Source organism: Aristolochia californica, unplaced genomic scaffold, assembly GCF_029961685.1.
Source record: "Aristolochia californica isolate CCGP_79_NKW_82.1479 unplaced genomic scaffold, dmAriCali1.0.hap1 SCAF_7, whole genome shotgun sequence".
Taxonomy (NCBI): domain Eukaryota; kingdom Viridiplantae; phylum Streptophyta; class Magnoliopsida; order Piperales; family Aristolochiaceae; genus Aristolochia; species Aristolochia californica.
Genome location: NW_027182268.1, coordinates 1369098 through 1441186, shown reverse-complemented (window position 1 = coordinate 1441186; position 72089 = coordinate 1369098). Strand labels below are relative to the sequence as shown.

General features: G+C 37.5%; 5 protein-coding genes across 7 annotated transcripts; 4 read left to right on the top strand and 1 right to left on the bottom strand.

Moving 5' to 3' along the window:
• Positions 1-5448: 5448 nt before the first annotated feature.
• On the top strand, positions 5449-8620 carry LOC137936079 (uncharacterized). 2 transcript variants are annotated; one of them, XM_068780612.1, is made up of 6 exons: positions 5449-5618; positions 5715-5770; positions 6179-6253; positions 7158-7297; positions 7599-7736; positions 8003-8620. In XM_068780612.1, exons 1-6 carry the CDS (start codon positions 5524-5526, stop codon positions 8213-8215), a joined length of 717 nt encoding a protein of 238 aa, XP_068636713.1. In that variant the 5' UTR covers positions 5449-5523; the 3' UTR covers positions 8216-8620. The 2 variants fall into 2 exon arrangements, with proteins under 2 accessions (XP_068636713.1, XP_068636712.1); XM_068780611.1 differs by having other exon boundaries at positions 5449-5770.
• A 78-nt stretch (positions 8621-8698) lies between these two features.
• LOC137937118 (phosphopantothenate--cysteine ligase 2-like) lies at positions 8699-12695 on the bottom strand (the record flags this gene model as incomplete). The annotated part of the gene is made up of 9 exons (XM_068782182.1): positions 8699-9036; positions 9362-9481; positions 9837-9941; positions 11445-11504; positions 11633-11685; positions 11803-11888; positions 12002-12046; positions 12321-12444; positions 12569-12695. Coding segments are annotated over 9 exons (975 nt in total), but the record flags the coding sequence as incomplete, so codon positions are not given.
• A 14770-nt stretch (positions 12696-27465) lies between these two features.
• Positions 27466-28524, top strand: LOC137936159 (geranylgeranyl pyrophosphate synthase, chloroplastic-like). Its single transcript, XM_068780717.1, has one exon. It carries the CDS (start codon positions 27466-27468, stop codon positions 28522-28524), a length of 1059 nt encoding a protein of 352 aa, XP_068636818.1.
• A 13749-nt stretch (positions 28525-42273) lies between these two features.
• LOC137936450 (probable pectate lyase 18) lies at positions 42274-45516 on the top strand. 2 transcript variants are annotated; one of them, XM_068781130.1, is made up of 5 exons: positions 42274-42823; positions 42939-43605; positions 43687-43848; positions 43968-44173; positions 45039-45516. In XM_068781130.1, the coding sequence occupies exons 1-5, from the start codon at positions 42690-42692 to the stop codon at positions 45244-45246; spliced, it is 1377 nt and encodes a 458-aa protein (XP_068637231.1). In that variant the 5' UTR covers positions 42274-42689; the 3' UTR covers positions 45247-45516. The 2 variants fall into 2 exon arrangements, with proteins under 2 accessions (XP_068637231.1, XP_068637230.1); XM_068781129.1 differs by having other exon boundaries at positions 42939-43848.
• Positions 45517-58532: 13016 nt separating this feature from the next.
• Positions 58533-71267, top strand: LOC137936155 (phosphatidylinositol 4-phosphate 5-kinase 9-like). The gene is made up of 5 exons (XM_068780713.1): positions 58533-58703; positions 59188-59210; positions 68804-68958; positions 70733-70869; positions 71001-71267. The coding sequence occupies exons 1-5, from the start codon at positions 58533-58535 to the stop codon at positions 71265-71267; spliced, it is 753 nt and encodes a 250-aa protein (XP_068636814.1).
• The last annotated feature ends 822 nt before the right edge of the window (positions 71268-72089 follow it).

Sequence of the window (72089 nt, the reverse complement as noted above, 5' to 3'; positions counted from 1 at the left end):
TTGCTTCTTGCCTTTCTAAGAAATGGCACCTCCGCCAAACATAAAGATAAAACCAGAAGTAAACTTGCGGGTATCAATACATCCTTGATAATCCGATTCAGAATAACCAATCAATTCCAACTTGTTCACCTGATAAGTCAAAGCATATGACTTTGTTCATTTTAGATAGAGCATTACCCATTTAGGGTTTAGGGTTTAGGAAACCTGGATTAACTTGAAACCGGCTAAGAACCCCAACAATATAAGCAAGATCAGGTCTTGTACATATAAGAGCATGCATAAAACCCCCCACAGCAGAAGCGTATAGATGCTTAGATTTGTCCAATTTATCTTTGAGGCGAGAAGGACAATCCACCTGACTCATCTTTTTAGTGCTATCATAAGGTACTTTACCTTGTATACAGTTGGACATGTGAAACCGATCCAGAAGAGTGTCGGTATACTTCTCTTGAGACAAACTCAATTTTTGCTAAGATCTATCTCGTAGAATTTTAATGTCAAGAATATAAGAAGCTTCCCCAAGGTCTTTCATATCAAATGTCTGAAACAACCATGTCTTTATACCTTAAAGTAACTGAATATCATTCCCGGCTAAAAAAATATCATCTACATAAAAAGTAAGAAAGGCAATGCGATCTCCCACTATTTTGATATAGACACAGTGATCTTTTGGATTCTGAGTAAAACCATACGTTGTAATTGCTTCATTGAACTTGATATTCCATAGTCTTGAGGCTTGTTTCAAACCTTAAATAGACATGTCCAACTTACACACCTTTGCTTCAGTTCCAGGTCTAACAAATCCACGTGGTTGTTCCATATATATCTTCTCATCCAAATTTCCATTTAGAAAAGCAGTTTTAATATCCATTTGAAACAACTCATAGTCATAATATGCAACTAATGCCAGGAGAGCTCGAATAGACTGTATTCGTGCAACAGGAGATAATGTTTCATCATAATCAATACCGTATTGTTGAGTAAAACCTTTGGCAACTAGACGAGCTTTGAATCTTTCAACTTTACCTTCAACATTTCTCTTCCTTGTAAAAATCCACTTACGCTTAATGGGCTTAACCAATGTAGGACGATCAACAAGTTTCAAAACTTCATTTTTATACATAGAGTCCTTCTCTTCTTCCATTGTCGACTTCCACTTGTCGGAATCCACATCAAGGAGTGCTTCCTCGTAAGTATCAGGATCAGTAACATCTTCATTCAACCTTTTTCTTTCATAAGTTTCTCCAGCATAGGTATAAAAATCTGAAGATGATAGGAGTTGACTAGGTTTTCTTTCTCTAGTTCCTCTTCGAATATCCGTTTGGGTGAAATTCTCTATATTAGAAGGAGATTCAAAAGAAGACATTTCAGCATATTCTTCCAAGTGAGACTTCGTACCTAAATCTTTATCACAATCAAATTTATCTTCAATGAAGTTTACATGTCTACTTTCAATAATCACCTTCTCCTTGGGATCATTTAACCTATATCCTTTTGAATGTTCAGAGTACCCAACGAATAAACATCTTCGAGTCTTAGCCTTCAATTTGTCCTTAGGATCAAGTTTTAAAACATGAGCAACACATCCCCATACTTTAAAATGGTTAAGACTAGGAGTTTTGCCTGACCATACCTCATAAGGTGTTTTCTCAACCGACTTTGAAGGCACTCTATTTGAGATATAGGTAGCTGTCAATAGTGCTTCGCCCCAAAAGGATATTACCATCTCTAGTAAGGTTTGATTTCTCCTTTCAGTAATACCGTTTTGTTCAGGTGTATAAGGCATGCCAAACATATGGATAATCCCGTTTGACTTGCAAAATTCAGAGAATAACTCCGAACAATACTCTTCACCTCTATCTGTGTGCAATGTTTTGATCTTCCTTCCTGTGGCATTTTCTACCTCCAATTTGAAGATTTTGAAATAATCTAAGGCCTCATTTTTTCTATGCAGTAAATATATTCTTCCATATCTTGAAAACTCATCTATAAATGTGATAAAATACGAATGACCATTACGAGTATTCACATTCTATGTCCACATATATCAGAATGAATAATATCCAAAACATGAGAACTTCTTGAGCCTTCGGATGGAAAGGGTATCTTTGTCATTTTCCCATATATACAACACTCACAAATAGGAAAATCATTATGTGAAAGATTTTTCAATAATCCTTGTGTCACAAATCTTGTAATTTTATCCTTGTTTATATGCCCTAGTCGTAAATGCCACAAATACAATTCATTTTCTTTAATATCCGAAGAAGTAGAAACATTGAACACCATATTTCCACTAAGTTGCAATTGATATAGACCAGAATTTCGAAAACCTCTCAAAATAACTTTATCATCTTGTAACATAAGAAACTTTCCACTTCCAAAGTAAATTGTAAATCCAAGTTTCTCAAGACAAGATACAGATAATAGACTTCTTCTCATAGAAGGAGCATAAAGACAATCTTCTAAATCAAAAAACTTGTTATCAACAAGCTTTAGTCGGTAAGTTCCCTCGCCTTCCACAATGGCTTTTTCATCACTCTCCATGTAAATAAAGCTTGTTTTGTCCTCAATTTTTCTTAATTCCTTGAAGCGCTACAACTCATTCGATACATGAACAATTGCACCAGAATCAGCCCACCAACTAAAAGGCTTGATATAAATAATACAAGTTTCAAGAGATAAGGACTCACTAGTGTTCTCCTGTTACCCTTCTTGTATGGTTTTCAAAGCCCTACAATACTTCTTTATATGTCCTGGCTTATTACAGAAGAAACAAACACGTTGATTTGTATGTACTTCAACCCTTTGTTGATTGACCTTTTTGTCCTTGAAGTTTTGAAATCGAAAGTTCTTTCCCTTCTTCTTAAAATTCTTCTCCTTCGGCTTCAAAACTACGTTAGCGCTAGGTGAAGGTTTATCTAACTCGATACTTGGATTGAGTCTATCGGACTGGTGGTCGATCATATTAACCAAAACAAATATAGTCCACTTTGTCTTGGACAAAGAATAAAAATCTTGAATATATTTGAGTGATTTGGGTAAAGAGTTGATAATGGTGACCACTTTAGTTTCTTCATCTATTGGTCTACCATGATATTGTAACTCATCTGCCATGGCAAGCATGTCATTTACATGTTTTCTCACATCAACATTTTCTGTGCATTTGGCACGAGTGAACTTTTGCCATAAGTTATTGATGTGAGTAGATGACTTTTTACCATATTTTGCCTCAATCTGGTCAAGAATCTCTTTTGTAGTGGGGACATGAAAATAAGTCATCAAGAGAGTCTTACTTAGAGCCCCAAGAATATGTGACCTAGAAATTTCATTAGCATCATCCCACTCCTTGAATTTTCTAAGGTCCTTCTTATATTGTTTCAGATTATCGGGGTAGTTTATTCGAGAAGGTCTTTGAGGAGGAGGAGGAGGAGTTTATCAAACATATAGCCTCGTTAAGTCAACCCGTTGTGATCAGTTCACATAATTAGTCCCATCAAGTACATTTTTCTTTAGGAACTCAGCAAAATTATATCCACTACTGGATTTTCCTGTCATCCAGAAAATATTTCAATATTTGGAAGAACATACATAATTATACAATCATCTCAGCCATCCAATACTCCCACTTACCCTTTGGGGATTCATGAAAGTTACTAGGCAAATCATTCCACACATAATAAACAAACAACAAAATCACAAACAAATAAATTAATTCATACTTACCCTTTGGGGATTCATATGAATTAATTTACAATATACTAATCTAATTATACAACTCGCATTACCCTTTGGGGATTTTGAAAATTATATAATTAAATTAATTTTCACATAAAATACATAAATATATAACAAGGCATGCAATAAGACAAATTATAAATACTTCAAGAAATTATAGCAAAGAAATAATTAAACAACAACTAAACCAATTAGATATCAACTATTTATAAAATATCAACTTATAAATCTTCATTCCGATAATCTTGGATCTCAAATAGCCAAATAAATTCCAAATAACATGGAAATTCCATTAAAAATAAAATTTTGGGTCAAAACAACTCTTAAAACACATTCCGGCTTATTATATTAGCAAAACCCGGTTTGGTTCATGGTCTTGAGTCATTACAGACCTGGACCGCACAAGCCCGCATGTTAACAGGCATGCCCAAACATCAGCCCGCACCAACTGGCCTGCGCACAACAGCCCGCCCTCACAAGTAGGCCTACCTGCAGCACCAGAACCCAATAAGCCTAAACTAGGTTTTTTTCCATTCACAAATAAATAGCCAAAAAATCCAAAACAATATGGAAAAAATATATAAAATTAGAATTTATCTCTATGATACCAGCAGAGGCATTATTCACTTGTATTTGTTAGACTTGATGTCTAATAATAATAAAATGAACATCATAGAAATAGATATTAAATCCTCCATAATTTTTCTTATCATGAGAGTCATACATATATCATAAAATTGAAATAATAAGAATAAAGAGAGCATACCTTTCATCTTGAAGAATATAAATAGAACTTGAAGTACACAAGATAACCTTTGATAATTCGTTTACAAGTGATAAATTTGATCCCTTTCAGCCAGATTAGGTGTGCAAATAGTTTTAGCCTCATTTCTAAGACCATGGAGGAATTTATAGATTTCCAAAGGGTATGGCGCTAATGACTATTCATAGGGATATATTCCCTTAGGAGAGATACATCCTCTAAGGAGAGATACATCCCCTCAAGAGAGATACATCTTCTTATGTCCAAGAAATGTGTCTAGTCAATGCACCTAATGAATCTACCTCTACAAGGGATGTGTTGGCCATTATTCCCTGTACTGAACATCCAATGGCAAACCATCTAGAAGTGGGCCCCACGACTCTAAAATCATGATAACTTTATTTTATAAATAATATCTTTGAAACCATAATTCCAACAAGTTCAACTCACCTTTCAAGCCTTACCAAGGTTGTTGTTTCAGAATTTGGCAATGGATAGCATAGATTTTCATTTTTGGGTAGCACATAATTTGGCAATAGTGTTCGAGTTCAAATCTGATTATAAACCTAGTGTTTATAAACCATAGGAGACTTTTTCGGAAAAGTAATTTTAAAAATAAATATTGAATGATATTTATATCTTCTTTTAACAGAAAAAAAGACTATTAAGTACAATAAAAATAAAGACTGATATTTTAAAGAGGTTAATTATTTCTGTAATTTTGTAATTTAATCATTTTTAAAGAGGTGAATGTAAATTTATTCTTTAAAATTTGTCAATTTGCCGTTGTGAACCAACGGTGTTACCCGTTTGCCTCTTCGAAAAAACATCAGAAAAGAAAATTCAATTTTCTTCTTCATCATTTTGACGGACAGCTAAAAAAAAAAGAAAGATAAATACGATCGCCTCATGGTTTCTTGTTCAAGTCAAATTCTCCATTTTCTTCGTCTTCTTCTCTCTTTCTTCCATGTAAATACAAAGTAGAGGCCCCTCTACCCCATTCGTTTCTCGCTCATCGAAGGATGAGCAGCCTCCGAGCAATTTGTCTCCCCCAGGCGGTTTTCTCTTCCTTCGTCTGCTGCCGACATCAAATCTACTCGGGGATTTCTTTCCGTAGGTCTGTTTCTCACCTTTCGTCCTCTTTCACGTTTCCTTCTTATTTCAAATGGGCTACCCTTCACCCTCTAGAGCCGGCCTACCGAACGAATTCCAGGACGATTGTCGGAGCTTCTTATTGGACTTCGGAGAAGTCTCCTTTTGAAACACTGGGTGAGTCTGTTTTGCTTTGTTCTACACGATCGGTTTTACAGTGGGTGCGGCCTAAATTCAAGCTTCGCTGTGTGATCGGGGTGTAGAAATCTAAGACTGCAAAACACCCATATTTTGGGTTTATTAAGCTAGGAAAAATCTGTTAAAAAACTTTGTTTCAGAGTAGGTTATTTGACATCTTTCTGTTATCTTTTTTATATGGATCAATCCTGACTTGCTGGTTTGGAGTTTGCGCTGTATTCAATTTCTATTGTATTTGATGTATTAGCCAGAAACTGAATTTTTTTCTGGGTCGTTTACATCTTCCTGTGATCTAATCCACTGAAGCCCTTTAGTGTATAGCTTTCCCAAGACCTGGTGTTTGACCAGATGCCTTTTATCTAACGGTTTTAAATCACTAATCTGCAGAGCTGGGAAGGGATGCCGATGATGAGCAAATAAAGTCTGCTTATAGGCGGCTGGCCAAATACTATCACCCAGATGGTTTGCATCTTCATCTCAACCTTCTTAATGCTTTGTCCAAATATGGAATACTTCACATGACAACTTTCACCGAATTTTTTTTCCTTCTTTCTTATTATCTCTTTCATTACACTTTACAATGATTCTCGTCTATTTACAGAGAAGTTAATCTATCTATGGCTATACATAAAATCACAGCTCAATCATTGACGGATTTCCTCCTATAATCTCTCGGAGGATAACTTTGACGGATTTCCTCCTCTAATTTCTCAGAAGACAACTCATGCCAACAACACATCTGTAGTGCCCTGTTGTGAAGTTGATCTTTATATCCATGCAATAGTTTCTTTTGCTGTTTGATCTACCTCTTTGGCTAGCGGTTCTATATGTGAGTGTAGTGTAGATGCAATATATAGGTACCTGGTCCAGTTGAACATTCCCTGTAGGACTGAAAATCAGGGAAACGCTTTATCTTGTTGGTGGTCACCAAATGAGCTGGTCATGAGAACTGTATCCTACTGAAATAAAACCCTGAGAGAAACCGCTTTTTTCTCTTTCTTGCCTAAATGACAAATTTACTACCCAAGCAAAAAGCACCAATGAATGAGGTGGTCATTGACAAACAGTACTTATATTTATGAAACAATATTTAATGATCTGAACTTCTCATGGCACTTTCTATATAGGCTCTCACCAACCCTAAAAAGAATCATTGTCTTTCTAGAGCAGATCACTGTCATATGAGGCAATACACTGGCAATACACTTTTTTTTTGCGAACAATCCTTAAAAGAGAAATTCGCTATATCTGTTGAGTTTGTTTATAGTTGGGTATGCTTTGGTGCACAAAATGTGAAAAATCAAGTCATGATTTTTTTAACTACATGAAACATTGAGTGATTAACTGATCAGTGTGTTTCTTAAAGTATATGATGGCAGAGGTACCCTTGAGGAAGGAGAGACAGCTGAAGCTAGGTTCATTAAGATTCAGGCCGCTTATGAGTTGCTCATAGATGAGGAGAAAAGGAGACAGTATGACAGGGAACATTGTGTAAACCCCATGAAGGTATGCACCATGTCTTGGGATTTTCACTATTCAATGATGCTTCTTTGATCTTGCAACTGTTTGGTGTATAGTTTGTTTTATTGTTAGAGCATACTAACAAGTTTCTTCATCATAGCTCTCTGTGCCCCCACTTTATGAATGGACACAATCACACAATGTATCTGAGCTAATAGGACTTACTAAAAAAAGAAAGACATATTATGCCTTATCGTACTGTGTTGATGCTTGAAGAGCAAATTATAATATGGCTGGTTCTAATTACAATTTTTGGTAGTATAATTAACATGGTGCTTTTTATCAGGCTTCGCAAGCGTGGATGGAGTGGCTTATGAAGAAGCGAAAGGCATTTGATCAAAGAGGTGATATGGCTATAGCAGCTTGGGCTGAACAGCAACAACGTGAAATGAATCTTCGTGCTCGTAGGCTTTCTCGCTCAAAGGTATGGACATATTTATTGGGTAAAAAAAGGATTGATAATCATGCTCATGCACTCACCTGATAATCCAGTAATCTTCACACTTTGGACATCCTAGCACCTCTATTTTATTCTATAAAATTCGTATAGACTTGGAATCAATTAGAGAAGTCTAAGATTGGAGTGGTGTTGGAGAAAGGTCCAAGCTAGATCTTGCACTTTTCTATCAGCTGTATGTGGATGGTTTCTAGAAAGAGCCTTCAGCTTTTTCAATTTTGTCCCATTTTCAGATTGACCCAGAAGAGGAGAGAAGGATCTTAGCAAAAGAGAAGAAGGCATCAATGGAGCATTTCTCCAACACCCTGAAAAGGCATACACTAGTTCTGAAGAAGAGGGATCTGATGAGGAAAAAGGCAGAAGCTGAAAGGAAGAAGGTCATCAGTCAGCTTTTAGCTGCTGAAGGCCTGGAACTAGACACAGACGACGACCATGAAGCACTTTAGACTATTGGATACTTGCGTATCAGTGAGATTTCTCTGTCACACTACATAATATAGTTCTGCTGTACACAACTGTGCATATAATTGTTTCAGAATCTCCGAGGAAAGTGGACGAGTACACTCTAGTCTCCCTCTCTCTCTCTCAAATAGAAAAGCAAACGAACAGCCGTTTTGACACACGAGTTTCAGGACAGGAACGCAAGTACTTAAGTTGATCTTGAACACTCACATTACTTGGGAACTTCTGGATGCAATCTCCTGCATATAGTCACCAGTGAAGTTGTTTTAATGGAAGATTGGTGACAACAACTGAACCACAGGAAAATTGAAAACTTTACTTGCTTCATGGCCTAGAAATAAGAAGATTGAACAGTTGGCAAGGGAAAACTGGTTCACAGAGAAGTCAGATATGCTTTGTAGCAAATATGATGATTTTGTTTAATAATCGTTCTCTTGAACATACAATTGTGGAAATGATTATTGCAAGTTAATTTCCACTGTTTTTACATACAAATGAATCTTTTTATGATTTACTAGAATAAAACAAACTTTGACGCATCTATAGCAACCTAAGTTTGCACTCTTGACATCTCCAAGCCCGACTGCTCCATGTATGCGAAGTGTCTCTGTACTAGAAGATCAATCAGTGGTTTCTCAACATCTTCAAACTCATTTCCTTTTTGTACTCTAATAACCCCATCGCCGGTGACGACCGTGACTTCCTTTTTACGTGTCGATAGCTCGTTAGCTACCACCGCATGCATCTTGTTCTTTCTTAAAGCCGCCTCAGCTTTCTTCAGTAAAATTTCTGAATCTGTTTCAAGCTGGTAGAAATGGAAAATATCAGTTTTTTGTAGGACTGAAACCTCAAGATATTTTAGTCATTCAGTTTTATTTTCAAGTTTAATTTGTTGAGACATTTGAACGTGGAAAGAAGTTTTGTGCACTTAAAGAAAAATGAAATCTATAGTTTCATCATATACTTTAACGAAGTTAGATTACATCTACAGAAAGCAGTTCTAAAAATGCAATTTCATGAGCTTGTTCAGCAGTAGTGCTTGGGCTTTTGGCTCAAATGATAAAATCCAACGGCATCTGACAATGAAATTTTTATGTTTTCTAAAATAAAATTCTAAAATTATGACTAACCTTGAAAGAAATGCAGAAAGCATTGGGAGCCCATACTCTCCGTAGAACTGAGAGCATCTTGGGCACTGGGGCAAGTCTCATATCCAGAGGACCAGCTGCTGACTGAATCTTGTGTTCCGTCTATTTAAGAAAGAGCTGTCAGAAAGAACGCTGGTTGCTTCGTGATAAATGATACTGAAAAGGTAATAATAACAGAGGAAAGCTGAGCAAAAAAAAAAAATTTAACGTTCTCTGTTCTAACCAGTGATGAACATCTGCCAGACCTACTGAGCAAATATTTTTTTTAAGTCCGGAATTGTATCGGAGTAATCTAATCAAAGTACTGCATTATTCAAAACAAAGTTGACAGGTAATGTCCTTCTTGTATTTTAATCTACTTGTGAAAATTAAATGCAGTCATAAATTCTTTCTACAAAGGTAACAATTGCCTTTACAAAAGATAAAACCAAACAGGGTTACTGCTTGACATGCTTACCATAGACTCCCAAGGAACATAGAAGTCAGATACTGCAGCAGCAAGATAGAACATCCCACGAGATCCAAGAACTTGCATTGAAGTTGCTACCAGTTGTAATATCTGCTGAACGGAAAAATTAAGAACAAATTGTAGTCAGTGAAAAATAATACAGAACAAAATCAATCCCTTGCATGATAAAAAAGTAGGTTGTATCAAGATATAAGGTAAACATAAAGTCAACTGGACAAAAGCCAGCAATTCTCCTCCAACAAAACCAATTACTCAGATATATTCATATTTAATCTTCCTTACCATAATAAAAATTCTTAGAAGTACATAAAATGATTTCTCAAGCATTTCAAAATCTTAATTACCATAAGTGGAACATACACTCTGTAAAATCCTTTCCATCTGTATACATGATGTGTCCTTACTAAAGTGGGACCCATTACATGCACTAATATGCCTCTTCCATATGATATGAAATCATATGTTACAAAAACTGTTTTTTTTTTGTGTTTTAATGATACGTTACAATACCCTTATGTGGTAAGCCCCTGCTGATAGAGCAGGATATTTTACCCCAAGTACCTTTTCCAAGGGAAGAGCAGTCTCTCTAGTTTTACATTAGGAGTTCAACTTAGCCAAAAAGTTTGATCCTGTGATAACTCTGTGCATAGATTCTAACACCCAATGTTGAGTTTCATATTAGGAATTCTTTTGTTGTCTTGGAAGATAGCTTGCTGGCATTCTGTTAAGTTTAATGGTTCTAAAGAATGCCTACTGCTTGATAAATATGATTTTAATAGCTGCAGTTCAATGAATATTACAATAAATTAACTAATATTGATAGATATTTGTTAAACCCAAAGAACTATTGCATTTGGGACACCTGGTAAATTTTGATCTTTGGTAGATCATAAAAGTGGAAAGATTTCAAAGATAACTAATGAGGACTTCAAGGGCAAATATTAGGAGTCAGAGTCACTAACAATCTACTTTAACCTACCAATCGTCATTATAAGATGTCCATTATTTGGAAGTCTATATAGTAGACGAATGATCCACTCATTCCAGAGCATTCATGCATAATACCTTAGCCAGCTGTAGCCATGAAAAAATGATGACCCAGATCATAAGTTTTGATCAACAGCCATGATTGCATAAGGAATGTGAACTACCATGATTTACTGTCCAGATATTTGAATGGACACGTGAATCATATGATTACAATTGATGATCTAGATCATAAGATAACAAACGGGATGCCTTTATGACCACACACATTTGATCCTCACATAGGATGATAAGTAGCACTCTAATGTGCGTGAAAAGAATTAAGGAGTCGGGGAAAATCAAGAGAAAAGAGAGGAAATGGGGCATGATTCAACTTCAACCAGCCCACTCACCCTAAAGATAGAAGTTAACTATGTTAATGAACAGCACACTCAAACAGTCATTATTTTATGACCAAGTCAATGGGGCAGCTCTTGCGCAGAGCAGTTCCAAGTCACTACGTTATGAACCATGTATTTGAAAGGTTGCATAATCCTACCAAAGTATCTGGAAATTTCAAGACCTTTGTGTCATGACCCTACAAGAAATGGTGTTTAACACTATACTAACCTGAAGGTACTCAAAGATGGTGGTGAAGGGAATTTTCAGTAAGAACCCTTGCTCCGTTGCCTGCAAAGAGTGATCATCAATTGCTTCAGATTCTATTAGGCGATAGTAATGCTATGGTTAACAAGAAATAATTCAAGCTAAATTAATTCATAAAAAATAAGAGAATAAAGGATACAAGTGGGACATACATTATGGTGGCTTTCAATTGCATTCTTCACTGAAGTAGAATATGACTGGCGAACTTGGACATGAACAAGGTAATAATCAGAAGGGAATTTACATGGCAAAATGAAATCTTTTCATCTTCTAAAGATAAAGACTTTTCAAGAAGTAATTCTCATTCAGTAGATATGCATACCTTGGACAGTATCTTCCTTGAAAAGCTCAAAACACTCAAAGAGAGAATCTTCTGGAAGTGATCTACAATAAGGTTGACAAGTACTTCTACAGAGATATAAAGAAGTGACAGAACAAATGTCAGCAAGATAATTCCTTCGGACGATGCAAATCTTTTAAAAACTGATACAGAAAAAACATAAAAAAAATATAGAAGTTACCTTCTATGGACATAGACGACTGCATATCCAGCTTTGAGGAAGTACCTGCAATGATACATATAAGTTCTCTTGTTGAAACCATTTCTGACTTCACCTTCTAGACCACAAGATGCAGGTTATGATGTACGAGGTTGTCATATTAAAGTATTTATGCTTAGAAACTAAATCAACAAGTGAAAAGATCGCACAAAATAATATTCTAATAACACTTCCAGAGTCCATAGTCAGCTCATATCAACACAAATAAACACAATGACACACTTATAGAGACTAACAACATTGAAAGACAAGACTACAAGAAGAAAAATAAAAGGAATACTCTGTAGATGCTGCTCCTCGGTGCCCAGAGCTGAAGTTGTCAATGTAGCGTACACATCGCTGTTCCAGAGGAACAGTAGTTCCACCAGAAGTCACACAAACAACACCATTAGGTCTTCTGTCCCCTGTAAATGCTCCAAACAAAGAAATTTAATGCTTAAATTAAACTACATGTTAATTTAATTTATATTACACATTATATATACACTAAAAAGGAAGTACTTGAAACTACTCAATTAGACAACTTGCCTGAAGATCTAGATAAATGATTGATAAACTCCTTTACTTTTTGCGAAACATCAGAACTATTTTTCAGAGGAGGCACGGAATTGAAGAAGGATATGACATCAGAATCCACTGTTACTGATGGAGTTTCTCATCCATTTCTTGATATCCATGGGGTTACGACCTATATCCCAAAGCATATCATTTTACATTTCAAATGAGGTAGCAAATCATTCAACATTTCAATTGAGGTCTCATTAAATGCAGGGAATCAATTTAAAGGAAGGAGGACGGGTTGCAACATTCAAGAATTTATTACAGCATATGTAAGAACAACAAAGAATATGACTACCAACATTATAGAATTGACATTGACTAACATTGGGAGCAAAAGAGATAGATACGTTGAAGTAATCAAAGAAAAAACATTCCCTAACCAAACATCATTTACTTTCCATGAAAAAATTATATCTAAATGAAAAATCTTACTGTGCTCAATCTACTAACAAATACTCATGAAACCAGACAAAAAGAAAAAAAGGACAAGCCACATTAGTCAGTTAAAAAGTTCAGATCCTTTTGGAAAGTAATTAAATCAAGAAGATTAAGGTGATGTATCAACATTTGTCAGTTGTTTTTCTTTTCTTTTTTGTGCTATGTAAAGATTAAAAATCACCTTAGTCTGAATAGATTTTGTTACGTTTTGCCTTTTGGAAGTTTAGATATAAAGGGCCATTCTACTAATTCAAACATCTCTTTGGATTTCCAGCTTGATTTTTCAAGGCTATGGTCCAACTTAATTTTCAAGGCAATAAAGAATATATCTCAGTTTTATTTAGAATTCTAAAACGAATACAGAAACTTGTATGTATTTTATTTTCAGCCTAAGATTTGCTTTATGCTCAGTATCATTGTCCTTAACTCGTTCCTGAGAAAAGATTGACAATTGTTTTGGGGATACAATTCAATAGTCAATATCTGATTCAGAAACAGTAATAACTGTTCTTACAACACAAGTTTGATTCTTCGTGGTCCTCCTTACTATTATTTGTCCATAAAGGCTGCATTCAGTAGGGAAGTGGAGAGAAAGGAAAAGAAAAGAAAATCACCATTTCCCAAATAAAAGAGATGAGAATTTTTTTCTCTTGTTCGGTACAGAGGATAAAAAAGAAATCAAAGAGAATACAGTTTATCTTTGGATGGACATGGAAAATGGAAAAGAAGATTTTAACAACTCAAAAACACTATTTTTTTTAAATCATAAATATGAGAATTTATGGAACTAATTATGAACCACAGTAGCATCTCCCTCTCTTTTTATGATTTCAAAAAAAAAATAGTTTTTTTGAGTTGTTAAAATCTTCTTTTCCATTTTCCATGTCCATCCAAAGATAAACTGTGTTCTCTTTGATTTCTTTTTTATCCTCTGTACCGAACAAGAGAAAAAAATTCTCATCTCTTTTATTTGGGAAATGGTGATTTTCTTTTCTTATCCTTTCTCTCCACTTCCCTACTGAATGCAACCTTTATGGACAAATAATAGTAAGGTGGACCACTAAAAACCAAACTTGGACTGGTCTCGGTAAACAGAATTTCCAAGCCAACAAAACTGTTTTGATAGCTCTTTCTAGATAGAAAGGCATGCATATCCATAATATAATAAGATGAAAACATTCACATATTCATCCTTGAATCATCTTCTAAATTCGGAAACCAGTGACATGAAAAGAAAAAATTATGAACACTTATCTCTCAGCTTGTGTTCTTCCTTCTTAAAAGAGCCTTCTTTGAGTGGTGTTGATCATCCCTTCTCTAGAGAATTCCTTTGACGAGGGATCTTAAATATAATGCTCTGATACCAGAGGGTGACTATGTTATCGGAGATGAGGAAGAGGGAAAAAAGAAGGAATAAAGGATGAGGCATCGCAAGAGTGGTGACGGCGAGGAAGAGGAAGAGGAAGAGGAAGAGGAAGAGGAAGATGGCGAGGAGAGGCAGAAGGCAATGAGGCGAGACGAGGCTACATGGCTAGCCGTCGGCAGCGGAGTTATACTGGGTTAGGCGAGCGGGGCGAAATGAGAAGAGAAGGAAAGAATGGGGAACGAGAAGCGAGAGGGAACCGAAAGGAACTTCTTGCTCTCCTTCTCTTTGCTATCTTCTTCCACCCATCGCACGCTCTCTCCTTTTCTCTATCTCCCTTTCTCTCGAAACCCTAACTTACCGCCATGCGTGCGCCACACGTACTCACAACACGGTCACCACACGCACTCACCATGTTGTCGCCACACACTCACCACGGGTGCGTCACGCATTACCCATGCGCGCCACGAGCTCAACACGTGTGCGTCACACACGCTCACCACGCTTGCGTCACGTGTTACCACATATGCAACACTCACTCACCAGGCATGTGCCACACCTTGCAGGACACGTTTGTTACATTTAGATATCGGCCGATATGTTACGTTCTTTGCGATATGGTACGATATTCGATATATCGGATACATATCGAGCTTGAAAATTAGAAAGTTTCGGCCGTTACATATCAAAAGTAGTCTGTTACAAATATCATATCGGTCGTTACAAACATGTGTTATCAGCGTATCGAACGTTACAAAGTCGTCGTAACGGGTTTTTTCTTCATAACGGTTTGTAATCTAACTGAGTCAGGTCTAAGTTGTCCTGGTTTACTCTAATTGAGTTGAGTTTACCTGGTGTGTTTTTGTCTTTTTGCTTCCTAAAAATTTATTTAACCCAAGCCACACCCTTATTTGACCCGATTTGTTCCAATCGGCCGCGTAACGGCAACTAACCTGACCGAGTTAGCCCGGTCTATACCTCTGTGTAAATCGCTAAGAATCACCAGCTCTCTCCCCTTTTTGCCTTCAGCTTAGACATCGTCAAAAGCGACGACCAGATCGGCTGCTCCATTGGGCCACCGCGTTCTTCTTCCTCACACTTCGACATGAGAAAAAAGGGAGAGAATGGGGAACGAGAAGCGAGTGGGAGTCGAATGGAACTTCTTGCTCTCGTTCTCCTCACTATCTTCTTCCTCCCATCGCACTCCCTCTCCTTTCCTCTATCCTCCCTTTCTATCTCCCTTTCTCTCGAAACGTTAAAAACCCTACCCGAGCACCCTTTTATTTTTTTATTTCACCCTTCTCAAGAAGTAAAACCTAAACCCTAACTCACATGCAGACGAATCAACACGACAGCTCCCAAGCTCCCAGTGATACTCGGGGTCCAATGCCAAGATCCCTCTGAAATCTAAAGAAATGGAAGAGTCGTACTTTGATTCCACAGGCACAAACCTCGGAAATCAGATGGCCCATTCCCATAAGAGACTTATACCCTGCTTTTTATTTTTTTAAGTTTTTTTAAATCTTTTTCGTGGAAAGTACGAAAATACCCCTATCTTTTTTCTATTTTCCTCATCTTTCCTTAATATATAAGAAAGTTCATTTAGCTTTTTTAAGTAGATATGTATCCGTTTCCTAAAAAAGAAGAATGCCTATTTGGGTTTAAGATACTTTTATTATTAAGACTTTTTCTGGTATATTTTAAATCCCTTTCTCGGGAACTACATGTCATGCTATTATTAGGACAATATTTAGAAAAACATGCTCCAATCTTCTAGTTCCTCTCTTTCCCTATTTTTGTAATTTTTTAAAATTCTTTTCTTTTAAGTACCAAAATGCCTCTCACAACTAACCCTATCCATTACATTTGTAGCTTTTTTAAGTAGACACTAGAACCCTTGGCCCCTAAACCATAAGAAACCCTAAAAAAAACTAAAACCTTCAACCCTAAAACCCCCAAAAAAAAACCCTAAACTCTTTTAATTTTCCAGTCAATGTTTACACTTTTTCTCCACTCTATAGTCTGTCATAATAGGTTAATAAAAGTCCCAAATTATTCACCTCAGATGTCATGCCTTTATTAGGACATTAGGTTACCAGTTAAAACCTTCAGAAAAGCATGCGTCTTTTACTTCCTCTCTTTCCCCATTTTTGTAGTTTTTTAAAAAAAATATTTAAAATACCCCTATAATTTGTTCTTATTCCATTTTCCACCACTAACCCTATCCAGTACATTTACACCTTTTTAAAGTCGACCCTAGGACCCAAAACCCTAAGAAACCCTTAAAACACCTAAACACTTCAACCCTAAAACCCCCAAAAAAGCCCAAAACCTAAACCCTGAACCCTTTCTATTTTCCCATTGTCAATGTTTACACTTTTTCTCCTCGCTATAATCTCTCATCATAGGTCAATAAAAGTCCCAAATTTTTCACTTCTTTACCAACACGTTACAAACAGAACACTGACAAGAAAGCTAAGATTGCAACCAGCTGCTATTAGATACTAATGACACACATTTTGGCAATAAAGACAAATACGAAAAAACTTAAAACAGCAGCAAAGTGGGAAAAATCATAAATTTCCAGAAGTTCATACCCCTTATACTTCAAAAAGACAACACAGATATCATACTATAATATGGACTACTCCAAAAGGGAGATAAGATGAGAAACTAAGGATAAAAGGACAAGAAAAGAAATAACCAAGAAATTAAAAAAAGTAAAATCAATTCATTTTGCATTTAAACTTAGCCTGGGAAAATTACATATTTTAAGTCACTAACCTATAAAGCCCAAGAAGAGGATTATCAAGAAATATCAAGAAATCCGAACACTACATAAAAAGTTGCAAAATGAGAGCAAGAAACAGAATAATGCAGGGACAAGTAAACAACCACATGAAGAAAAAAAAAAAATGCATATCCGTTAACAGTGATCTTTCAATAAAAGCATCAAACGGACGAAAAATCAATTTCAATAAAATAAAGAAGCTTTATTTATGCATTTAGTAGCAAAAGCTAGAACCATAGACGACGAAATGAGAAATATCTAAAATATCTAGGATAAATCTAAGAGAACCACAAAAAAATTTGATAGAAGGGGCAAAATGAATGATAAACTCACCATGAAAGTCACCATCGTGACTCTTGATTGAAAACCCCTTCTCTCTTCAGGAAAAGCGGAGGGCGATTTTCTTAGGGTTTCTCTTTATGATACTCTGTACCACGGTCCTGGTAAAACCCTAATGTGAAGTTGAACACGATCGACGTTTGTGCACGATCCACGTCACAGACCACGGGAACCGTGTGCCTACATATAAAAAGTCAGGCACCTTTTCCTCTCCACTCTTAGCGCTAAATACTGCGTCTCTAGACTAGGAGAAAATTGGATGAGCTCAATCTTGTCTTATTCAAGATTTTGAAATTTTCTATTTTTTATTTTTTGAAATTGAAGAATTAATTTAGCTATAACTTCGTGCTTTTAATATATTACTTAATACTTGATGTACGTCATAGTAAAATCAATTTATAGTAAAATCTATAACTACATAGTATAATCAATTTATTCTTTCAACTAAATATTTTTATTATTTTTAGTACATTGTTGGATCTCACCCAAAGCCATTAGTGTTGAGGTATGTATTCACAACCATATACATTTTTTTCCAAGTCCTCATGCGGTTTTTCAACTGTTCTACTGTCTTTTGGTTCGCTGTGTCCAAATTGAACATACAGACACAATCGTTGAAAACTTCGTGTTTCCAAACTCCATTGGGTAATTTGTTACCCAAATTGACTTACTCAATGAGCAAATCAAGCATTTTACTGTCTTCGTCGCACGTCCATGTGTCGTATGATCTATTTGTAGTGTTATCCATAATGTATTTACCTTTCCTCCTTCCAGCCATCTAAAACTCATAACAAGTAGACAATGAATCAAAAATAAGTTGTTCTTAAAAAAAAAATTGAGAGGGGGAGAAGAAAAAAAGGAAGCGCCCCCCCCCCCCTCCCTCCTTACCTTACCAGATACACAAACCCCTACTTTAGCAGCCACAGAAAGCACACTAATTCCCATGAACAAAACCCATAATGACATAATACACAGAAAAGAGTTAAATCCGAACCTGCAATACCCACCTCTAAACCCCCAACAAGTTAGAAGATAACTACCAAAGTCCACATAAATGGGGAAGAAAAACTATAACCAACAACCCCTAGAAACCCCAAATAGACGAGTCCATTAGATCAAAATCACAACCTGCATAGAAATATGCCACTAATGTGGGTAAACCTAAAGCAACAGTAGTATTTATATCATTCGTAGGTGCTGCTAACTCTCCTGTGATTTTCCAAGGTAAAAGAGCACCCGACCAGTTAGAAACAAAAATAAATAGAAACATAGTTCCAATAAAAGTAACCAGGGGCCATAATCTTCTCCAATCTAAGTTTTGCTCAGGTCTCGGATGACTTCAAGGACATATTCGAAAAAATTCTGATTGTCGATTGGAACGGTTTGTGGAAATGCACTCTATATGCTTTCACCCTTTCAAAGTAATTAACTTTTGCTAATTGAAGCATGTTTCGGCAAATGAGCTCCTTGAGGTAAGTATCTGCAACCTCTTCCATTGTCATGCCTGTCCATTCTTTGGCAAATCCCTTTGCAATCCACAACCTGATGAGCCTTTTTCTTTTGATGATGTAATCCTCTGGGAAACTACTACAATATACGATGCCGAGTTTAAGGTAGTATGGCATGTTAGCAAAACTAAGCAGCAAGATGCTCTTCACTGTTTCAAGGATTGGATTATTACTCAACTCCCAGCTAAGACTATTGTATACCTTTCTCCATTCCAGTTCAGTTCCATCCTTCGAGGACATGAGGCCACCAACAACTACAATAGGGAGTGGTAGGCCTTCACATTTATTTGTGTAAGGGGCTCTAGTTCTTGGGGGCATGTTTTGTTGGGGTATCTCCAGAATGTTTTCTTACAGAAAAGGTGTTAAGCACCTAACCAATACTATCCAAAAAACCGGTTTGTTAGGAGCGGAAGGCATAGGTACCTAATCCTAGGACCATAACAGTATACCCCACCTTCGCGAGCGGACGTCCACGGCGGCTTAACACTCAACGACGGGAACTAGGTCAAGATCCTATAATCCCTTACAACGACCATGTCCGGGGCTCGTGACACCCACGTTGGGACTCCCCTCGGGGATTCGAACTCGTGACGTGGGAGCCCATTCTGATACCAAATGTTAAACACTTAGCCAATACTACCTAAAAGATCGGCCTGTTAGGACCATAACAAAAGGGCCCAAGAATCTCTTTGACTGAGAGGCTCCAGGTAAAACATATGACTCCCTTCTCCTAATGATAAAGCCACACCTACATTGCGTGTAGTAATAATTATTCTACTTCCACTTCTATTATCTAGTAGTGTAACTTTTATGTTATTCCATACATCTATGCTCCAGACATCATCTAGTACAACAACATACTTCTTTGATTGCAGATACCCAATAAGAGTCTGTACCAGTTGTGAATACCTCATTGAGCTTATGTCAGATGGAAGTGCATCCTTTGCCTTGTGGAATTCTTTTCCCATGTTTCTCAGAAGCTCGTCAATTGTGTAAGTTTGAGAGAATCAACAAGAAGCAATTTTTACAGAAAGCAATTAAAAAATAACCATCGATTTACATGGAACAATTTTTACCGCACTTTCTTCCGAATTGAGCCGAAGAGGTTGTAGAGAGGGGAGAGAAGTCGCCGACGGTCATCGGTGTTGGGGACGGCAAGAGGAAGAGAATCAAACGTCGAGGAGAGGTCGCAGAGGGGGCTATTGAAATCGCCAACTGTCGTGAGTGAGGGAGGAGCCAGAGAGGTTGTAGAGAGGGGAGAGATGTCGCCAAAGGTCATCGGTCCTGGGGACAATGAGAGGAAGGGAGTCGAGCACCAGAGACAAGGTCGCACAATTTCTCATCGCACTAACAAAGGTTTGCCACCACACAAGGAGCGATAGAATGTCTACATCTTCATTCAACAAGTCACATATCATAACCAACAAGTAGGTTTACAAATGTGTATATAATCGGGTATCATTTTAAAACTCAGTTCAAATCTAACAAAGATAAGCAAACCCAGCAAAGATAAGCAAACCCAACATGCTACATTAGGTTTTGAGGGAATCCTCAAACCCTATTAACCGAAAATCTAAAAACGATTAACCTGCATATTTTATACAATTCTTGTTGCAACAGCAAAGGCCATACTGTTGGTAAGGAGCAATAAAATGTTTCACACTGACACAAGAAGTATTAGAACATCACCACACAAGACCATTGTGCACCAAGGTAGTATTGGTGGTGCCTTGTGCTGCCTTTCTCTAGGAAGGAGAAATTAAGAAGAAAGTGAAGAGACGGCCCTGTTAGTGCGCTCTGTAAGTGAAATGTAATTGACTTTCACTAGGTAAAGTGACAAAAAAATCGTTAGTAAACTCAAGTGAGGGGTGCAAGTGAACTACCTATGTAATTCATTTTCACTCATTTTAGTCATAAAAGTGATTTCACTCCATTCGAGGTGTAAATTCAGGTTCTCTCGTTCAATTCCCTCGTCGAAAGAAGACACCTTCACCTATTTCAAGGAGACATTGCTCGTCCAGTCCATGCGTTCCATCTTCCTCTCTGCAAGAGTATCAATCTGGATGAGGCCATGGCTTATGGTGCCGCTATTTAGGTTGCAATTTTGAGCAGCGAAGGTGACGAGAAGGTCCAAGACCTACTGCTTCTGGATGTGATTCTACTAAGTTTGGGTATTGAGATAGCCGGTGGAATAATGACCACAAGCGCTCAATTCTATCCAGTATTTCGGTTTATAAATATGTACTTGATGTTAGGAAACACACGTTTCTTATACTAATTTGGGCAATATATTTATTATTCAATTATATTTTCTATTTAATGGAATAGGCTGAAATTAGGTGGTCTAATTTTGTTAAGCTCATTAAAGAATATGGGACATGAATATGGGCCAATTGAGTAAATACCATAGGGAATTATGAGAACCCTATATAAGGAGACACATTATGGTTATGGTCTCCAATATACTAAATCACACACAGTTTCCCTTCTCCCCATCCGGAAGAGAGACGAATGTCCCATTGAGGAACTAAGGAGATTTAGTTGAGGAAGATCACAAAACCAAGAATTTTTTCATATCGATTGCCGCAAAACTCCGCAACAGTAGGTGATTGTTTGGAATGGATCCAAGTATTTATCCCGAATTCTAATATTTTGGCATGATGTAAATTTTGGATTATGATTTAAGCTTAAAGTTTTTTCTAACAAGTGGTATCAGAGCATTACATTAATATTAGATTATTAGGATTTTTTGGACTAATTCGGTGGAGAGCGACATATAGAGCGTCGACACTATGCAGAGTTGGCGCTCTGCAGACCTTCTCCACCGAACTACTATGCATCGGTCGGTGTCACCATCGAAAAATGGAGGCTGACGTCTGATGGTGAAAGTCATCGAATTTCCTTTCACCCACCCCCTTGCGCGTGGTTGCAGCATCCATTGGGAAATGTTGTAGAAATGTCCGATGGAAAGAAGAGTCTGACAAAAGAAACCCGCGTTGCAGCATCCGTTGGGAAACGCTACAGCGACATCTTGCAGAGGGCCACCGGTGGAAGCTGACAACCCCTCCTCTGTGCATGGCTGGAGGTTGAAGATGACCTCCAACATGCGCAGGAAGGAAGGAAAAAAAAAGGTTCACATCACCATTACTTTTTCGTCGTCAGAAGGGAACCTGCAACTATCGGCGGGCTAGAGCCTATTGGCCGAACTACAACGAGACAGAGAGTTCGGCCCGGTGCTGCAGCGCCCGTCGGAAAGAATGCACCGACATAGGGTTGCGCCAGTCAGGGGTTGAGATGAGTCGGACGAGTTGGTGTGACTCGGATATCAAGGGTCGAATCGGGCGGATCGAGTCGACTTAGACGGGCTGAGCCGGCTAGCCCGACAAAGGACCGAGCATACTTGGTCCTAAAAAATGGGATTTTTACACCTGCGGGGATTCAAACCTGCGCGCAAGATTTTTGTTTAGCGCATACGACTAGAATGATAGCTCGCATTTGTGTCTTATATTCTCTTTTTTCTCCCTTTTGTTTTTTTTCTTGTTTCGTCCTTTTTTTTTTATTTCTCTTTTTTTTTCCTTTCTATTCTTTCTTTCTTTCTCTTTCTTCTTTATTTTTTCTTTTTACATTCTTTCTTATTTTCTTCTTTCTCTTTCTTTTTTTCTTCTTCATTCATTCATTTTTTCTTCTTTCTCTTTCTCCCTTTTGTTATTTCTCGTTTTATTTTTTTATTTATTTATCTTTATTTTTCCTTTCTTTTCTCTATTTCTTTCTTTCCTTCTCATTCTTCTTCTTTCTTATTCCTTACTTTCTTTCTCATAATATCCTTTAAACACCAAGTATTAGATTTTACAAGTTCTCATATGAAAACCATTTGTTTCTTGATGTAATATAGAGATCAATGGCTCGTTACATAGTCTGAATGTATGGAAAAAAATAACCATAAATCACTTATCTTTCCAAGGTTGAATCTCTTTTCCTTAAAGAGCACCTTGCATTAAACCTTCAAAAGTACTTAAGCATCACTTCAACGTGGGAGTCCTAAATCCTTAGTTCCGGTGTAGAATTTATGATTCCTTCATATTGTTCTCGAGCCAAAGAGGGAGAGGAGAAGGAGAAGGAGAGGAAGGAGAGAAGCAGAGAGAAAAGAGAGAGAGTTGAGAGATCAAATTCCAAGAGAGGGGAGGGGAGAGGAGAGAACTTAATGCTCTACCTCTTAGCCAAGGGCCTCTATTTATAATTTTTACAACCCCCTTAGGGCTACAACATTACAAGAGAAGACATATAAATAGATAAGTAATTACATCTTCATGCCATCTTTATGAGATTTTCAAATTTAAAATCAAGATGTGTGTATCTAAAAATTCATGTATACAAGAAATTTAGTATAAAGTATCACTTGCACCCACCAGAGGGACAAATAGATTTTTTGCTATCGATGTTCCCCTAGTGGTAGTCAGCGCCCAAGAACCTTTGGGAAATTTTCACTATGGCTTGTAATTAAAAAAGAGATTTTGGCTCTCCTTGGCCATGTGTACATCAATACACGATTTTTACAATCCCAACCAATCTCCTCAAGAGATCGCAACAAGATTCTAGCTCTAGCTTGGCCTTTCTATCTAGATTAAATAGGTTCTAGATGAACATTTTACAAATACAAATAAAAAAGGTAAAAATTACACAATTACTTGGAAAGATGCTTATCCTTGAGAAATTCAAGCTTCCTCCCCTTTTAAAGCATGATGTGAAATGATTAAGGAGTTTTGACAACATGAATGCAAGGATTGATTGAAAGATAAAAAATATTTTTCAAAGTATGGGGCACTCTCTTTCACTCTAAAACACTTTAACGGATATTTGCAAGATATAGAGTAATGACTTGAAGATTTGCACGATGTGAAATGATCAAGGAGTTTTGACTATATGATTGCAAGGATTGATTGAAAGAGAATTTTTTTTTTTTCAAAGTATGGGGTTCTCTCTTTCACTCTAAAGCACTTTAACGGATATTTGCAAGATATAGAGTAATGGCTTGAAGATATGCCAAGTAATGTTCATTCTCTTCTCTACACATGCTTGGTTGGGGGTATTTGTAGCTTCCCCAACTCAAACTGGTCATTATTTACTCTTTGTAAAAATCAGTACTTTGATAGATTGATCAATCGATCATAACGACTACTTTTTTGTCAAACAATGACTTATTGATCGACGGACCGGTCGATCAACATGATCGACCCTAGATTAAATAGGTTCTAGATGAACATTTTACAAAAACAAATAAGAAAGGTAAAGTTTACACAATTACTTCAAAAGATGCTTATCCTTGAGAGATTCAAGCTTCCTCCCCCTTTAAAGCACGATGTGAAATGATTAAGGAGTTTTGACAATATGAATGCAAGGATTGATGGAAAGATAACAAATATTTTTCAAAGTATGGGGCACTCTCTTTCACTCTAAAGCACTTTAACGGATATTTGCAAGATACAGAGTAATGACTTGAAGATTTGCATGATGTGAAATGATCAAGGAGTTTTGACTATATGATTGCAAGGATTGATTGAAAGAGAATTTTTTTTTCAAAGTATGGGGTTCTCTCTTTCACTCTAAAGCACTTTAACGGATATTTGCAAGATGTAGAGTAATGGCTTGAAGATATGCCAAGTAATGTTCATTCTCTTCTCTACACATGCTTTGGTGGGGGTATTTACAGCTTCCCCAACTCAAACAAGTTATTATTTACTCTTTGAAAAAATCAGTACTTTGATAGATCGATCAATCGATCATAACGACTACTTTTTTATCAGATAATGACTTATTAATCAATGAACCGGTTGATTAATATGATATTGTTGGTCCAGAAAAGTTGAGTTGATTGATCATTCTTGCGATTGATCGATCAATCAAAATTCCCTCTAGCTGTGCAATACAAGTTTGATTGATCAGTGCATTTTCCTATGATTGATCATGCTTTAGTCCCTTACTTGCAAGGTTCTGTCTGATTTATCAATCAAGTGGGATGATTGATAATTCCTTGTGGAATTCACTTGTCTGGACAATATTGATCAATCAATCCTAGTGGGATAATCGATAATGCATTATAGCATGAAATGGCCATGTCAGGATGCTCAATCAATCGACTATGGTTGATCAATCATGCTTTATATTTTTGGCATGCACAATTCTAGATGGTTGATTATTGCAAGTGGTCAATCGATCATTTGAATGCCAGTTCAAAAGTGTAGACTTTTTAAAACATGGAAATATATATTTAGGAATTAGACACACTGATTCAAAACTATTGAGAGCAATAATAATTACAGAAAAAGAAATAATCAAGCACGAATACACAATATTTATATAGGTTCGCCTCAAGGTGAGACTACGTCATGTTCTTCCTCCGCAGTAATAATTCACTATGATGAAGATGGAATTTACAAGAGAAAAAATCGCACACACACAAATTCTCTATTTTTTTTTTCTAACCTCACTTTCACACAACTCATGATTATCAATCACCCAAATGACAACGCCCCAAATGCTACAAGAAAACTAGGGCAACTGAAATGCAAGGTCGTTCAGCGTGCTGACTCTATGTAAGGCGTTAATTAGACTCCACAACTTATTAATATTTTTCTCAAGTGCCCATGCATGTTCTAAATGGTTTTTATGATGATTTTATGTATGATTAAGTGAAAATTATAAACTAAAGCTCTGATTTCACATAGTACTAAAGGAACGAGAGTTTATAATGCTCTCTTAACAAAAATGATTGAGTTTAGACATTTGTCTATTATACTTGAACTCTAGTCTTCTCCTTGTCTTCTTCCTTGGGGGTGTTTCTTCAAGAGATGTTCTTTAACTGTGCTTGAGGTCTTGAGTTTTGGATTAAAGCTTTAGACCTTGAGATGCATTTACTCTTAAAAGTAACGTATCTGAAATACTTAGATTTTCAAGTTGTTAGATCAATTAAGTTTTGTTATCATAAAAAAATAATATGGGAGTCAACTTACGATCAACATCTTTTCATTAATTCATTCTTTGTTCTTTCTCTATTTTTCTTTTTTTTTCTTATTTCATTATTTGATTTATTTATTTAGTTTCTTCTTTATTTCTTTATTTCTTTCTTTCCTGTTTTTTCTTTCTTTTTTCTTTGTTCTTTCTTTTTTTCTTCATTCTTTCTTTCATTTTTTGTCTCATTTCTTTTTTTTCTTTTTTTCTTTCTTTCTTGTTCTTTCTTTGTTTATTTCTTTATCCATCTTTTTTTCTTTCTCACTTTTGTCTATCCTACTTCTTTTTTCTTCTTTATTCTTTCTTGTTTCTTTCTTCCTTTTTTATTTCTTTATTTCTCGTTTTGTTTATTTATTTATTTCTTTCTTCTTTTTTTGTTCCTTCTTCACTCTTCCTTTATTGTTCTTTCTTTCATTTTTCTCCTTTCTTTCCTTTTTCTTCTTATGTTTTTTTTCTTCAGTCTTTCCTACTTCTCTTTTTTTTGAAAAAATTCTTTCTTCTTTCTCACTTTCTTCTTTTTTATTTTGTTTTTCTTTCTTGTTTCTTTCCTTCTTCATTCATTCTTTCTATCTTTTTTGTCTTTTTTTCTTTTTTTTTATTTATCTTCCTTGTTCCTTTCTTTCTTTCCTTCTTTCTTTCCTTACGTCTTTCTATCTTTCTTTCTTCCTTTCTTCTTCTTTCTTATTTCTTTCTTTCTCTATCTGTTTTTCTTCTTCATTCATTTTTTTCTTTTTTATTCTTTTTTCTCATTTCTTCATTTTTGTTTCTTATTTCTTTCTCTCTATCTTTGTTTTCCTTTCTTTTTCCTTTTTCTTTCATTCTTTGTTTTTTTCTTATTTTTCCTTCATTTTTTTCTAATTTTTTTATCTTTCTTCTTTTCCCATTCTTTATTATTTCTTTCTGTGTTTTTTTCCTTCACTCTATCGTTCTTTCTTTCTTTTGTCTTTCTTCTTTTTTGCTTCTTATTTCTTTCTTTCTTCCTTTCTTTCTTTCTTTCAATCTTCTTTTTTCTTATAAAAATAGTACAATATGTAATATTGTACCCAGATACTCACTTAAATAATCTTAGATTAATATCTTTTTTTAAAATGAAAAGTGATGGAACGAACAGGGTCAAAATTTTAGGAATTTGGGCTTCTCTCAACGGAATCTCTCGAACTCTCAAGATGTGCAACGTTTTGGAATCTTTTATAGATTCTGACAAATGAAAGGGCACCTCTTATTAGAAGAAACGTCGTGAAGCTTTGTTTGTGGCTTTAAAACTTTTTAAATTACGTACTAGTGTCCAGGGGCCTTGTTTTAGAATAATGCTGCCAGATTGAAAGGCATCTTCCTCAACAGGGCTTTATCTTCGTTTCCGCATTGCTCCAACCATCCTCTTACCTTATCCGCACGTCCTCTGTTGGTAATTTTCGACTTCATGAGTTCATCAATTTCAGTCGCCTTTTCTGCAACACCCCATGGCATCCATATAAAGAATCCCCATGTTTTGCGCTTCAAAGTTCGTTGCAAGGCGCCGCCAGACGGGCTTAGCTCCGTCCTGGCCCCTCCGGCGCTTGGGCCCCAGTTGCAGGAGAATCCAAGACTGCGGGACGATTTCCCTTTCCAGGAGTACATGGCAAGCAAAGTGAAGCTGGTAAACGATGCGTTGGAATTGGTTGTTCCACTGCGTCACCCGCTCAAAATCCACGAGGCGATGCGTTACTCACTAATGGCAGGTGGCAAGCGGGTCCGTCCGATTCTCTGCCTCGCCTCATGCAAATTAGTGGGGGGAGACGAGGAGCAGGCACTCCCTGCCGCCTGTGCTATCGAAATGATTCACACCATGTCACTCATTCACGACGACCTCCCATGCATGGACGACGACAATCTCAGACGCGGCCAACCCACCAACCACATGGTCTTCGGCGAAGACACGGCAGTCCTCGCCGGAGACGCACTGCTCTCACTTGCCTTTGAGCATATGGCAGCTCGCACAGTGAACGTGTCACCGGAGCGAGTTCTCCGAGCCGTTGCTGAGCTGGGCGCTGCGGTAGGATCCGAGGGGCTTGTTGCCGGGCAGATCGTGGACATTTCCAGTGAGGGTCAGAAGATAGACATAGGCGTCCTGGAATACATTCACGTCCATAAGACGTCGAAGCTGCTGGAAGCTGCAGTCGTATGTGGGGCAATCATGGGAGGAGGCGACATGGTGGAGGTTGAGAAGGTGAGGAAGTACGCGAGGTGCGTGGGACTGCTGTTTCAGGTGGTTGACGACATCTTGGACGTGACTCGGTCGACGGAAGAGTTAGGGAAGACGGCCGGGAAAGATCTGGTGACTGACAAAGCCACTTATCCGAAGCTGATAGGTTTGGAGAAGGCGAGGGCGTTTGCAGCAGAGCTGGTGAGCAGGGCTGAGGCGGAGTTGGCTTGTTTCGATGATGGCAAGGCTGCGCCTCTGTTCTCTCTGGCCCGTTACATCGCTTTCCGGCAGAACTAATCAGCTTGTACTTCTTGGTTGTTGGATTTTGCAAGTTACAGTTTCAATATTGGATCAAGAAAGGATGGAACATATGGTATAATTGTTTATGAGAGCGATTTTGTTGTGTAATTGTCTTTGAAGCCTTATTTGTGTAATTTGAAAAGGTATAGTACGGATCTTATTATTCCCATTGTGCATTTTATTGATGAAAATGAAGTTTGACTACACTTATAACTAATGACATCTCTACTAATAATAACATTTTTCAATGGTAGAAAATGTCTCTAGAAATTAAATTTGTGTTTTCATCAAGAGAAGGTGTTTCTATGTGTTGATCAAAGCATACTTCGTCGATAGAGAAGGCTACATTCGTCGATAGAGAAGGCTACAACCGCAAAATACTTGTTTCATTGAGAGAGTGTTTCCCAAAAGAATTCCACTTCCTTGAAAAATTGTTTTTTCTAGTGAAGTTTGTGATTCAGTGATGGAAGCATTGTTTTAACATTGTTGGCCTAGGTGGCTTCTCAAGAGGGGGTAAATAAAGATTATCAAATTAAAATTGAGTTGTGCATGTAACTAAAAATCATGCATAAAAGCAATTTAAAGTAAATCAAAACATGCACACACCATAGGGACAAAGAGATTTTTTTGTTATCGATGTTCCCCTAATAGTAGTCTGGTCCCAAGAACCCTTGTTCGGGAAATTCCACTATTTTAAAAAGCTCTAATAGCTGGAATTACATAAAGAAATTTTGACATTCTTTGGCCACGTCTAGCTCAATACACATTTTTTACAACTCCAATCTCCCCAAGAGTTTGTTGTTGAATTCTAGTTCTAGCTAGGCCTTTCTATCTAGATTATATATATTCTATATAAAATTTTCACAAATTTAAGTAAAAAAAAGGAAAAAAATACACCCTTGGAGAGATGCTTCTCATTGAGAGATTCAAATTTCTTCTTCCTTCGTAGCACGATGTGAAATAATTGAATGAACTTTGACACATCGTTGATCAGCAAGAAGAATATATGGCTCTTCGAGAATGTCTCACTTTGGGTATTTCGACGATTTGTTTAATCGATACAAATTATGAATGCAAACATTGGTTGAAAGAGATGTGGAATTCAAAGTATGAAGCTCTCTTTCACTCTAAAATACTTTTTGAAGGAATTTTCATAATTGGGAATAATGGCTTGAAGTATTTGCCAATAAATGCTCATTAACCTTTCAATACACGGTTTGGTGGAGTATTTATCAATTTTCCAACTCAAACTAGACGTTATTTGCCCGTTTAAAAAAATTAGTACTTTGATTGATCGATCATAACGTATACTTTTCTATCAGACAATGATTTATTGATCGATGGACCGATCGATCTATATGTTACCTTCGGTCCAGAAAAGTTAAGTTGATCAATCATTGACAAGGGAATTATCGATCAAACAAAATTCCCTCTGGTTGTGTAATACAAGTATGATTGATCAGTGCATTTCCAATGATCGATCATGTTTTATGTCTCTTACTGGCAAGGTTCCGTCTAGTCGATTTATTAGGTTGGATGATCGATCATTAAATGTGAAATTTGCTTGTCTGTGCAAAACTGATCGATCGTGCTTTATACCATGAAATGCCATGTTTTTTTGATCGATCATGTTTTATATTTCTAGCTTGCATAGTTCTGGATGATCGATGATTACTAATGGTTGATCAATCATTCCAATGTCAGTTCAACAATGTTGCCTTTTAAAGCTTGGGATTGTTTTTCTCTAAGTGCTCTAGCATGTTCTAAATGATGTTTATGGTGTTCATAAACATGACTAAATACAATTTATAACGTAAAGCTCCGATTTCACATTAGTACTTAAAGAATGAAGTTTAGAATACTCTCTTACATATGTGATAAAGTTTGGATATTTGACTATTACACTTGAACTCTAGTCTTCTCGTTATGTTCTTCCTTGTGGGTGCTTCTTCAAGTGATGTCCTTCAATGAAGTTTGAGGTCTTGAGTTAGACTTGATTGTATTGAAGCTTTAGACCTTAACATGCTTTAGACTCATGAAGGTGAAGTATTTGAAATATTTAAGTTTACAATTTGTTAGATCAATTAAGTTTTTTTATCATAAAAAACAAGATGGGAATCAACCTATGGTCAAGAATCTCCTCCTTTTTGTTGATGACAAAACTTAACTTGGAAAAAATAAAAATATACACTTCCCTAAGGTTGGAGTCAAAGTAATTATTCAAATTCTGTTGATGCTACCCCTTAATCTTTGCATAGTTTAATTAGATAATTTTAACCATAAATTTTGTGTATTTTGCATGCCTAAGGTCATTAGATCCAAGTTCCTTATTTTTCTCCCTCTTGTTTTCATACTCAAAAAGATAAACAATTAACTACATAAGTAAGAACAAAAGGTGGCTCAAGGCCATATGATATATGATGTTCGATCTTTTAAAAAACTATACAATGCTCAAAGTAAACAAATGCAAGTATAGCATAAAAAAATGTACATCGGGAGTCACATAAAAGGGTGGATGGATCGCAAGATGACTAAGCTGGAGGCAGGCGGCGACTGAGGATAGTATCTAAAAGACTCTCTATACTCTGTTGTGTTTGCTGAAGGGCCAGTTGTCTGGCATTCAACTAATCTTGGGTAGCAAGGGTTGTTACATGAATCGCCAAAACATCATCTACGCAATGTGAAGTTGTTGATGGAGGATGAGCTTCCCACTACAGTGTGTCACCTCTTCACAAATTTGAATTGATCCTCGGGAGGCTTAGGACTCGTATCATGAAGTTGTTGGTTGTGGGGTTGACTCCTTCTAGATCTTGTCTTTCTGAATCCACTCTCCTTGCCACTTGGTGGAAATGAATTTTCCCTCTTTTGTCTGCACTGTGGACATTTTTTTCTGAGGTCTACAGATACCTCATTTGAGAGGTCGACTCCGCATCAAATCACGATGGTTGTGATCTCTTGTTAGCTCGAGTGCTCAAGGCAATATCCATTATTTGACCAGCCATGACGTAGCCAAAGTCGATCTAAACCTTCTTGAAAATGGCTATCATCCAGAATGCGTCCACTATAGATAGCCAAAAGTAGTAGCCCTTTCTCAGGTTAAGGACATGGGTCACTATCTCCATAATCACCCGTTGTGCCATGGTGGGCTCCTTAAACTTAACCAAAGATCAAAGGTATAGCCTTCTGAATATTTTGTAAAGACCAAAGATATGGTAGGTCCAGGTGAAGGTCAGTAGGCCAGCTTTCCTTCAGGTAGAGGGTCATACCCATGAATGAAGTCCCAAGTAGATCATTCAAGTTCATAGACTGAATGATTATGGCTGTCTTCTTGACTTAGAAGGTAAGCTTGTGGTTGTGTGGCCCAATCTCCTCTACCTTTAGATTACTGTAAAAGACCTTTACAAGGAGAGGGTACACATGCCCCTCTCTCTAAAATAGGCCTCTATAACTCCCTCTCATAAATTAAAACATCGACCTTTGTCGACTCTACAATTGATTTTGGGGTGAAGACCAAAATATACTTATTTCTCTCCTACCTATCCGGAAATACTCTTTGTAGTTCCTCATTTATTCACACGTTTCATTTCCTTCCGACATCTTCTTCTTGGCCATGATTTTTATTCTAACCATGGTTGAAGGTTTGGTTTTGAGGAGTTTTACCAAAAATGATCGTTTTAACCTCATATTGGAAAGAGGAATCACTCAAAAATGGAAAGAAGACTGAAGATAGAAGCTCTAGAAAATTCAGAGGAAAGGGTTTGAAAGGATTTTGAATGTAGAGTAACCTTAAAAAATCGATTTTGTCCCTTAATAGTCTTTGTTCACACCATGAATGATAGATCAATTGATTTCAATTGATCAATCAATTGCTTAAGTTGATTGATCAATCAATGACCTGTGCAGAGTGTCAGAAATATAATATTTTGATTTTTACTTCACTCTTTTGGCACTACAATGATGGGATGTGTTCATTAAGTAGAAAGTTTTCAGCCTATCTGAATCAAGGTGGGTTACTCATGTTTAGTTCTTTTCGAAGCTTAGAGAAAAGTCAAATCCTAATGGCTTTGTCGACATCCACTAATTATTTTTTAATCTTAATAACCTTGGTTTGAACCAACTCTTTGATAAAGTAATGTCTAATTTCTATGTTTTGATCGAGAGTGGTGAACCAGGTTGTTACTTAGACTTATGGTGCTGATGTTGTCACAATTGACTAATTTTTTTTAACTCGTAGTCATCTAGTTATTGTTTCACAACAACTTCCACATGCAATGTATTTAGCTTTGATAGTGGATATTGGAACCCAGTGTTGTTTCTTGGAAAACCAAGACACAAACATATTTCCAAGTAATTGTCAACTACCACTTGTACTCTTTTGTTAATTTTTGCAATTGGCAAAATCAACATCCAAGTAACCGAGTAGATCAATGGCTGAAGAGTTTGAGTATTAAAGACCTAAGTTAGGTGTCCCAAGTAGATAACAAATTTTTTTTTCACTACCACTATGTGAGGTTCTCTAAGATCAGATTGAACTCAAGCACATAGACATACAGAAGACATTATATCTAGTATATTGGATGAAAGGTAGAGTAGAGATCCTATCATGTTTCTATAGAGTTTTTGACTATCCAAGTGAAGTTTCAAGGAGGAACTCATGGTTATGGTAATTGACATAAAGTTTTCAATGTTGAATCTCTTAAGCAATCTTTTAGTGTATTTGGACTGATTTATAAATACGTCAATGTCGGTTTGTGTAATTTGAAGTACAAGGAAGAATGTGAGTTCACCCATTAAACTCATTTCAAAGTCCTTCATTACACTAGCAAATTTGTCACATTGAAAGGGGTTTGTAGAACCAAATAAGATATCATCCACATAAATTTGAACAATAATCAAATATTGATCATGGTTCTTAGTAATTAGTGTCTTATTTATGCTTCATCTCTTAATGCCTTTCCTTTATAAGAATTCGCTTAATCTTTCATACCACGATGTAGGAGCTTGCTTTAACCCATATAAAGCTTTCATACCATGACGGAGCTTGAAACCGACCTCCAACACGTGCAGCAAAGAAAAAAATTGTTAGAAAATCGTAATCTTAAATCCTAATGCAGAATTTACATCACGATAAAATATTAAGATTCAGAATACATACCTGGATCCATTCCGAAATTTTGTCTTTCTGTTGCAAAATCCCTACGATGAACGGATGAATGGTTTTATGGTATTCCTCAACTAAATCACCTTTATTCCTTTACGGGACCGTTGTCTCACTTCCGGATGGGGAGAAGAAAAACCGTGTTTGATTTAATATCTTGGGGACTATAACCATAATGTGCCTCCTTATATAAGGTTTTCATAATTCCCTATGGTAGCTACTTAATTGGCCCATATTCCTTAATGGGTTTAACAAAATTAGATCACTTAATTTCGGCCCATTTCATTAAATAGTAAATATAATTGAATATTAAATATGTTGCCCAAATCAGAATAGGAAACACGAGTTTCCTCACAAACAACTCCTCTATTAAGTGGTTGGAGAAAGATACATTGGTAATTAGCTGGTTAATAAATAGCATGGAGGAACATGTGGCTAATAATGTGGCCCACCTTGGGACAACCAAACAAATATGGGACACTTGTGTGAAGTTGTACTCAAACACAAAGAACTTCCATAAATTGTATGATGTTATTCTGAACATATTCAATACAAAACAAGGGGACAACCTCTATGAATTCTTGGCATGGTTTCGAGGGCTGATTCAAGAGTAGAAAAGTACTCAGCCCTACTACATTGATATATCCATTCAAGAAAAGTAGTAGGAAGCCTTAGCAGTTGCAATATGTTTAGAAAAAATCAAACCATACCTTGAGGTGGCCAAGACTCAATTTCTCAGCTCCTCAACACTTCAATCATTTGATGACATATGTGCCACCTCATTTCAGATACCAGACCATTCTTCCACATCTCAAACTGGGGTGTCATCTGCTATGTACTCAAGTAACAGGGGTACAACTTCTACCACTAGAGGGCGTAGTAGAAATTACAGAGGAGGCAGACTAAGAGGTAGGACAGGCTCTAGTCCTTTGATGTTTGATAACTGAGTCTACACTCATTTTGGAGGACTAAATCATTTAGTGGAAACCTATGGTAAGCTTCATGATAAATTAGACTGAGCCACAACCAACCAGACCTCTGTTCATAAAGATATAAATGAAGACAAACCTGAGTTACACAAAGGCAAGACGACTATCACCGATGAAGATTATGAATTCTTGCAAAGACTGAAGACTATGATGGTATCTTTTCTTGCATCTTCTTCCACGACTACTGGTTTAGGTATGATCTCGGCAACTTCCTCCTCTTCATCTTGGACCATTGACTCAAAAGCCTCCGAGCATCTGATAGGCAATAAAAGTCTATTACATTCCATGTCTCCCTATTTATCAGAAAAGTTTGTTACCATAGCCAATGGATCCCAAACCAAAGTTCTTGGGAAGGGATCCTCCTCTACTACACATTTGCTTCCGCTTACTATTGTCTTATATGTTCCCTAGCTTCCTTAAACTTATTGTCTGTTAGTTAGTTCACCAAATGTTTCAATTGCTCTATCACCATCTCACCTTCTTCTTGTGCTTTTTAGGATCTAGCAATGAAGCAGGTGATTAGTGGAGGCCATGAACAGGGGGGCCTTTATTACTTGAACTTGTCTTTGGTCACTGCAATTTACACTTCTCAGATAGAGGCAAGATTATGGTATAACCTATTCGAACATCCGTTAGCAGCATCACTTCAACAATTATTTCTTGTTTTTAAAACATTGTCTAGTTTAAATTGTGAAGTATGTTAGTTGAGCAGACACTAAAGGAAATCATATTCTCCTCGAGCTAAAATTAAAGGTGTTGCTCCCTTTTCCTTAATTCACTCTAATGTATGGGGACCATTGAGTGTCTCAAATATTTCACAAGTTAAATATTTTGTCACATGTGTGGATGATTTTACTCGAGTCACATGGATGTGTCTATTTAAAGAAAGGTCTGAGATTTTTTCCATCTCTAAGTCCTTTCATGCTACGGTAAAACACAATTTGATAAAAAAACATACAAGTTTTTCGTTCTGATAATGCCAAAGAGTACCTCTTCGATGAATTTCAATCCTCTTGTCATAATCAAGGCATTATCCATTAGACATCATGTGCCTATACCTCAACAAAATAATGTAGGTGAAAGGAAAAACAAACATCTCCTAGAGGTAGCTTGTGGCCTACTATATTCCATGAATGTGCCCTATTTTTACTGGCCTCACCCCATTTTTACTATCTGCTTCCTTATTAATCGGTTGTCTTCCTCAGTGCTTAAACATAAAACATCCTATTCATTGTTATTTCTTGATGAAGACTCCGTTGCCCTTTCCATGAAAGTGTTTGTATGCACATGTTTTATTCATGTCACATCCCCCCAAAAGAGTAAGCTTGATCCTAAATCTCTTAAGTGTATCTTCTTGGGTTAATCTCGTACTCAAAAAGGTTATGTTTGCTATAATCCTTCTCTTCGGAAGGTACTTATCTCTAGGGATTTTACTTTTTTAATGACACATTTTTTATTCTTCCAAAGTTGCTCCTCCAGGTCTTTCATAAGTTAAAAAAACTTAGAGACCTGTTGTGCCACTTGATGCAGGTCTCATTCAGCCCTCTGAAGCAATGATTAATACCACATCTATGGAGTTTACGGATCCCTCCGAGGTAAGCACATCTTTACCTATCGTATTTGGTCCACAAATTGATACTAGACCCATAGTTCTACGAAATAATATGGTGGAGTCTACGAAGAGTCTCATGAGAAGGAGGTCTCATAGAAGATGTTTAGTGTAAAGGTGTTTTAACTATGTGTTGGAAGATGGGCTCAAGCTCATGAGCTCAAGACAAGAAGCCCACACGTAAAAGGAGTGGCATATGTGTAAAATATGGTATTTTCCATAAAGATGGTATATAAGTGTAAATATGTGTTCCTTTTATGTCTTTTATTTTATCAAGTTGTAGCCCTAAGGGCATTGTAAAACTATAAATAAAGGCATTGGTTAAGAGGTAGGGCATTGAAGCACTCTCCTCTTTTTCCACAAATTCGTCCAGCCCTCATTTTTCTTTTTGATGCAACCCTCTTCTTCCTTAATCCAAACTCTCTCCTTCCACGTTCTTCTTTTTCTCTTCTCCTTCTGTCTTCTTCTTCTTTTTCTTTCTTGTTAATCTAAAGTTTCTTTCATGAGATCCTAAATTCTACACTATGTTAGTCTTCTATTTATGTTCAGTTATTTAATTTTTATATGATTTATCTTTTAGTGTTTGACTTGGGGTGTAACTGGGATACGGGTAGTTTATTTGTAATCTAATTATATCCGTTTCCTCTATTATAAATAGAAGATATTTAGTATAAAGGTGTTTTAACTATGTTAGTCTTCTATTTATATTCAGTTATTTAATTTTTATATGACTTATCTTTTAGTGTTTGACTTTGGGTGTAACTGGGATAAGGGTAGTTTATTTGTAATATAATTATATTCATTTCCTCTATTATAAATAGAGGCACGTTATATTCAGTTATAAATCAAGTCAATGAATTATTTTGCTTTTCTAAAAATTGAACAAATACCTAGACCCCAAAACCAACAAGTGGTAAGAACTAAATGGGTTTTTGGACCAAAGCTAATGAAGAAAAGAAGATAGTGATAAACAAATCTAGGCTAACCAAAAAATATGAATAAACTTTGAAGAAACCTATTCACCCATGGCAAGATTAGAGGCAATTAGAATATTATTAGCCTATCTTTGTTACAATCTCTTCAACTTGTAATGTAAAAAGTACATTTTTAAATGATAACATAGAAGAAGAAGTATATGGAGAGTAAAACAAAGGTTTTGAAGACATGAGCAAGCCAAACCATATACCTAAATTGCACAAAGCTCTATAGGGTTTCAAAATATATTATTTATTAATACCAAGTAAAAAATCCATCTTATGTTATTAATATAATACTTTTTATTTATTAATCATATTTATTTTTATTTACTCTATTGTATTAGTGATTTAATAGTAGTAATTAAAATATTGTTAACTCAAGCACTTGGTTTAATTAACTCATTTTTATAATTAATAAAATCAATGGTTTTAAATTTATTGGAAAATATTATTAATTAATAATATGTAAAAATATATATTGTGTTAAAGTTAGCATTTGATAGATTTTTCTTGTTTAATCATGATTTTTATGTTAAAGAACACCATGTATTATCAATAAATTAATAACTAAATGTATTATATTCGTTTGTGTTATTTTTAACATTATTTATTTATTTTTTATGATTAATCATGTGCATATTTAATTGGCTCACGTAATTAGTGTATTAATATACAATAAACAGTAATCATTAACTAATATAATATAAAATTCAATTAATTAATATATTAATATATTTTTGTTATACATTAAATTAGTAATTCGTGTAGTAATAATGTTTATTTTACCTAATTTAATGTTTAAGTATTATATTTTAATTAAGTATACTCTTACAAGTTACTAATTCTCTTATTTTCCGCATTTTTCTCATTTGGGAACACTAACACTAGAAACTATTTTCCAGTGGACATGAACTCGTCCACACTAACACCAATTTCGAAGATGAAGTTCTTATAAATTATTGAAATGAAGATAAAGATGAAGATGAACTTCAAATTTTATGTTTGTTAACTAACCCCCCCTTTTCTTGGAAAGGAATGGATATAGGCGAGGTAGTGTGAACAAGACTTTTTTCAACAAGAGTTATGGTCAAAACTTGATCATTGTAAAATCTATATGGGCAATATCATATTTGGCTTTATCAACACCTCATTCAACGAAAATTCGCTAAAGTGATTAAGAACAGATTTGAAAAGAGTTTAATGGGTGAACTCACTTTCTTCCTTGGACTACAAGTGATGCAAACCAAAAATGGAAATTTCATGAATCGGTCTCAATATAATAAAGGATTGCTAAAATGATTTAACATTGGAAATCTTAAATCATATTAGCACACCCATGAAGTTATCTCTCAAATTGGATACAAACAACTCTAGTAGACTCATAGATAAAAAAAATTATATAGAAGTAAGGTTTGGGTCCCTATTTGACCTTACTGCTAGTAAACCAAACATTATATTTTTGGTATGCCTATCTGCTAGATTTTAATTCGACCCAAAAGAATGGAACTTAGTGTCAGTGAAAATAATTTTTCATTATTTACTTGGAACACCAACATAGGACTTTGGTATTCAAGTGCCTCTACCATAGACTTAATAGAGTATTATGACGCTGATTTTGTTGGATGCAAAATTGATAAAAACAGTACTAGTGGTAGTTGTGGATTACTTCCAAACAACTTGTCTCTTGATTTTCCAAGAAACAATATTTTGTTGCCTTGTTCACCACTAAAGCTCAGTATATAGTTGTGGAAGTTACTGTGCACAACTTCTATAGATGAAAAAGCAATTGGGGGAATATGGTTTAGAGCAAAATGAAATGTGTATCTATTGTAACAATATGAGTGCAATTAGCCCAAATACTCTCGAACAAAATACAAAGAAATTTGACGCCAATCCATACAAGAGCTGGTTCACACCAAGGTAATCAAAGTTGAATTCGTTCTGGTTGAAAATCAATTAGTGAACATCTTCACAAAGCCATTAGATGTGATTGATTTTGTAAGCTAAGAGAAGAACTACGCATTAGAACCCCAACTTTTTCAAATTAGTTGGATTTTCATAAATCTAGAAAGCATATCCTATTTGTATTATTCAAGAAATGTGGAAAAAAACTATATTATGACATATTTTATATAACATAGATTGATCACTGCAAAATGCATGATCAATCAACTTAAGGCATTGATCGATCAATGAACATCTATTAATCAATCAACCATGGAAAATCCTACTTAAATCATGGTTCAGACTTCATTTTAAACACTCTATTCTCTCTCCTCAAAACCTGAGCTCCAAAACTCTTCCCAAAGCCCTCCTTCCTCTCTCTCAAGACTTATTGAACGCATTTTTGTCAGATTTAGGACTCTTTGCACCACTTCAATATTGTTTTTGCCACTATGCGCCCATCAACACTCACCACTCACCTTGGTTAGTGACTTTCCCATCTCTCTACCTCTCATTTTGGCAGCTCCACCATGGTTCGTACCAAGACAACCTCACATAAAGATAAGGCTCCACAACGGGATGTGGAATGCAGTCCAATGATTGGCGTAGTCATTTCTGCATCAAGATCCAACATAGCCAGTAGGTAAAGTCCTTTTTAGATAGAAGCATAGTGGAATCTACCAGGTTAGACCTTTGATTCTGCATGCATGAGATTGCAAACTTTGATGAGATTTTTTAGGCCTATGCTACCTCCTAGAAGAGAATCACAGCATCAACCCCAATTTGGTAAAAGTTTTTTTTTATATGAATCTTGAGGTAGAAGAACTTGAGAACAATGACCTCAAGTTTAGCTCCTATGTACAAAAGATCTCCATCTCATTGACTACTAGTGAGCTCTACTAGTGAGCTCAATGACTAGTTGAGCAACCCAAAGATTGGGCTAAAAAAGTACATCAAGGAAGACAGTATTTAAAAGTAACCCTAAAATTTATGATTGAAAGGAATTTGAAATTTCTGGGAGCATCCAATGCCTTCAAGAAAGCAAGTTCACAACAAGCGGAAAGAGCAAGCCAGGAGTTATCAGTTACCACAACACATTACTATAATTACGTAGAATCATCATAATTACTAATATTTACTTAAATCCTATGGCCTACCACATCCATGACGTCTAAACTTGGATGGCAGGCAGGACATCCCAAAGGAAAGGTTAAAAGGTCCTCGAGCATTAATTAGAGCATTATCCACCGAATTCTTTCCCTATCAGAACTTTCGACAAGTAAATGTATCTCTGGTCAAGAAAAATAAGGGCCACTTGTAGAGAAAAAGTACTTAATAAGCGTTCATCTCACTTAATTCTTTCCCTATCAGAACTTTCGACAAGTAAATGTATCTCTGGTCAAGAAAAATAAGGGCCACTTGTAGAGAAAAAGTACTTAATAAGCGTTCATCTCACTTAAATCTCCTTTTGACCTTTGGCGTCTCATCTCATCAGACAGAGACCCTTAATGGGTCCCCTCTGCACCCACTTCAAAAGCTTCTTCTCGTTCAGACCAGAGATGCTTCATCGATTTGTGGGTTCATTTTTCTCATGGATGCCACAGCTCGCTTTTCTGTAACCCATTTAATTTATGTAGCCGGATGTGCCTTATTTAATTGATTTGTCTTTAAAAACTGTTTAATAGATTAGTTCCTTGCATGAAACCTAACGAAATCCTTCTGTTTAGCCATTTTGTGTAAGATTGGTCTCGTTTGAAGGACCTATTTGCTGAAGCTATGGATTGGTCTTTAGGGTCTATTTGAAACCTAAAAAAAATAAAAATAAAAATAAAAATAATTTTTTTTAATTATTATTCTAAAAAATAATTAATAAAAATAAGATAATGATAAAAAAATTTTACTAACGATTTTTTAAATAATAATGATCAAATTTTTATTTTATTTTATTTTATTTTCTATAAAACACGTCATCAACCACCAATAAAATATTTAGAATTTGAGAATTGAGATTGTTCAATAGAGTAACAAAGCAGCAGGAAATTAGTTAAGAACAGTTAAATCTGACTTACCGCTTTAGGGATTAAACTAACACCCCCCATCCCATGCAGGTGGAGAGGCTTAGCCAGGTCAGTGTTTTTGATAAAAGACAAACCAACCACAACCAATTTAAAAAAAAAAAAATTAATAAATTTAAAATCTTTATACTCATTAATCCATACAAATGTTCTTTTCTAACTAATAAACTTTAAAATCTTTTCTAACTAATAAACTCTAAAATGTTTGTAAAACCATTCCTTAACACGGACATCCCCGTTTTGTTGGCAAAGAATCTTTCCCGACAACTCCACAACCGTGTTTTCACCGGCAAAAAACACAGGAAACTAAGGGGCACTAGACAGATCAGAAGCGAGTAGACACTCCTAAATTGTTTGGTTAAAGGCGTCACTCGCTTACCAGCAAGTATGAAGCGCATAAGCAGGGAAACGTGCCAGCGGCGGTAGTGGGCCCCTGAGTTTGTGATCTTCTGTGGCCTCCAATCACATGCCCGCCCTTGCAACAACAGACGTCCCCTATTTCTCTCCCTACACCGTAAAGCTTTACATAGGCCAGAATTGGTCAAATTAGAGGACGACCCTCAGACCCGTCCTTATGATGACTTCAAGGGCGCCCGAGTTCCCAATTCCGTGGTCGTGAACCCCTCACCCTCCACTCGTACACCTTGCGACCTCCCATACCCCAACATGGTTCGTCTCTTTTCCCAGTTATTCTGCGCGCCCTGTTTCTTTCATCAATACCAGAGGGTGAGTTTAAGCTTGAAGCAAGATGAGAACTCGAGCATGTGCATAGAACACGGAAAGCACATATCCCGTGATTTTGGGACTGGTTTTAATGGGTGAAAGAGGGAATTTTTACCGTTCAATAATTTGTTTGGACTTGGAGCATCTCGTAATTCGCAACCGCCCGTGTCTCAAGGAAAGACTAAAGAGTGCAGAAAAATGTTTTTTTATTGATAAAAAGTGTAAGAAAGAGGAATCGTTTTCCGCCGGAATGACGATGGGTCGGCTATTGGATAATAAATCGATAGCAATTTGGATCCACTCTTCCTCTGCTTCCGACTTGCGACGAGCTCAGAATATGATAAAAAAACACTTCACTTACGAGCTTTGCAATTCGAATTTGGCCCTTTCGTTTGCTCTTCCTGCCCTTTCTTTGTTCTGCTTAAAAAAGAATGATATGTTACTTGATGACTTAATACAAGCAAGGTAGGCTTGAGGTGAAAGCGAGAGAGAGGCCTGGGGAAGATGCTCTCCTCTCCCTCTCCCTCTCCCATTCTCTCACTGTTAACCCTAACTCTATCTCCATACATTATTAGTTTTGTAATCATGAATATTACACGACAACCTATTTGGATGATTTTTCCCAACAAATCCAGCTAGCGAACATCCCCTTGTTCATTCCAGAACAAGAAATTTCTTCGCATCACGATGCTTCTAATCACCTGCATTTGTTTGATTTGGCTCTCGAATGCCTTTCCGAGCTATCCTGTTGAAGCAGCTTACAATCTCACCCTTCCCCATCAGCACCCAGACCCTGAGGCTGTTGTCCAACAAGTACAAAGGTAGCTGCTTACATCAAAAGTCTTCCATTTTGGGAACGACGACTCTGTTTCATGCTCTGTTTTTTTTCTCTGTTTCGCACTCTGCTTCTCCTCATTTCTGTTTTTGGAATTGCAGGAGCTTAAATCATTCGGTGTCTAGGAGACGGGCGCTACTGGGTACACACGAGGAGAAGGACTCGTTTTCTTGCCTGACCGGAAACCCCATTGACGACTGCTGGCGCTGCGACCCCAACTGGCAGAACAACCGGCAACTCCTAGCGAGCTGCGGGATTGGATTTGGGCGAAATGCGCTGGGCGGGAAAGGGGGGCAGATCTACATGGTGACGGACTCGTCGGACCGAGACCCGGTGAGTCCAACTCCGGGCACGTTGCGGTTTGCCGTGATCCAAACGGAGCCGCTGTGGATAATCTTCTCCGGCAACATGCTAATCCGGTTGAAAGAGGAGCTGATCGTTAACAGCTTCAAGACGATCGACGGCCGGGGTGCTAATGTGCACATTACAGGGGGAGGATGCATCACCCTCCAGTACATCTCCAACGTGATCATCCACAACGTTCACATTCACCACTGTGTATCGACAGGGAACGCGAACGTGCGGTCGAGCCCGACACACTGGGGGTGGCGGACGAAATCGGACGGCGACGGTATATCAATATTCGGGGCGTCCAACATCTGGGTGGACCACTGCTCGCTTTCCTACTGTAAGGACGGTCTGATCGACGCCATCATGGGGTCCACAGCGATTACCATATCAAACAACTACTTTTCGCACCACAACGAGGTAATGCTGCTCGGTCACAGCGATGACTATTTACCCGACTCCGGGATGCAAGTCACCATCATCTTCAATCACTTCGGGCAGGCTCTGGTGCAGCGCATGCCCAGGTGCAGGCGCGGCTACATTCACGTCGTCAACAACGATTTCACGCAGTGGGAGATGTATGCCATCGGCGGCAGCGCCAATCCCACCATCAACAGTCAGGGGAACCGCTACATGGCCCCTTCTGACCCAAATGCCAAAGAGGTAAATGCATCTTTTTAGTACTAGTTCTTCTGCTCTCTCTCTCTCGCTCTCTCTATCTCTCTCGCTCGCTCTCTCGTATTTACAATTAATTGGTTTGTTTTGGGTAAGTTATATCTCAGGTGACGAAGAGAGTGGAAACGGAGGAGAGAGAGTGGAGCGGCTGGAACTGGAGAACGGAAGGCGATATGATGGTGAATGGGGCCTTCTTTGTGCCATCTGGGGAGGGGTTGGCTGTCAAGTATGCCAAGGCTTCCAGCGTGGACCCAAAATCCTCAGCCTTAATTGACCAGCTCACCATGAATGCCGGCGTTTTGGGTGGGACCAGGTATTCGCTCTTTCCGCTTTTCAGTTTGCTTCCTATACCTCTGTCACTAGATTCTACCAGATCTTTTTATCCTAAAAAATAGTAGTTATTAACCTGGAGTAAAGCATTTAGAGCCATGCGCAGCAATGTGATCTTTTACGTTTGGTCAGCCTACTCTCGACGAACACGTTCCCAGTAAGATCTTCGTAGTTCCAAAGTGATCTTCGTAGTTCATGTAGCAGAGGTGGGAAACCAAAATTTTAAGAGCATCTTTAACAACCGGCATTGTGCGATCGGTCCCTGCTAGTTTGTGATCGTCTCATACGAACTGAATACTGATTGGATTACATCTCCGAATAGGGACGTGGAGAAAGAGATTTAATTAGTATCCACTATCCACATCTTTTAGAACTGAAAAATATCAGGAGAAAGGCAAAAGACCAAAACGCCCATTTTCTCAATGTCCCATGTCAGTCTCTATGGTAGCTTTTCTTTTCCACCTCTGTTGATAACATGGACGTTACTTTGTATCCTGTCTTATTTAATCGAGACATGAAGTGGGTCGGTTCCGGGTGCATCTGTTATGAGACCAACTGGAGAAGCTCGAAGCTGCAGTGGCCATAGACTCCTTCCCTGAACCCATTTCTTAATGTTATTTTCTTAGTTCCATTCAAATTAGTTTGGATGCGTTGTGCAGCAGGGGTAATGTGTGTGAGACCCTTCAACGGCCATTGACTCCCCTCCCTGAACCCCATTTCTTAATGTTAGTTTCTTAGTTCCATTAAAATTAGTTTGGATGCGTTGCTTAATCTCAAAGATCAGGAGTTTGTCCAATGGCATGGAGTGATTGCTGATTCGATGTTCCTTGTTTCGTTGACTGATGCAGGGACAACAGCAAGAGCATCGCCTACCCGGGTTTCAACAACGGTGGGTCTAGCGGCGGCGGGTCTGGTGACGAAGACGATGGGTTTTTTGGAATGACGTTCGGGAGCGGCGCCGGCGCGATACCGCCTCCCTCTTTCATTTTGCCATGTCTCACTGCCTTTATTCTTTCGCTCTTTTCATGGTTAAACTCCTCGAGCACCTCCTCATGATACAAAATTGACACCCCACGTGTGATTGGAGTTGCAAGGAGAGTGGGACGCGACTTTAATGGTGTCCGGTGACTATGATGAAACGCCACCGCAGCTCTCTCTTCTTCTCACTCGTTGTCACTGGATTGTATTTGGCCATTCTCTCTTCCTATGTAAATATCAATTAAAGGTCGCCACGGCTACTTAAAAGGTTAATAGAATGACTTGCAGACGTTCATATCTTTGATTCAGTTGACCCGATCGATAGGCTATGGTAGATAGTTGAGCACTAGAGCTTGAACTTGCGTTGCGCAGAAGCTCTTGCTTTTTTGTGTTTCTTGGCATCTTTTATTGTTTTGCGAAGGCTGAAGAGAGAATTATAGTTTTTTCCTTCCTTTTTTTCTTTACATGTCGGCAAGTGGGGATGTCTGTGACGAATGAGTGTGGGATCGACGTAGATGCATCAAAACATGGCGGATAGGCTGTCCACTTCGGCAGCTTTAGCTTTTGCTCTTTTTTGCGATTCTTAGACGCAGATTGTGAGGATTCTTTCCAACATGGCATGTGCGGAGGAAAGAAAATTCTGCAACATGGCTTTCGCTCTTATGTGCCTGCATTGCAGACTGTTGATTTTGATAGACTAGTCAGCGCGATTGACACCCTGCGTCCTAATCACATCTTGGGGCATATGCCAAAATAGCACATCTTGTGTAAGGCATACTACTGAACTACTCCTGCTATGCAGATATATAATAGGTTACTTGAGAATTTGAGAGGTTTCACATTTAAGCATTTTTTAGTGTACAATATCAAAAGAGATTGAGTTTACCTTTTATGGCCTTAGGATATAAGTCTCAACAGTGAACTAGTCTAGCCTACTCAGATAATATATTGTTTAAGAGCATGTATCCGAGAGTAAGTTTAAAATAGGGGTGGCATCGAGTTAAACCGAACTCGAACCTATATAAGTTAGAGCAGGACTTGATTTAACTGTGCATAAAATATATATCAAATAAAATGTACTTAAAACTATGCATAAATTTTACTTAAAATTGGGCATGACCTCTATACATAAACCCTACATAAAATTATTTATAAATACTGCATAATAATATGCGTAAACTTTATTCAATAATCAAACACAAAAAATTAAATAAAATATCAATATCAAAATTTTGCCTGAACCAAATGTTAAGTTAGATATTTTTCTAACATGCTAAGCAATAGGCAGAGCTGCAAAACCGAAGGTATGACGCCAACATGGAGAACCTCATGTGGACAAGATGTTTCTATAACATAACACAAACTAATTTGTTGGATAACATGCAAAAAAATGTAACACGAGCCCCAAGCTCAAATGCAAACAGCTAACCTATTCTCTTGAGATGTAACAGAAACAATGCAACTTTCATAATCTTTTGCTCACGCAAATGATCAATTTCTTTACAAATTTTCATAGAACTCTAACAACATCTCTGCCTGTTGAAAGAGAAATGTTACAAGTTCTACAAGATGTTAAATACTGTAAACCCCAAACCCCCCCCCCCCCCCCCCCCCCTTCCAAAAAAAAAAGAACAAAAAGAAAATCATAGAATATCAAATACCATGAATATCATATTCTCCTTTTTGGATTGTTACATCTTAATACTCTTAATTTTCATAACAAGAAATAAAATGACATTTCATTGTAAACATATCAATGACTATAGAAACTTTCAAACTTAACAAACCTTTGACACATACCTGATGTCATGTCCTCTTATAAATGTCAAGTGCTCTAACCTCATCAAGCTGCTGCATCTCAACAAGCTGCCAAAATGTTTAACAACTAAATCATAACCAATATCAGCAACAAAGATTATACATGTATGGCAAACTATGAATTCCAATTCTACTCATCTTAACATCATTGTGTTGACTATTTCCAGCTCAACTAGATATGTGCTGAAAAAGCTCATAGATTGATATTTGATTTTTAACCAAAGATGGTTTTATCATTAAATTAGAAACCAAAAATTGAACATCAATGTATGGAATATTTCCAGCTCAACTGGATGTGTGCTCAATAGCTCTTAGCTTGATATCTGGTTTTTTAACCAAAGATGGTTTTATCATTAAATTAGAAACCAAAAATTCACTTTTGGGTTTTGAACTTGTAACTCAACTGGAGAGGTTACCAAGCCAACACATCCTAGAGAAAGCTACCATAGTACATATTCCAATATCCAACTATCTAAATTCCATATCCAGAATATGATATTTCATATGTATTCGTGTCCTCGCCAGTACCAGGTTGAATTGTTAGTTGGACATAACATAAAAAATATTCTAATAGATTAACAATTTCTGACAGGCTAGATATTAAGATGTTGATTACCATTCAGCCCTATAAATATGTTTTACAAAATGAAGCTATTACCAAACCTCATTCTCTAACCAGACAGTGGAGTGCTCTACCTTGTCAACCAAATTAAGAGTAGCATCATTAATGGTATTGAAAAATTTGACACTGTCACCAACAACTTGCATGAAGACAATCACATTTTGGAGGGTTAGATACCAGAAAAGTATGCTTGATAAATAAAATAATAAAAAAAGATGTGCTCACAATTGAGAGTGCATATTGGTTCGCATTATTAGATACAATTGCTCCTTTGGCTGCAAAAAAGGTAGGAAGTTAGAACAACATAATAATTACAGTTAGATTAGACCAATAAAAGAATAATTCATAGTATACTGGTGCTGCTAAGAATTTGGACAGAGAACTCTCCACCTCTGTTTGTTTTGAAAGCCAAAGTAACAACTTACTACCTTGCAAGAGAGAAGACGGAAAAGCAGTTGTTGCAAAGCAAGTAATTGCTCCAGCAACTCAATGGTGTTGAGTCCTTTAGTTCGCTGCCAAGAATAGCTCATTACATGCATAAATTGGCTGAATATGTAACTACTTGCCCCCTCAACAACATAGGGGGTGGCTAGTGGAAAATGAACTTGAAATGAAGTTCACGAGCATTACTCTGTTCATTCGATTAGGTTGTTAGTGGTGAATAAGTGGCTCTTCATTTGAAACACGCAGGTAATCTTTTCTAGCAAAAATCGGGGAATCGTGTTTCAGCCTGATTTTGCAAATGATTCACATGAAGCGTCGCGTAGGACGCGTCGATCCCTCCCTCAACGAAATTGTTTTCCGCATTTCGCTATGTTCTCCCTCTCTCTCGGCCTTCCTCTCCTGACGATTTTTTTCACCCACTCTCTTCTTCCTCTCGTCTTCACACTCCCTTCGGCTTCTTCTCCCTTCTCATCGTCTTTGCATCTTTTCTCCCGTCATCATCTTCGCATCTCCTCTCCCTGTCTTTCTTGGCCTCCCTCTCCCTTCTCCCTCTCTTATCTCCCTCTCTCTTCTCCCTCTCTCGTCTCCCTCTCTCTTCTCCCTCTCTCCCCTCCTTCTCTCTTCTCCCTCTTGGCCTTCCTCTCCCTTCTCCCTCTCTCATCTACCTCTCGGCCTCCCTCTCTTCTCACTCTCAACCTCCCTCTCCCTTCTCCCTCTTTCTCTTCTCTGTTCCCCTAAAAATCCTCTCGATTTCCTTTGATTAAACCCATTTCGGTTTCGATTTCCTTCGATTTATGACATTTCGACGTCGATTTCTTCGATTCTACTTTGACTTCCCCATTCGGCTTCGGTTTTCTCCAAATTTCGGAAGGTAAACTAAACCCTAATTTTTTTCAATTGATTTAGTGTTGTATTTGATTTAATTTTAATTTATGTGCGTAATTTGTGTTGATTGTTGCATAATTGTGGGATTTAGAGTTAGGGTTTAAGGTATTTAGGGTTCAATTTTGTCTTTATATGGTTTAATTTCGGGATTAGAGTTAAGGTTTAGTGTATTTAGGGTATTTTTCAAGGTATTTAAGGGTTTATGGTATTTTAAGGTGTAAGGGTTTTTTAGGGTTTATGTTTTTTTTTTTAAATTTTTTAGGGTTCTCGGTTTTTGGGGTGATTAGGTTTAGGGTTTAGGATTTGGGGCTTTTAGGGTTTTTAAGGTCTTGGGTTTTTTTCAAAAATTTTAGGGTTCTCCATTTTTTGGGAAATAGGGTTTAGGGATTTTAGGGGTTTTTAGGTATGGGGTTTAGGTTTTGGAATTAGGGTTTAGTAGTTTGGGATTTTGGTTCGTTTTAATTTTTTAGGGTTCTCGATTAGGTTTTAGAGTTTGGGGTGATAGGGTTTAGAATTTGGGGTTTGGGGTGTTTATTCCAGTTCAAACAAGGATGAGTCGCCTATACAGGCGTCTATTAGCCTACAAAACCCAACCCCCATCTTTGACGAGGTACAGTTCGTAATGACTGTGAAGTAATATGGGGGTGAATTTGGACTTGATGACTGTGTTTTTGCATTATTTAGTGCATCTGCAATGAAATTAGTTTGATTATTTTTGAAACGTTTTAGAATGTTGTTGAATATTTTTGAAGTGTTATGGAATGATCTTGTCATGTGGTGAGGAGATTTGGATGTTATAAATATCCACCTCATGGTTTTTTTTTTGTTTGCGTTTCCATGTCCCTAGTTACTATGACAAGTAAAGGTTGTCTGATAAAAAATTTTCCACGAGGACCATCTCGGATTTAGATTATAAATGGGTGGAAGAAGATAACAAACTCCTCAATCATTTGACATTTGGACCTTCGAGGATGAAAGCAAAATGCTCGATCTCTTGGTTGAGTTGGTGAATATGGGGAACAAGATGCCCAATGGGGTTTGGAAGCATGAGGTGTATATGGACTGTGTCAATAGGTTAAATGAAGACGCAATTAATAAGAAAATTATTGAGCAGCTCAAGAATCGAACAAGATCTTACCAAACAGTAACGATATGTCTCAACACTAGTGGGTTCGGCTAGGATCCAACAACACAGTGAGTTATTGCATGTTATTTTGTATGGCAAGACTACATCAAGGTCAGTAAATCATGATGTACTCTAAAACATTTTTTTTTGTTTTCAGCATTACTAGAACTCTATTCCAAGCCGTCTAAAGGATGTTTTGTTCTTGTAGGAGCATAAAGAAGCTAAAAAGTATAGACAACAAGGTTGCCCCCTTTATGACAAATTGGCTTTGGTAGTTGGAAACTCAATAGCCATGGGGATAGTAAGTCAAACTACTGTAGACATGTGCAATGATGTCCACCCTGAAGAAGAAAATTCACCCTTGGATGTGCTCGAGGATGTCAATTTAGGTAGGGATTATCAGTCTCGAAGTGGTGACCCGTCAACTTCAACTCATCATAGAAAGAGATCCGAAGCGGGAATGTCCACTGATGACACTTTCATGTTCCTTGATACAATGAAGGAAATTGTCGCGGTATTACGTGATGCTGTCAAAGCTAAAGATGGTAAAGTCGAAGAGAATTGGTTTGAAGTCCTCACGAAAATCTTGGACCTGCCGGATGAGTTGAAGTTTTGCGCTCCTCAATGGTTGGATATGAAAACTAAGAAGGACATGTTTATGAAGCTGATAGTGGAAGAGCGGCTCAAGTGGCTTAAATATTATTCTAATTAAATGTAGTAATGAGTTTTAAGTACACTATCTACTATGGGACAAGTGTTTTGAATTTTAATGATTTTTTTTTAATTATGACATTGTAAGACTTATCATTGATAGATTATGAATGTCATTATGGTTAAGATTTGAGTTTTCATGATTATTGGGTTCTTATTTTGTGGTTGAATATTGTAGATGTGTGATTGGATATGGTTGTGTAAAGGTGTGATTGAAAATAGGTATTGTTTGAAGATAAAGGTATGTTTGTGTTTATGACTTTTGTAGGAAGAAACAAGAATTATTTTTGTAGTCATCATTGTGCTACTGGTGATTGTATTTGCAGGTTTTCATAGATATTAAGAAAGACAAAGAAAGGATTGCAAGTATGTGGATGAAGACAACCTATCAACAAACATGCGGAGGAGGTGTACATTAAAATCCACAAGAGCCGCACAATTTCGAGATGCCATAACCACTACCATGTGGAATGATCATTGATGGTTGTATCTCATTGCTTTTGAACATGTATTTTGTCGTCCGTATGTATTAGTAAGTTGATGATTTTAATATTAAATACACGAACTCGTTGTTATATTCTAAAGCATAAACATTTGCTTTTATGCTATAAATTTTGGACTATTAAAAGTAACTCAGTATATTTTCAAGCATGGTTTTTAAGTTTTAATTAATTTTATCCTAGTTTATTAATAAAATAATATATATTTATTTATTATATTCATTAATTTTATTACTATATTAAATTATAAATTTAAGACTGTTAATTATTATATTGTTAAAGAGAGCATTTGATGAATTATTTTGGCTTAATTATCTCATTTTTATAATTAATTTAACTAATCATTAAAAATCTATTATTAATTAATTGTACGTAAAAATCCATTTTCTATTATTAATAAAATAACTATTTTTATTTATTATATTCGCTTAAGTTATTTTTTACTTTTATTTATATATTTTTATTATTTATTCTAGTCACACGTAATTATTATATTAATTTATAATAAACTATAATCATTAAGTATTATAATATAGTCTTTCATTAAATATTTTATTAATATATTTTAATACTAAACATTCAATCACTTATAAGTGTAGTAACCATGTTTATTTTGGTTAATTATCTGTTTAGGTATATGTTCTATTGAAGTATATTATAAAAAGTTACTCATTCTCTTGTTTATATCATATTTTTAATTTTGGGGCTCTAACACTGGAATTTATTTTTGAGTGCACTTGAACTAGTCTACACTAACACCCAAGGATGAGTTGAAGTTGAATCAATTCATTTAAGAGAAGTTGAATTAATTCATTTAAGGGGGGCTTAGTCAACAAACATAAAATTTGATCTTTATCTTCATCTTTATTTCATGCATCTACATGATTTTCATCTTCGAAATGGGTGTTAGTGTGGACGAGTTCATGTCCACTGTAAAACAATTTCCAGTGTTAGTGTCCCCAAATGAGTAAAACGTAGAAAATCAGAGAATTAGTAACTTGTAAAGTATACTTAATTAAAATATAATACTTAAACATTAAATTAGGTAAAATAAACATTATTACTACACGGATAACTAATTTAATGTATAACTAAAATATATTAATGTACTAATTAATTTAATTATATATTATATTAGTTAAAGATTATTGCTTATTGTACATTAATACAGCTTGAAAAATCAAACAATTCAAACTTAAACTAGTAAAAATGGACGCTCAATAGAAGCTGACCCTCCACCTAAGGGCATAAACATAAAAACAAAGAAAGAAGGTATAAATCCATTTGTTAGTTTGAGCACCCAAAAGAAAAAAAAAAAACTAAAAGTCCAGTTCTTTAGCAACAGTTTTGGATACAAGAAATGCTATATTTAATGATTGATCTCTTTTGTGTACATTTTTTGTAAGGAACAAGGAGTAATGGGGGATCCAAAGAAGAAAACATAGAATACATCACAAGCTAATAAGAATTCTGCTCCCATAAACAAAAAAAAAACAAAAAACAAAAAATGTATCCCAATGATGCTTTGGCTATCATCAAGTTACCAACAAAAACAACCCCTGGCTTTGGACTTTGTAAACCTGCCATCAACTATCTTCCACCTGATAATTCAATTGCTTCTTGGTTATAAATGGAATTCTCTCCCCAATCAAATCTCCTCTGAAGTCTCTCATAGTCTCATCTTCGGGTCACCACCACTTGTTGCCACTCTTCCCACCTTTCTGCCAATCCCTCTCCTTCAAGCATTCCAACAACTTCTGACATAGTTGGGCGGTCTTCTAGTGAGGGTTGGGTGCAAAGTAAACCAACTTGGATCATCATTTCTACTTCAACACTATCAAAACTTCTATCCAGGTTCCGGTCTACTATGACAATCAATCTTTTCTCCCTCTCCAATTTCTTTACCTGTACGATTGTACAAAATTGGATCAAATCGACACAAATCAATAGTCATCCAAACTTCAGACACTTGAAAGCTCACTAAAAGAATCCAGATCTCAGGATTTGTAATAGTAATCCAGTTTGTATTTACTGTTTGGATAGAGACTTGCAACAGAAAGGATTCCCAATCTTGACACAATAGGTATCACATGGAGGTTTCTTTTCTGGCCTTTCTATTAAAATGGCTTTATAGCCACATATCCACGGAGACTCGCACCTAAGACTTCAAAAATCTAATTTAATGGAAAAAAAATTAGGGTTTAGTCATACCTTCTGAAATTTGGGGGAAACCAAAGCCGAAGGGTAAAATCGATGCCTAATCGAAGTAGAAATTAGGCAATCGATGCCCAAATGTCAAAATCGAAATGAGGGAAATCGAACGAAATCGGATTGTATTTTGGGGGAAAAGAGAATATGGAGAGAGAGAAGGGAGTGGGAGGCCGAGAGGGAGAAGCGAGAGAGAAAAATGGAGAGCGAGTCCGAGAGAAGAGAGGGAGGCACAGAGACAAGGGAGGGGTACAGGAGAGAGGGAGAGTCCGAGAGTAGATCGAGAGACGGAGGTCGGAGAAGAGAGGGAGCAGAGACGGAGGTCGAAGGAGAGAGGGAGCAGAGACGGAGGCCAGAGAGGAGAGTTCGAGAGAAGAGAGGGAGCAGAGACGAAGGTCGAAGGAGAGAGGGAGCAGAGACGGAGGCTAGAGAGGAGAGTTCGAGAGAAGAGAGGGAGCAGAGATGTCGGGGGCGTAGGGAGACGAGAGAGGGATTAAAAAATGAAAATGAGAAGAGAGCCAGAAAGGGAGGGGGGGGGGGGAGGAGAGAGAGGGGAAAAAAAATAAACGTCGAGGGTTCGAACCCCTGCGTTTCCTTTTTTCGGATGATTGGCAAAAAGGGTTGGAAACCAGATTACATTTTTTATAATGTGGAGATGATGTTCCGCTTCATCTCCAACATCCAGATGACATGAGTCCGGCGCTCCACCAACGATGTAAACTGATGAACGACATAATGCGGCTGATCTTCTTCTTACCCTTCAAGTTGACTAAGCCCCCCTAAGTCTAACTTCATTACAAGTTCATTGTAGACTAACCCCCCCTTAATGTATAAAAGAAGTTGTTCAATATCATTCAACAGCTCTATAGCTAGCTTAACAAAATGTTGCATCAACCAGATATTTAACAAATATAGTAGGTTGCTTGCCAATCGGAATAAGAATCAGGTACTTGCCAAACATCGAACAGGTTCCTGTGGAAATTTGCTCACTATCTCTACGGTTTTTGATGTTTGAGGCCATAAAATCTTCTTGTAGGAGAGCTGAAACTTTGATTTAGAAGATCATATGAGAAAAAAACTCAGGTGGTGTTGGTCATATTAATGTTGGATTGTAATCCCAATCTCAAAATTTAAATGCTCAACCTATTGTCTGCAGTGTACTATTAATTTAATGTGCCTACCGAATCTCAAAACTCACAATCTCAATCACTATGTTCACATTCACAACCAAACGATATTGTCCAGAAAATGTAATTCATGTTGATTGATCGATCAAACTCTTAGACGGATCAATCATACAGAACCTTGCCAATTAAGAACATGAAGCATGTATTGCTAGAGGGAATTCTGATTGATTGATCATACCATGTCATTGATCAATCAACTTAGAATGTTAGACCCAATGAGAAGACATTGATCAATCATGTGGAACTTGCCAAGGTGATGGGCACCGTTTACACGGAGCCCCTTAGGGAAGATAACCACCTGTCTGAGAAGTCCACGAATAAGACCAGGGATCAATGATCATTATCTCTTGGAATGTTTGAGGAATTGGATCCGTACGTTGTCGGGCCGCAATTCGGGACCTCCTTGCCTCTTCCAAGGCAAATGTTGCTATTTTTCAAGAAACCAAGGCGACATCTCTACCCCTTGGCTATATCCATGAGTTGTGGCCTCTCAAGGAGCCTGAATGGATTTCTGTGGATGCGATTGGATCATCTGGCGGCATTCTAATTGTGTGGGATACTAATACCATTGACGTGATCGATCGTTGCTGTGGCACTTACTCCCTTAGAATCAAATTGAGAGACAAGGATCATGGAACATTTGGTTCCTTGTGGGTGTGTATGGTCCTACTAGACACCATGAGAGACATATTTTCTGGGATGACCTTTTGAGGACTTGTCAAAGGTGGCCCATTCCTTTGATGCTTGTGGGAGATTTCAATGTTACCCGCTTCTGCATGAGAAATCCCCGCCCTCCCTGAGAATCACTACGTCCATGAGGCTATTTGCAACCTTTATTGGCTGATGGGATCTTGATGAGGTTACCCTATTTGGGTAGACCTTCACTTGATCAAATGGTAGACAACCCCCCTTCCTCTCGAAGCTTGATCCCCCCTCCCCTTTTTGGTTCAGCAATGCTTGGATGGCGGACCCCTCTTTTGACTCCTCTATCCAGTCCTTCTGGGAGAGGATGGTCATGACGGGCCCGACCGGGTGAAATTTCCCATCAGAGCTCAAGATGCTAAAGCCATTGTTACGATCATGGGCCTCTGCGAGAAAAGCCTCTTCCTCAGCCGAGAGAGCCGCCGTCCTTTCTCAGATTTCCACTCTTGACTCTGAAGAGGAATCTAGAAGCGTCTCTTCCTCAGAAGTAACTCAGAGATACAACCTCCAAGGGCAAATGCAGTCATTCGATCATAGTGAGCTCGTGCACTAGAAGCAACGTGCAAAATTTAAAAGCTCGTTGAGGGGGATGCCAATACTAAATTCTTCCATGTTGTCGCATCTGCTCAGAGAAGAGCCAACCGCATCACCGTGCTCAACGTCAATGGTGAGAGTACCTCAGATCGATCCCTTATTTCAGACTCACTGGTGAACTTTTTTGCAGAATTATACTCTGATGGCCAGTTAGTTCGCCCTTTCTTCGAAAGAGTTCATCTCTATGCTATTTCCTTCGGCCACAGCTAGTTTCATCGAGTTCACTTTCTCCAGCAAGGAAATTGAAAAAGCAGCATTGGGTCTTCCTTTGGATCATGCTCTGGGCCCGAATGGTTTCAATGGGGAATTCTATCGCCGATGATGGCCCTTCATTAGAGACGATATTGCCTGCATGGTCTACTCGTTCTATCAGCATGGCATCAGATATAGGAGCATCAAAGCTTCTTTTATTGCCCTCATCCCCAAAAAAGAAGGGGCAGAAATTCCTTCTGACTTTCGGCAGATCAGCCTCACCACCAGTGCTTGGACGCCTCCTTGCCAATCGCCTCAAGGCGGTTCTCCCTATTGCCATCCATCATGGCCAGAGTGCTTTTATCAAGACTCGGCTATGGCATGTCACGAGTTCATTCACCATTTTAAGGCTTTAAAGCTTCCCAGATTTATCCTAAAGCTTGATTTTGAGAAAACCTTTGACAGAGTTAATTGGATGATTTTGGACACTCTCCTGGGGAAGATGGGATTCGGGGGAAATGGGATTCGGGGGAAAATGGCGCTTCTGGATTCAAAGTAGCATCTCCTCTGCAAGCTACTCTGTTCTTCTCAACAAAACGACTTGTGGTTATTTTAAGGGATCCAGAGGAATTAGGCAGGGAGACCCCCTTTCCCCTCTACTCTTCAATGTGGTAGCAGAATATCTATCATCTTTGTTCTATTCAGCCAAAAACCTGGGTTGGCTCGTCCCCACGATGGACTATGCAACCTTTAATGTCCAATCCTTCAGTTTGCAGGCGATACAATTTGCTTTGGGGTTGGTACTATGGATCAGATCCGAAAACTGCGTGTTGTATTGGGACTATTTGAACTGGCTTCTGGTCAGAACATTAACTGGAAAAAAACCACCCTCCTAGGCTATCATATTTACTCACCTGTGCTTTAGGGTATGGCTAACTATTTGGGTTGCTCAGTGGAAATTTTTCCAGCTATATATCTTGGACTACCATTATTTGACTCTCGGCCTCGGCGACGCTTTGGTCCCCCCTCATTGAGAGATTCGAGAAGAGACCAACTACTTGGAGGGAAATCTTTTATCTACGACTAGGTAGCTCACTCTCCTCAAGTCTTGTTTGATAGGACTGCCAAACTATTTATTATCATTCATGCACTGTCTAACCTCTGTTTGCAACAGGACTGATGCCATCCGTCGAGGTTTTATCTGGAGAGGATCAGAGGACACCTTCATATATCATTTGGTGAGTTGGAAGGATATTTGCATGCCCCGAAATCTGGGTGGTTTAGGCATTCGGCCTACGAAGGAGATGAACAATGCCCTTTTGCTCAAGTGGATCTGGAACTTCAACATCAAGCATAATAGCCTATGGAGCGATATGGTCAGGTTCTATCTTCAACCTTCGGGTGCCTGGTGGAGGGAGGATGGTGCAACTCGGCTCCTATCCCCGATATGGAAATCAATTCAGAAGCTCATCCCAATATTCAGAGATGCATCTTCCTTTTACACAGGCAATCGAAGGACCCTCCTCTTTTGGTCGGATGGATGGTGCGGCCCCCACCCCCTCTCAAAGGATTTCCAGGGGCTCTCTAGGATGGCGAGGGACCTCTCTTGTTCAGTGGCTGATTCTTGGAGAGATTGCTCATGGAGTATTACGTTTCACCATGGATTAAATGATGAAGAAACTACACCTTTTTTCTCTCTCCTCTCTAGACTCAGCAACACTACTATTCGTGAGCATGCAGATGATAAACTGACATGGAAGCCCAACATTAATGGTTGATTCACAGTTGCATCCGCCTACTCTCACTTTAGAAAATAAGATTACATCATGCATGAGCACAAGGCAAACCTAGCATGGAAGCTCTCAACGCCTAACAAAATCAAATTCTTCATGTGGACGGCTATCAGGGAACAAATCCTCACCTCTGACAACCTCCATAAAAGAGGTTACACCGCCCCCGATCACAATTGTCCCCTTTGTGGTGTGTGCAACGAGACAGTCCGGCATGTTCTCTTACATTGTGACTTTTTATGACAAGTCTGGATGAAGGTATTTCAGAAGATTGGTCTCCAAATGGGGATACATCAGGACCTTTTTGGCACATTTGAGATGGTTATGGGGATACACCTTCCTAAGTTGGGTAAGATAATTCTTTTGGCATGCCTTGCACATGTCCCATGGTGTATATGGCTAGAGCAAAACAACCAGTTATTCAAATCCAAGGCTAGTAACCCGGATAATATAGCTTCTCAGGAAGTGAACCTTATCTCGAGTTGGCTACATTCTAGGAAGGAGTTTGCTTCTCTATCAAGCGTCTTCCTTTGAGAGAATTAAGGTTTGATAGGGCACATGGCAAGCCCCTGTAGGAATCCGGTTATGGCCACCTGGGATCCTCCCCCTTACGACTGCATCAAACTCAATTTTGATGGTAGTCCTTTAGGCTGTCCTAGGCCGGCTGGAGTTGGTGGTGTTTTCAAAGACAGCAGTGGAGACCCTATTCTATTCTATGCAGGGCCGGTGGGTATTGCTGATTCAAATACTACTGAAGTGAGTGCTCTTCTATTCGGCCTCCAAATCTTTAAAGAGCGGCTCCATGGCAATCTGATTATCGAAAGTGACTTAAAGACTGTTATCAGCTAGTGTTCTAAAGAAAGCTCCCCTCCTTGGTGCCACTGGCCAATCACTTATTGTATTGCTGACATTGTGTCATCCATTCATTGCAATTGGAACCTTGTTCCTAGATCAGCCAATTCTTTGGCTGATAAATTGGCAAAATTCAGAACCTCCTAACAATCTCTCGTTGTTTGAGAAGGTTTCCCCTCGTGTAATCTACTCGTTTGAGCTCTTATAATAAAATTCAGCATCATTTCAAAAAACAAAAAATGCAACCTATAAGACTCTTGGTCCATGTATAAGCAGAATTTTCTAGTCATCAGTGATGGGATTCTGGAGATTTCTGTAGCAGACTCTATATTCTCAATGAAACAGGGGTCTGTTAGGATTTATCTGACAAAATATTCTGGATGTGCAGGTTCTTTTGAGGATGCTTCCTAAGTACTTTCATCATGTCCGAACATATGAAAATACTTTAATAACTAAATTTTTTAGGCTTCATAGGATCAAACCATCAAGTGGAAAGAAGGTGATCAATAGCAGCAGTTTAAATTCCCAATTCTGAACTCATTAGTTGTTGGTCTTGTCCAATGTTCTTTAGCTTCCTTTGCTTCTGATGCTCAAGTTTGAACCTTCTTTCCCAGGTGGCTAATCCTTAAGTTCTTTTTTTTTTGTACAGTTTTGTACAGAATTGAGGATCTATCGAAGATTTGATTAATGTGTCAAAAGCTAGTTTGAAGCATTATACCCATTATTGGTTGGTTGTCTAAGATGCAGGAGTTAGACAAATTAGATCCATCTTAAATTCAAAGAGTTAACTTTAAGGTTAGATCCATCCTTAACTTGTCCAAAGAGTTAACTTTAAGGTTAGATCCATCCTTAACTTGTCCAAAGAGTTAACTTTAAGGTTAGATCCATCCTTAACTTGTCCGAAGAGTTAACTTTAATCATTATTTATTTTATGTGACTAGCTATTGGTATGGAAACTGAGTTAAATTGTTGAAGCATAAAATCTCATATATTGAAACACTGTACAACAAGGAAAAACAACTTTTACCTTATAATTAAATATGCAGAGCTTGATGAGAGTATAAAAGTTGAAAAATCCTGAAATTGTTTAATTCTGTTTCTTTGTACTTTCATGATTACGGATACAAACTGAGTCTCTCTTTTAAACTATCAATTCTAATCTTGTAGAGATGTCAAATTTTATTTCATAACTAACAAAGAAGTTAAAAATCGTTCTTATAACCAAGCATAGAATGGGAAAAGAGAGAGAGGGGGGTGGGTATTTTTTGGGCTCTACGTGGGAGAAAAGTGATTTTAGAGCATTTCCAGAGAGTCCTGACGATCTCAAGGAGACATGGCTTACTTGCTGTTGCATTTTGGGGAGGTCCACATCAATTTGGCACGAAGTAGGCCATGCTGTAGTGAATGAAGATGTAAGGTATCTACAATAAAGATCTGTTTGGTTTATTTGAATCATCCATGACTGCAATGTTTCCATTTGTTCATCTCATGGATGAATGGTAAAGGCCAGAATTGACCTAGTGAGCTCATTAGCATAAAATTTCATCAATGTGTAGTCATTAGAAACCAACATCAAGTGAGCTCTACTAAAGAAAGCATTGACTGTGGGCAGTTTGTTGTATGTCAAAGAAGAAAGACGACCTTATTTATATAAGAAATTACTTGAAGTATGATATCATATGATTGTTAGTTTTAGGCAATATTCGGACGAGCCTTATTGCTCATATCCTGCAAGAATATTTTTAGATTCCAAAAAACAACTCTATTTGACATTTGTGACCACATGTTATAATGGAATCCTTTTCATGTGTAGTTAATGACCTTAACCCATATCATTTCTTTGAAGTGTACATGGTGAATAGGTTATTGTACCTGAATCCTTTAACGGAAGTATTTTTTTGTCCATTGCCATATCTGTTTATGTTAAAAAGGAAGAAATTGAGGAATAAAAAATGAAGATAAGGAGATGAGAAGGTGCAGAAAATGCACTGGTTGGAGGCTGAGAAAGTTGACCTCCCTCTTTTATTATCTCACTTACGTGATTACAAGAGTAAGCTTGCAAAAATGTCCCTCATAGCTCTCACTCGTATAACTTCACGTTTACATATCAGAATGCAACCAAATTGGAACCATAGTTCCTAATAAGGCATATACTCTACTGCTAACATCAGAAATATATCTTGTTTACTAAAGATGACCAATATATCCCTGTATATCTTTTAACACTCCCCCTCAAGATGGAGCTTATTTATCAAGAAGCTCCAGTTTGTTACATAAAATGCTGAACTCTTTCTTGCCCAAAGCTCTAGTAGTGAAAATGTCACCAGTTTGGTCAACTGAGCTAACATATGGTGTGACCACTGTTCCACTTATAACTACATCATGAATGAAGTGAGAATTAACTTCTCTATGATTGTACGTTCATGGAATACACGGTTGTTAGCAATAAAAATTGCACTCTCATTATTACAATGCCTCGCCATAGCCCTTGAAGTAATAGAAGTCACCTCTTGTAACACCAATCTGACCCATATAAGTTCACTTACTGTATGAGCCGTTGCTCGACATTCAACTCCGACACTTGGGTGAGCTAATACATTCTATTTCTTACTCTTCTAGTTAATCAAATTTCCACCTACAAAAACACAATAGCTAGAAGTAAATTATCTATCCAGTTTTGACCTTGCATAATCTATATTTGAGTATGCCTCAATCTTTAAATGACCATGGGGTGCATAAAACAAACCTTTACCTGGTGCTCCCATTATGTATCTTAAAAAATTTTGGACTGCCTCCAAATGAATCATAAAAGGACATTCCATGAATTAGCTAACCATAATGTTCACAAAAGATTTATTGAAGCAAGTGGCAGTAGCATAAATGAGCTTACGCATAAGTCGCCTATACACTATCTTATCCTTGAGCTCTGGAGTGTCAACATCATGTAGGTTATGACCAACTTCCATAAGAGTTTCTGTAGGCTTCGCCCCTTGTAACCCTATTTATGGAACATTATCCATCTCATATTTTCTTTGAGTTAACACAATTATGGCGTTACTCCATCTGCATTACATTTAACATGTACAAACCTAACGATATCCCATAGCAGATTCACCAAGAGGCAACTCTCGTGGATTCCAAGTGTCACAGTCCAATAGAGGTTCCATTTCTATATCTATAGCTTGTTTTCATAGAGGAGAGAACAAAGCTTCCCATACTAAAGAAGGAATAGCTCAAGAAAACAATGATAGGGCAAAAGATTTAAAAGGCCCTGACGATGAATGAAATGAAATAAACTATGAAATAGGATACCGTGTGTAGGGGCGGACAACTTTACGGAGAACAACGAAAAGATGGAGATCAATTACCTTAGGTGTCTCATATGAAGAAAATGTTGATTCAGGTCGCAAAGAGAGAATCATTTGTGGTGTGGTCGTATGCTTTCTGCATTGAAACACTTCTAATGGTTTAGATTCTAGAACCAGTTGCAGTGAACTAGGTATATCTTCTACTAGACTAGGAGAAAGAAGAGTAGGACACATAGCACCACTCAATGAAGAACTAGATAAAATAAAATTAGTAGTGTCTTAAAAAAATTAACATCTGAGGACAAAAAGGTTTTCCTCGTAGATGGACAAAAATATTTATAACCCTTTTATGTTTGGGAGTTTTCCCAGAAGACACATTTGATAGCATTAGGTGAAAGTTTACCCTTGCGTGTCCAAGTACATGGACAAATAGACAAATCAGACACAACCATAGACTCAAGGACACAAAGAAAATAACTCAACGTCAGGCTTGAGAATATGAAATGGAATTTTACCAAAAAGTATAGAAGAAGACATTCTGTTAATAAGTAAACATGCAGTGAGGACCACATGTCTCCAAAAAAAACTGGGGAGGTGCATATGAAATAACAGCATGCGTGAAACTTCAAGCAAATGACAATTTTTTCTTTCGGTTACACCATTTCTTTTAGATAGACATGAAGACTATTTAATAATACTTTTAGATTGATAAAAAGAATTATATTTATGGTTCATAAACTCAACCTCATTATATGTATGTAAAACACAAATTGAAGCACCAAATCGAGTCTTTATTTTATTATAAAAAACTTCAGATTTTGATAACTTGCACAAACGAGACACATCAGTCTAAACATTGTCTATCCTCTACGTTGCTCCTGTGATGAGCAAGTCCAACACATGCTCCATATTACAGAAAATTTTTCTCCACCTCAGCCTTCAGTGTGACCTCCTTAGGACCATTTTTATGGTCATGGGAACCCCCCACCTAAGCTTGGCAAGATCCTCCTTTCCAACTGCCTTGCTCAAGTGCCTTGGTGCATTTGGTTGGAGCGCAACAATAGGAGATTTAACCAAAAATTTAATAGTGTGGACAACACTATGAATTCATATATGAGCCTCATTTCCAATTGGATACACTACAGGAAAGAATTTTCCTCTCTAGCAAGTGTGTCTCTTTGTTTTTAATGGAACAACCTGTAAGGACTATGGACACTACCTATCTCCACATTGGTATATTATTGTCCACTTTGGGCTTAAGCCCTCATGGATTTTCTCTTGGGTTTTACCCCAAAATGTCTCATACCAATGGAGATAGTGTCCACACTTATATATCCAAGATCCTTCCCACTTCTAGTCAATGTGGGACTTTAGTTGTATACCCAACAATCTTTCCCTCAAACAAAGGACCACCGAACCTCCCCTCAAACAATCATCCATCCGTCCACTCTTTACCAACCCGGATTTTCCACTCCGATGTGTTGGAAACACACACTTTACATTAGTACCACCTGTCTCGAGAGCATGCTCTATCCAGATCAACTCCTCTTCACCAGGACACGTCCATGAAGAATTCGGAGCACACTACCTGTCCAATAGAGCACATCCACGGATCCCTTCACGATCTAATTCGAGGTCCACCACCTTCGTTTGACATTTATAGGGTCTCATCCACCAAGGCTAACTCTTGGGTATAGCTATGATATCATTTGTAAGGACTATGGACACTACTTATCTCCACATTGATATGATATTGTTTACTTTGGGCCTAAGCCCTCATGGATTTGCTCTTGGGCTTTACCCCAAAAGGCTTCATACCAATGGAGATAGTGTCCACATTTATATATCCAAGATCCTCCCCACTTCTAGTCAATGTGGGACTTTAGTTGTATACCCAACACATCCTTGCGCACATGGCCGGTCCCTCCAAACCTCCTGTTATGGTCCTGGGTTAAGTACTTATGTCTTCCACTCCTAAAAGGCCGGTCTTTTGGGTAGTATTGACTAGGTGCTTAACATTTGGTATCAAAGCAGGCTCCCATGTCGCGAGTTCGAGCCCCGGGGCTCGCAAAGGCTGGATTAAAATTACTGGTAGGTTCGGAAAGGGCGACCTAGAGGGGGGGGGGGGGGGGGGGGGGGGGGGGGACCTGGAGAACTGCAAAAGGGCACTAGGAGTAGGCCGCTGCTAGAGTAGGCCACCGGGTTGGGCCAGTGTCGTTGAGCCGCCGTGGTCGTCGGCTCACGAAGGCGGGTGTGATGTTACAATCCTGGGTTAAGTACTTATGTCTTCCGCTCCTAACAAGCCGGTCTTTTGGCTAGTATTGGCTAGGTGCTTAAAACCTCCCGCCATGATTGAATGGATCCCCCTCCCCTTAGTTGCACCAAGCTAAATTTCAATTGCAATGCCATCGGTTGTCCAAAGCCAGCTCGTTTCGGGGGTGTTTTCTAAAATTCGGGTGAGGTTATTCTCTCCAATGTCAGTCCTTTTGGTGTGGCTAACTCAACCTCTACTGAAGTCTTCACCCTTATGCTCGGGTTAGTCTCTTTCAAAGATCGTCTGTCTGGCAATCTTCTCATTGAAGGGGACTCCAACACCATCATCAGATGGTGATTGGGTTCAACCTCTCCCCTGGCGCCATTGGCCTGTTCTATACTCCATTTTTTTATTGTTTCAATTATATTTTGTTCCTAGAATCATGTAAATCATTTGGAAAACTCTTTTACCGATAGACTTACCAACATTGGGACCTCCCTCCAATCCCTCATTGTTTGGGAAGGTCCCCCTCCTCTCTGATGTAATTCTCTCTTAGCTGTTATAAAATTTCAGCACCAATTCTGGAAAAAAAAACTTCACATTTTTCCCCTAGGAGATACACCCAAGTAGACCTACTAAAATCATCAATAAATGACAAGAAATTCTTATGACCAAACATATTGACTACAACACGGTCCCCTTACATCAGAATGAAAAATCTCAAAAATCCTAGAAAATTGACTAGAAGGAATTGATGCTCCTTGGTGCTTTCCAAGTTGGTAAGACTCGCATTGGAATTGAGATACAGAAAATAGTGCATGGAATAAATGTGATATTTTTGCAGGAGATGAATAACCAAGAGGAAAATGTCACTAGAAGGGTGTACATGAACATGAAGCGCAGAGGATGCGTGTGATGATGATCCCTCCAATTGATATTGTCCATCTCTCTCTTGCGTTGAACAAATCATCTCCCTTGTCTTGTGGTCTTGAAATATTAATGAAAAAGGTAAAAAGTTACAGACCAATTCAAAAACTTTTTAATTTGGCTACCTAAAAGGGAATTCACAGGAAATTTAGGAACTAATAACACTGAATCAAGACACAACGAAGAAGTAGGTCCAATAGATCCCACTCCACTAACCAGAGAAGATGAGCCATCTGCAAGTGAAACTTGTTTACATGGTGATGATTGATTAAGATTAAAAAGCAAGGAAGATATACCTGACATATGGGATTAGGCACTAGAGTCAATAACCCAAGAAGACATTGGACAAACATGCAAAATGAACCCACCTGACTTAGCTAAAGTAGTTGTAGCAATAGGAGTGGATTGAGGCACATACATAGAAGTAGAAGTCAATTGCCTCTGAATTAATTGTTTCATCGTATCTATAGCTACAAGTACAATATCAACCATAGGAGTTGTTGTAGAAGTTTTATTACTCCTAACACACCTGTATCCGCCCATGCTGGTTTACCAAACTTCTCTTAGCTTTTTTTAGAAACATGAGCCATCTCGGCAATGGGCACAATGGGCACACCTATGGTCATCTCTGCCTTTGCCACGACCGGAGCCATCTTGAAAATCTCTGTTACTGCTGACCACAAGTAACTTTTGACCGAGTAGTCTTGATGAATACTAAGGGAAACAACATCAATAGTGGATACTTCCTTACTAGTAGATGATGTCACAACTATCTTTGCATGGAGCGCTTTGTTAAATGCAATAGGAAGTGAAGGAACCTTTTTTTTTTTTTAAGAAAGGAAGTGAAGGAACCTCATCTGACATAAGCAACTAGGCTTGTACTACATCATACTCGGGGCCAAGATCCTCCAAGAACTTTACAAAAATATTTGTCCTCACTGCTTCCTCCACTTTGTCATCAGTTGTAAATAAATGATAAATGTTGATTTCTAGTAAAACGCCTTGTAACTCACTATAATAGTCAAGAACCTTCCTTTCTCCCTTTTTAAGCCAAACAACAGAGAATATAACTCATAGATCTTTCACAAATTGCTCTCTTTTGCACTCATAAACTATAGAAACACCTAGATCTCTCTTGACTGATTTAGACCAACTCATATAATTTTGGTCATTCAATCTTTCCTGTCTGAATAACTTGTGTCCTTAGCTGGTGTAACAACCTCACCAGCATCAGACATAACAACCCAAAATGACAGTACCAGGTATATCCACAGGTTATGTGGAGCCCACAGGCAAATTAAGGCAAAAACAATATCAAGAACAGGTATAATTGATCAATTCCACCATCAATAGCCCTAAAACCGACAAGTGACTCTTCAATTATGGAAAATTATAAGTGAGGCCACCTTCCGGAGGGATGATTTAGACAATACAAGGCCTATGCGTGCTAGGGTTGAAAATTTTGCAACAATATAATCCTTTAACAGATCAAATCTTGTATAGAACTGACTTAATCAGTAGTAGGAATAGTTAACTCCTAGGTTATGGTTGAAAGAAATAAGAAAAATCTGGAAATCCTTTTTTTTTTTTGGAATATGTAAACTTCAAAAAGATGGAAGAAGAACTCCTACAGACGCCTGAAATACGATCTTACCACTCTATAACCATGTTAAAAAAGAAGAAATTGAAGAAGAAAGAATGAAGAAAAGAGATGATGAGGAGAGGGTGCAGAAGAGCACTTTTTGGATGCTGAAAAAGTCAACATCCCTTTTTTATTATCTCACTTGAGTGATTACAAGAGTAAGTAGACAAAAATGAGCTTCATAGCTCTCACTCATATAACTTCATATACACATCAGTATAAGCTTCTTAATAATATACTCTACTGATACCATAAAAAATATATACTAGTTATTACCCCTATATCTTTTAATAGTTTAGAAATAGGCGAGAAGGATAGTAATATAGATAATCTGGTAAAGTTGTTTGCAACAATATAACCCTTTAACAGCTCAAATCTTGTATAAAACTGACTTAATCAGTAGTAGGAACAATTAACTCCTAGGCTATGGCTGAAAGAAATAAGAAAATTCTGACCTTTAGCTTCAATAAAATGAAAATCTGGAAATCCTTTTTTTTCTGGAATATGTCAACTTCAAAAAGATGGAAGAGGAACTCCTACAGAGGCCTGAAATACGATCTTACAGCTCTGTAACCATGTTAAAAAGGAAGAAATTGAGGAAGAAAGAATGAAGAAAAGAGATGATGAGGAGATGAGAGGAGAGGGTGCTGAAGAGCACTCGTTGGATGCTGAAAAAGTCAACATCCCTTTTTTATTATCTCACTTGAGTGATTACAAGAGTAAGTAGATAAAAATGAGCTTCATTGCTCTCACTCATATAACTTCATATACACATCAGAATTCAACCAAATTTGAACCATAGGTTCTTAATAATATACTCTACTGATACCATAAAAAAGATATACTGGTTATTACCCCTATATCTTTTAATAGTTTAGAAATAGGCCAGAAGGATAGTAATATGGATAATCTGGTAAAGTTGTTTATGGATGAGGTCATGCCAAATTGACATGGGAACTCCCCAGCATCACACTCTCCGAGAGCCAAGATCACTCTAGTGAAATGCCCGCCTTAAAAGTATCAGCAACAAAAAGTGAGGAGTCTTTAAATCATCATGTTGATATTTAAGAATTATGTACAAGTGTTATGTGGTTCATTAATATTTCTCTTTTCTGAAGGATGTTACTTAAATATTTTAATGAGTTTTCTACATAAATATGGAATAATATGTAAAAACTTGATCCATATATGTATGTATGCGAATGTTATCTTTATCTATTAAATAGATGAAGTAAAACACATTATGTAATTAAATACCAACTTGTAAGAGACTGTTGTTTATAAAAAAAAAAATTGAAAACCAAAAATCAATAGCTTTTGTTTTGCCTTTTGCGGTGAAGCCTGCAGACTAGCTCTGCCTTCGTATGCCATTCTATGGGTATCTCATCAGTTGAAAACTAGCTCTGCCTTCGTATGCTATTCTATGTTCTTTCTTGACTCTAGAAATGATGGAACCATGTACTCCAAGGCAACCATCATGTAAACCTTAATCTGTTGGCTTTTGCTTTCTGTAACTTCCTCTGAGAATACTTTGAAACTATCCATGGTTTGAAACAAACCCCCATAAATAGATATGTCGGATGATCTTCATATATAATTTGTGTTTAGTTTTTGGTGGTCAAAATCATGGAATTTGTCAGATTGCTATTGTTTCTGACTGACAAATTTTATTTTAATATCATTTAGTTAGGAAGAAAATACAGTTTCTCTTTATCATTTTCTGAAGCATAATTATGACTGGACTGCAAAGTGGAGTGTTGTTGTTTGGCTTTTGAGGTTTAGAGCTCGTGATCAAAATTTATGCAGGTCAAACTTTTAAGTTCTGCATATGTTAAATTTTGCTCCTTTTAATGGTGTCTACTTATATCTGCAGGCAGATTGCAATTGATAGTAAATTTCTGGAATCACAATGCATAATGGATTATAGCCTTTTGTTGGGTGTGCACTACCGTGCTCCTCTTCATGTGCAATCTTTTGTTTCTAACCGGCAAAGTGTAAATGCGGATGATTTGACTGTTCATGCAGAAGGTTAGCAATGATCCCCTTTAATATATATTTACAACCTGCTGTATAAACTTTAGTTTTTAATATTTTCAAGTAAAAAATGCAACACAAAAGGTCACAGTCTGGTGTTGGAAATTATGCTCGAGACATCTTGCATTGCATCATGAAATGCAAGTTACTGGCCTATTTCTGTTGTTGAATTAGTAATTATTTGAAGTTACTGGCCTTATCACACCTCTAAACAACATGAAAATTGAACCATAGATTCATGTCAACATTCTAAGTATGACAGTACTCTCACCAAAGTACACAGACCATTATAAAATGACTAAAATGCCCTTACAATACATTTAACACTCCTCAAGGTGGACCAAATATGTCTAATAGTCCTAGTTTATTATAAAATGTCCCAAATTTATGTCTATCCAAGGATTTTTTAAAAATTCACCAACTTTATCACTAATTGAACATAGGGGGTAACAATTTTTTTCATTATTGTATCTCGTGTAAAGTGGCAATCAGCTTCTATATATTTGATCATTTCATAAAATGTTGGATTGCCTGCAACGAAAATCGTTGCCTGGTTATCACAATACATTGATATAGGTACCACAACATGCAAATTCAACTCCTGAATATTGGATCTAACCTATATTAACTCACTGATAGTATGAGTCATAGCTCTATACTATGTTTTTGCACTAGAATGGACTATCTCATTTTGCTTTTTGCTCTTCTAGTTTACTAAGTTTTCCCTGAAATACATAATAACCAGTAATAGATTTCCTATCAAGTTTGGATCTAGCATAGCCTATATTCAAATGATTATGAGGTTAAAAAATTAACCCTTTCTAGGTGACCCTTTTAAATACCTCAATATCCTCTAAGCAGCCACAAATGTATTTTGCGTGGGTGTGTTATGAATTTACTTTTACAACACATACGAAAAAAGATATATCACGATGAGTGATTGTGGCATAAATCAACTTCCCAATAAATCTTAGATACATTGATTTTGTCTTTAAGCTCATCATTACTTTCATCACGAAGATCATTTCCCACTTCCGTAAGTATCTCTATTGGTTTCGCACCTAACGAACCATATTCTTGAAATATATCAGTAACGTACTTCCTCTATGTTAATATGACTCACACCTTACTTTTTGCAACTTCTATCCCAAGGAACTTCTATTAGGATTGTAAGCTTGGGGTCATTTAGGCCTATTATACCATGCAAAGTTAATCTGATATTTCCTAAGTTAACAACTACGATGATTTCCATCTCTAAATCCTTGGAGCTATTAAGTAATTTTCATAACTAGAAGTTGTTGGCATATGAAATCAAGTTAATACTGGCCCAGAAAAGCACTTATAGTAATAGTGTCACATGTCTGAAGTTTTGTCCTCAGATTCTAGTTAAACCCTAATTACATGCACTATTCTGGTACAGTGGTGCTCTTTAGATGCAAATAACCCAAATGATAATCCACTAGTAGACCACTGCAAACTAGATGTGCTTGCTGTCTGACATTAAGTAATGCTATTTGTGAGTGCTAGCAAAGTGTTTATTCTGAGAATTACTTGCAATGTAATTTTTTTTTATATTAAATGCTTCGTTCAATGTAAATTATGTCAATATGACAGGTAGGCAAGATGACCATACAGATTTCTTTCCAATCACGAATCTGACAATAATAGATGAACATACTTCGAAGTCTGTCTTTTCAGTTACTGTTTACATGATATTTCGATAGCTGCAAAGGGTCAAACTAAAGTTTTGAAAATCATCCATTACCAGAATCTCAGGAGGACGAATCTCTCAACTATCCTCAAGGACTGGTTCTTATCCCTCGTGGAAGCAATGGAAACAGTGTCATTGTGGGTCCTCATATTAGAGGCAGACGGTTAAGAGCATCCGCTGCAGGAGATGAGGAAGTAGATCTCCTACTACCAGGCACTGCAAGGTAAAAGACCTCCCAAGCGGCCGGTTGAATCTGTGCTTCAACCTTTCTATGTTCTTTAGACTGGACAAAGTCATTTTGTTCCTATTCTTTTCTCTTAACCAGACTCCAGATCCAGCTCGGCGTGAACATACCAGCTTGGGCGGAGCATACTCCAGCCAAAGAAGACCCCCAACTGTTCATCGAGTATATGATGTCGTTCTCTATCTTGGGATCATTGATATATTGCAAGACTACAACATCAGCAAGAAAATCGAGCATGCATACAAATCTCTTCAGTTAGATTCGTTGGCCATATCAGCAGTGGATCCAATCCTCTATTCCCAGCGCTTCTTGCAGTATATTCAGAAGGTGTTTCCAGAAATTCATTAGAACCTGAGAGGCCTCGAGGCTGAATAGAGCTCATTGGTGGAGGAGAGTCAAAATTTCGAGCGAACGGGGGTGGGAGGCGGTGGCCCAGTGGCTTCCTTTTGCTCTGATCCGTTGACGGCATGAACTCCTGTGGTTGTCATTGTTACGGATGTCTGGCACCCTTTTTTGTAGACTCCTTTAGTTTAGATACTTGCCATGGAGTGAACTCAAACCTACCTGGAGAATCTGCCTGTACTACGTTTTCTACTATTTTAGGTACCATAATAGTTTGTAATAAATACGTGGATCCTTTTTGTTTTATCCCTCTTTTTCTGAAGTTGCAGTTTGTTCGTCGTCGCAGTCCATGATTAAGCAACAGTTTTTCGTACTGGTTTATGTTTCATCTACGAACTGAGATGGGAGCGTCATTCGGTTTGGTTTCTTAATTCTTATCTGAGTTAACTGACGATTCAATAGGGCAAAGTCTAAGAGGGGGAGAGGAGAGTCAGAGAGGTTTTGGGAATAGGTTTAACTGATTCTTCTTTCATACAACATCCCTATCAATATTTTTGTTAAAGAAGATAGTGGCATTATATGTAATTAACTGAGTAAGCGACAAGAGATGTAATTATGTAATAATATAAGTTCCTTTTCTTTACTCATGTATTAGGGTTTTCACCTACAATCTACAAAAAAAGGTGAGGGGGAGAGTTTCATACATGCTCTCATTATTCCCCTCTTGAAACCTTAGTTCTCTCACACTGCTCCCCTTTCTTCTCCTCTTTTTGCTCTCTTCTCTCCCATCTCCTCACTTCTCCTCTCTTCTCTTCCTTAAACCTAGAC

Coding starts and splice junctions, on each gene's coding strand:
- LOC137936159 (XM_068780717.1), top strand. CDS start 27,466: ATGAGTTCATCAATTTCAGTCGCCTTTTCTGCAACACCCCATGGCATC.
- LOC137936079 (XM_068780611.1), top strand. CDS start 5,524: ATGAGCAGCCTCCGAGCAATTTGTCTCCCCCAGGCGGTTTTCTCTTCC. Junction 5,771..6,178: donor GTCTCCTTTTGAAACACTGG/GTGAGTCTGTTT, acceptor ACTAATCTGCAG/AGCTGGGAAGGGATGCCGAT. Junction 7,737..8,002: donor GTAGGCTTTCTCGCTCAAAG/GTATGGACATAT, acceptor TCCCATTTTCAG/ATTGACCCAGAAGAGGAGAG.
- LOC137936450 (XM_068781129.1), top strand. CDS start 42,690: ATGCTTCTAATCACCTGCATTTGTTTGATTTGGCTCTCGAATGCCTTT. Junction 42,824..42,938: donor GTTGTCCAACAAGTACAAAG/GTAGCTGCTTAC, acceptor TTGGAATTGCAG/GAGCTTAAATCATTCGGTGT. Junction 43,849..43,967: donor CTGACCCAAATGCCAAAGAG/GTAAATGCATCT, acceptor GTTATATCTCAG/GTGACGAAGAGAGTGGAAAC.
- LOC137936155 (XM_068780713.1), top strand. CDS start 58,533: ATGGCCACCTGGGATCCTCCCCCTTACGACTGCATCAAACTCAATTTT. Junction 68,959..70,732: donor TTTGACTGTTCATGCAGAAG/GTTAGCAATGAT, acceptor ATCCATTACCAG/AATCTCAGGAGGACGAATCT. Junction 70,870..71,000: donor CCGCTGCAGGAGATGAGGAA/GTAGATCTCCTA, acceptor TCTCTTAACCAG/ACTCCAGATCCAGCTCGGCG.